The sequence below is a fragment of the Lactuca sativa genome, chromosome 3 (assembly GCF_002870075.4).
Source record: "Lactuca sativa cultivar Salinas chromosome 3, Lsat_Salinas_v11, whole genome shotgun sequence".
In the NCBI taxonomy this organism is placed as follows: Eukaryota; Viridiplantae; Streptophyta; class Magnoliopsida; order Asterales; family Asteraceae; genus Lactuca; species Lactuca sativa.
The window spans coordinates 247,940,478-248,012,566 of NC_056625.2; the positions used below are offsets into that span (position 1 = coordinate 247,940,478).

At 38.1% G+C, this 72,089-nt stretch overlaps 1 long non-coding RNA gene across 2 annotated transcripts; it reads left to right on the forward strand.

The window, feature by feature from the left end:
* Positions 1 to 30,989: 30,989 nt before the first annotated feature.
* LOC111918445 (uncharacterized) lies at positions 30,990 to 33,198 on the forward strand. Of its 2 annotated transcripts, XR_002859225.3 has the most exons (5): positions 30,990 to 31,590; positions 31,790 to 31,895; positions 32,061 to 32,275; positions 32,368 to 32,427; positions 32,823 to 33,198. It is a non-coding gene; the product is annotated as an uncharacterized LOC111918445 (long non-coding RNA). The 2 variants fall into 2 exon arrangements; XR_002859224.3 differs by having other exon boundaries at positions 31,001 to 31,895.
* Positions 33,199 to 72,089: the final 38,891 nt, after the last annotated feature.

Consider the following 72,089-nt stretch of genomic DNA (forward strand, 5'->3'; position numbering starts at 1 on the left):
ATAATAATACAAGTATGGTTTGAGTGTATTAAGTATATTGTTGTTTATATGTGTGAGGGTGTAGTTACTTTCTTCTAACACATAAATATGAAGTATTTGCTATGAAATACGTGCTATGTGTTTATGCATTATTTGTCTATTTGAGATGGGCGTGGAGTTGATGTTTTATACAAGTGTTAAATGATTTAAACTGTGTAAGTATTTATATCTACGAAAATGTTGGGTAGAACTTGGGTAGATGGGATAGTTGGCGACTATGGAGTTAGCGCCTATTGTATAAACCTTGGCGACGATGTGACTTCGTGCCTATTTGATGAACCTTGGCGACTATGGAGTTAGCGCTTGTTGAGTAAACCTTGGCGACTATGGAGTTAGCGCTTGTTAAGTGAACCTTGGTGACTATGGAGTTAGCGCCTGATAACTATGGATTTAGTACTTGATAAATAAACTTTGGCAGCAATGGAATTCGTGCCAATTCCTTACAAATAAATGAATGAAGGATAGTTGGTTCTTAGGGTGAAACCTTAAGAAGATAATGGGGATGGGTAATTGGGTTGATTCTTTGCTGATTAAATATAATAATTATATTATTGTGGGTTGAAAACCCTATATGCTCGCCAGGCTCCCAAGCCTGACCCACTCAGTTTTCTTTTCATTACAGGTAATGGCACAAGGGTATAAGTTGGTGGACTTGACGAGAGATTTTGGATTATAGATCAGTAGTTAAATAACTATTGTAAGATCTATTTTATATTGTTTATGCTTTTGGTCTGTAACGAACATGACATCCCAAGGTTTTATTATTTAATGAAAATACATTCTTTTCGAGAAATGTTTTGATGGATGGTTATCATATTTTATTTTGGGAACAAATTCCGCAACCGTTTTCTTTAAACGATCACTCTGATTTATAAAACAAAGCATAAACAAATCGGTCTTTTCTGGCCGTGAAATTCGGGGATGTCACACTTAGACATTTTGGATGGGACGCTCTGATGTTCGAAATTATATTATTATGGATTTTTAATTTGAAAACAATTGCAATGAGATTTCTTGGTTTATGGAAAAGTGTTTTTATTATTAAAAATGAATTTTTTACCCTTGATTTTTTTTGGGTCGTTACAGTTAAAAGAAAATAAGTATCACTATATCTTTTGACCCCCTTAATATATATTGTAGCAAGACATAATAATACAATTAAGAGTTTTTCCCTCTACTCTTTTGATTCTACTCTATTTGTCTCCCTCTCCCTCCATGTTTCTCTATCTTTGTGTGTCTCACTCTCCCCCTCTATCCTTGAGGATCACAAATAACCCTCTACACTCTTTGTGTTCAAGATTCACGGCCAAGATGGAAGGAAAATAAAATCATTTTCAAACATTGTTATCGCTCTAGTGTGCGATTCCATAAGAGAGATTCTTTATTGGGTCCTTTTATCTCCTAGAATAAAGAGGTAAATAACACTTTCCATCATATGGTTCTTTTGTTACTTTGAGTTGCAAGATCCGTGATCCTAACTTCATTCTTGGTGAACGATTGATTAGTGTTTCAACTACGTTTTTTCATTTTTCATTTTCAGCAAGATACAATGTTGGAATCAGACTCGAAGGTTCTTGAATACAAACACAATTGATAAGTTTTTTTTCTATTTTTGATATTGAAAACGATTGGTATGATTTTATATGCATGAACAAAACATTTTGTGTATAAAATATAAAAATCGAGTTTCATACTTTTAAACAGAAGTTAAAGAAAATAGATAATTAAACTGGAAAAATAAAAAGAATAAAACATAAAACATAAGTGAAGATAAAGGGAAGCAGACGGAGTTGATAGAGATCAAGAACGGAATGTATTGATGGCAGTGGAGGCTACAATTGGATCTACATTTAGATCTTGAGGCAATGACAATGGGAATGGCTTTAAAAGTTAGAAATAGATGCAGCTGTGGCTGAGAAAGACTAATGCTCTAGTAAAGTAGGTGTCAACAGAAGCTAGAGAATGCAGCATACACTATGATTATTGTTTATGTTAAATGTTTCCTTTAAAGGGAGAAATTTGATAAGATACTTGAGAAGATAAAAAAAAAATAGTGAATGCACCTCTGATGACTACTAGATAACGTTGCAAGAGGTGGTGGGAGGAGACTACGGGTTGTTTTTATCATTAGGGTTTAACATACATATACAATGAAATATAATAAATTTCTAGATTAATAGTGAGGGCTAAGCCTCATATAAATACAAATGCATAAGGGCCTTTGTCCTAACCTAAAGCTTTAAAACCTTGGACCTAAACCGTAGATGCTAACATAATAACATGACCCACATGGTTAGCCTAAGATACAAACAAAACACACAAGTTTAGGTTTTAGATTTCATATTAAATTTTTTTTCTTTATATACCATACCTAAATGTTAACCTTTGAATGTATTGTGATGACCTTTCTAATATTAAATTACTTTGGTGTCTCACATTACCATAAGTTCCCTTCTTTAGGTAACGTATAATTAGGAGTGCAAACGAGTCGAGCCGAGCCCGAGCCTGAGCCTGAGCCTGGCCAGGCCGGGCTCGGGTCGGGCTCGTTTAAGTTACATGAGGCTCAAGCTCGAGCTCGGCTTGATTCGAGCTTTCTTGTACAGATCTCGGCTCGAGCTCGTAAATAATTATACAAGCTCGGCTGAAGCTCGGGCTTAACTCGTTTTTATATAACGTGCCTAAATAAGCTTAAGCTTGGTTCAAGCTCGTTAAGAAACTCGTTTACTAATACCCTAAATTCATAATTCCCCTGATATTTTTTATTTTAATATATATATATATATATATATATATATATATATATATATATATATATATATATATATATATATATATATATAATAATAAATTATATTATATAAAGGATCGTTTAGGCTCGCGATCCTAATCGAGCTTAATGACATAGGCTCAAGCTTGAGCTTGTTTAATAAATGAACTTAATATTAAACTCGAGCTCGGCTCGGGCTCGTTTAAAATCGATTTTGAGTCGAGCTTTCAACGATCCGATCCCGAGTAGCTTGGCTTATTTGCACCTTTATGTCTAATGTTAAGGAATGCACTTTTGTTTTTAGATTTCTCGTCACTCCCTATGTAAATTAATTTATGTTACAACACATTGCATAATTAGTCAAGTTAAATGTTATAACAATTATGAACACACACACACACATATATATATATATATATATATATATATATATATATATATATATATATATATATATATATATATATATATATATATATATATATTGTATGTGTGTGTGAAGTTCCAACAATTACAGACAGGCTATTCAAACATATGTAAATAAAAATATAAAATTTATTAATGAACAGTATGTAAAAGATCAATCTATTAACTATTGCATAAATAAATTAGAGTTTAACAATAAATGTATTGTTCATAATGCGTTATTTATCCACGTCATGTGTATGTAGAAGAATATTTTGCATGTGTGGGGGATTTCTAACGTGTCTCTAAATTTGGTTTCAATCAAAATCCTTAGAAAATGGTTGATTGTAGAGTTCTTCCTAAGACATCATATATTAAGGAGGACCCCTTATAACTTAAGTTCTATTTAAGGTTTTAATCATTAACTTAAGGACCAACATAGTTCCACTCTAATGGTATCTATATATGAATAGACTAATGACCACAAAAAGAGTAGTATCTCTAATTGGGATGAACACACAATATTAGGGTTTAGAATTCATACTAAAATGTTTTCCTTATAAACTGTAACTAATTGTTAACTAGGTGTCGTATGAAGAACTTTTAAATATCAAGAAGCTAATGGGTTCACCTCATCATAGACTTCTTTCCTTAGGCAACATCAAAGCTCCAAGACTCCACATTGGATTTTGCCAAGGAGTCCTAGTCACTCCCAATATAAATTAATTTACCATATAACACATTTTATAAATAATTAAATTAAATATTACAGCCATTATAACGCGTGTATATATATATATATATATATATATATATATATATATATATATATATATATATATATATATATATATATATATATATATATATATATATATATATATATATATATATATATATATATATATATATATATATATATATATATATATATATATACAACAAGTTCCAACAATTACAAATCGATTGCCGACAAAATGAAATTACTAAAAAATCATATAATTTGTGAATAATACTTTATTATAAGGATCTATTTGTAATATACCTAATAGCCTAATCACCAACGCTGTCTTTTGCTGGTAAACTATCAAAAATATTTTCATAAACTATAACCCAAGTGTTTTTTCAAATGTATTTTTCCTTCAAGAATTCTAGCAGTAAAAGAGTTTTCTGGTGGATAATTGATAAACTTGTTCATTGGAAATGCCTATGTTTTCTAGTGCTATGCACCATTCATACTAAAATCATAGACATCTCTTACATTACCTATTTTTAAGATAAAGTCAGAAAATCGATAGAGCCAACTAAAATGCATGTATTATAATAGAATACATATTACAAGGAAAAATACATTCTTTCTATTATTATATTTATATTAGCCTCTAATAGATGAACAAACTCATATATGAAATATTTATATTGATCTAATCATATGATACTTTATCAAGACTATCACTATAGATTCCGACAAAAACAATGATCGTTTATTTATAACAATGGTTTATATACCCACCTTCTTCGTTAATCATCATAAAATTGCCTTTAACAAATTGAAAATTGTATGTTGTTGACATATTTTACTTATTATACTAAATTAGTGGCTCTAGACAATTGTCTAGTAGTCAATTACATTTTAGTTTATCAAAAATATCTAACGTATGATCTTTTATTCAAAATTTAATATGAATGTATGCCAAAACAATATATTTCTAAATACTAGGCCTTCCCATAGTTCAACCTAGGGTTGTCAAAATATTACCATGAAAAACCAATCAACATGTTACCAACCGAACCAAAAAAGTCAGTAGCCAATATATTTGGTAGCCAACATGTTTGGTTAGCAGTGTCATACCAATCCAACAATCTTGGTACGGTCATGGTAATATCGTACCAACCAATTCTATATATATATATATATATATATATATATATATATATATATATATATATATATATATATATATATATATATAAAAGCAAAATCGCATATTTCAATTATTAATTGTATTTAGTGTTTACATTTTAATAACATTATATAAGTTATTTGGACGTTTTAGTCAATAGTTATTATCATATTAAAGTACACAATTGACATTACTTTAATGTTACTTCAATAAAATATTTTTTTAAGTTAAAAGAACTGTGTAATTAATTTTTTTGCTAAACGTTAAAATTACCCAATTTATTTGCTTATTTTAAAATACTTCAATAGAAAATTAAAAGAAGTTGGTATATATAATTACCAATTTGTACTAACCAAACTTATTTGTAGTCAAATATATTGGTACCAAGTATAATTGGTACGATACTGGAAGTAAATTTTTTGTATCAATTATAGTTGGTATGGTACATGGTTTAAGAAAAAACGAATTGGTGGTATGGTACATGGTTTAAGGAAAAACGAATTGGTACCATACGAATTCCACCCCTAGTTCAACCACGTGAGATTTAAAACCGGGACAACTTTTTTTAGTGTACTCATTTCTAAAAAAGATCATCCTTAAACCACCTTAATGGTGGTAAAGTCGCAAGAATATGTTGTTGAAGATAAATTTATGGAACTAACAAATAAAAACAAGAAAAATTATATTATTTGTGATGGTAATGAAGTTATTAATATTAATCGGCACATTTTCTTTAAGAACAAAGTAATTTGCACATTTCATATTGTGGCTTGCAAATATTCCGTTTTGGTCCGATACAACAATAACATAAATAGACCGAGAGTCCTGGACACACGTGACTAGGTGTACAGAAACCGTTTATCGCATCCATGTCTGAATCATGAATATTGGAATTTGTATTCATCACCATGGATTTCGTTGTCCGGTTGTTGTTGTCATTCATACCAATACCTACATAAAAAAACATGACAAAACTAAAATATTCTAATACAATAGATATTGTATATAAAACAAAGAAAGAAAATCTTTATGTCGAAGTACTCCTAACCAAGGCTAAAAATGAAAACAAAAAATGAGTAAATTTAACAATTGCTTGTTAATAGGCATCTTCAAGTGATAGATATATGGGATACATGATATTAGGAGTTCTGATGGAGATATTTATATTGAGAAAAATGATAAGTTCTCAATTGCAGTTAATATAATCTTCTATATATTTTAAAGATTTAAAGATATAGTTAGAAAAGTAAGTCCATTATGTATAAATTTACATAAAAACATATTAATGTTTAAAGATTTAAATATATAAATAGAAAAGTAAGTCCATTATATATAAATTTACATAAAAACATATTATTTATTTACCCATGATTTTCTATTTTGCTTTTGTTGCTTACCAATTAATAATTCACTTAACGTTATATATATATATATATATATATATATATATATATATATATATATATATATATATATATATATATATATATATTATTTAAACATTACAATAAAAATTAATATAATTTCAACAACGTCATTTTTCTAATGTTCGACAATTAGAAAAGTCTTTTTGTGTTGATATACGACATTTTCTTCTAGTATTCTAATAGTATAGTATTGTAATAGTGATATATTATGATTTGTGGTAAAATATCAAAGACGAACTAACAAATGTGTTATTAATTGTTTCCGTTTTAGTCATATTTCAACTAGGAAGATAATTAATTAAAAGTTTTTATTAATATCAATTAAATAAATTCACATTTCTCTATTTATTGAAATCTTTTTTTTAATATCACCCTATTTTGAGAAGTATAGAAGAAAATGAACATGAAATTTATGATGATGATTTTTAAATTTATGATTATGATTTTCTTTTTATCAATTTATGGAATATCAGTAATTGAAATAGAAGGTATCAGATTGGATTAAATTCGATGCTTTTTTTTGTTTGTTTGTTTTTTTTTTTTCTTTTTGTGCATGAGTTGTCAAGTGATATGTTAGTTACTGCAAATATCAATTGATATTTAACCAAAAATCTATTGTTAATGACTACATCCAAGGTAACCGAACGGTAAAAAATCTCATTTGAAAATTACTTGATGTGTCCACATTAAAATCTTAAACATTTTGGTGACCACATACCATCCTCCGGGGTTGTCTAATCCATTGTATGCTGATAGCAAACTTTTTCCTAAGTTTTGAGCCTTCGGTTGTTGGAGATAAATTTTGTGCAATAACAATTTAGTGATATTTCTACATTAGCCTTTTGGTTTTCACACAAAAACATAATCTACACTAAAAATGGAAAAGTTGAGGGACCTAAATCATAATTTACATTTGAAATACATAATATATTTATCTTGTAATTTTAATTACCTAATCTATATTTATCTATACTTTTAAAAGAGACATTTTTACTTGCACCACATGTATTTTAAACCTCCATGACTTTTCAATTTATTTTCTAATAATTATTATAAATTAGTTAATAATGTTAAAGTAATGCAAAAAATAAATTCTAATCATAAATTAACAAACTAAAATATTAAAATATCATATTTTACTTCTATTTATAAAATTACGACTTTAACTTTTTCACATATTATAGTCAACTTATTAGTTTAGATATATTGTTGTATGTGATAAATTGTCATCTTAAAGTTACAATTTTTATATAATTTATGATTTTATGCAAAATAGTTAAATTATTAGTTTCAATATAATATAAAACGGTTAACTTAAGTCAAATTTTAGTAAAAAATCGAGAGAATATTTTATAAATAGTTAAAAACTATAAATTATAGTGTTAAACCTAAATTGTAATCGTAAATTAATAAAAAAACTATGAAACTATTTTTTTAATCATTATGAATTTTCAAATAAGTAGCTTAAAATAACTACAATAAAAATAATTAAAAATAATATTATATAAAAAAATTATAATGTTATCTTTAAAAACAAAAATAATGTTTGTTGTGTTAAATAATTACAATCAAATAAAATTTTAAAAAAGTTAAATTTCTAAAACCAAATTAAAATAATCAAGAGTTTCCAAATACGTTATTTTAAATAACTCACAACAACAATAGCTAAAAGTAACATTATATACAAAAATTATACTGTTACTTATAAAAACAAAAACAATATTAGAAGTTTTAAATAATTATAATGACAGAAAGTAAATTTTAAACAAATTAACTTTTTAAAATTAATTAATCATAACAAAAATTATAAATATTGTTAAACCATATATTATATTTAATTTTATTCATGAATAACCCGTATATAGAGGCAATTGAGACAATTGAGATACAAGTTTTAAAAGATGTCTACATTATCATATAATTCAAAACAAACAATCTTTATACCAACTTATTATAAGATTTATTATATAAAACCCAACAACAACATCAATGATATATTTAAAAAAAATATTTGTAAAGATTTCAAATATATTGTTGTATTCTGTGCAACATGCAGGTATTCGTCTAGTGAGGTCATAAAGTTAAAAGAATATTAGTATCACTTGATCTTTTGATCCCTTTAATATATACAGTAGCTAGACATAATCGTATAACCAAGATTTTTTCCGTCAACACCTTTTATTCTACTGCCTCGTTATCTCTCTCTCTCTCTCTCTCTCTCTCTCTCAAATATATATATATATATATATATATATATATATATATATATATATATATATATATATATATATATATATATATATATATATATATATATAAGGATCACAAGTGACCCCTACACTCTTGGTTTTCATGATTGACGGCTAAGACGGAAATAAAATAAAATCGTTTTCAAACTTTGTTATCCCTTTGGTGTGCGATTCCAATTGAGAGATTCTTTATTGGGCCCTTTTATCTCCAGGAATAAAGAGGTAAATAACATATTCCATCACATGGTTCTTTTGTTACTTGGAGTGTAACATCCCAAAATTCAAGGCAAAAAATTTCATTTTTAAATAAGTTATTGTAAAACCATAAATATAAAAACATACATAATAACATCTCATGTTAAAGCCAAAGTGTCAATAGTAAAATATGTTTTCATAAAATAATATCAAAGTGTAAATCCCAAGGTACTCATGTGCGGAAAACATAGTGTGATGCGCTACGATCGTCGGCTCCTTTCCTTTGAAAACGAAGTACCTGAAATAAAAGCTGAAAGCCGTAAGCATGAAGCTTAGTGAGTTCCCTAGATATAACATACCATACATATCAACTGATCCATACATGCCATAAATAATCATGAGCCATACATATATCATAACCAAATATAATTCTATGTGCCAAAACATAGTCTTGCCATTATACAACGGGACGCCACGTGGTCTTTCTTGCAAAGCCGGGGGCCACCCCCTTCGGCTTTATGGACAAGTGCTAAGAGGCACCTCCTGGTCTTCCATGCAAGTATCACAAAGACAACTAGCATACATACTACTCTACTTGGCTAATCAGCATACAGTATGCCAGGAGCCACCCCCTGGTCTTTCATACATAATAGCATACAGTGTGCCAGGAGCGACCTCCTGGTCTTTCATACATAATGCCTAAGGCTAACCCCCGGGTCTTGCTAGCATACATAATAGCATACAGTGTGCCAGGACCAACCTCCTGGTCTTTCATACATACTGCCTAGGGCTAAGCCCCGGGTCTTCCTACCATACATAAACTAAATGGGCCGGCATTGGTGCCTTAGTGTCACACCCCAAAACCGGAACGACGGAAACGTTCTGGGGCGGAGGACGTCATGTACAGTATCACAACACAGTAATAATATAATTTAATGCAAGTGTGTTATGTGGTTTATAAGACACCAAAATATGAATAAAAAAAGATGAGTCTTGTATGTGCTCCATCTTCTCAAAAGCTGGCCTCGGTACCTCTCTACTGATGACATGAGAATACAAGCTATTTTGAAAGAGTTTATCAGCATTAAAGCTGGTGAGTTCATAAGTATTTAGTGTATGAAAATGTTTGTAAGTGTTTGAACGTATAAGTTTGCAAAATGTTTGTAGTACAGTTGTAAGTGTTTACTTGTAGTAAAATGTTCGTTGTAAACGTTTGTAAAACCGTTTGTAAAATGTTCGTATCTTCCTTGAAAATCCGATATTTTCTACTAAACTGTAGTCTTCTACCAAGACCCAATGTTCGGTTTTTTTGTTTGTAAGAAGTATGTATCTTTCCCAAGTCTACTATCATTATCAAAATATCGTTTGTACATTATCGTTTATTGAGAAAACGTTTCAAGGTAAATGTATTAGGGAAAATATTATAAAACTGTAGTTTTGTATATGTAAACTACCGTAATACTACTTACCTCAGAGCCAATATATAAGTTTAAAGAATTAAAAGTAAATATTTGGTAAATAAGACTGATTTTTATAAAGAAATTAACATGTAAAAGCATTTGATAATCATTTTGAAGTAGTTTTGTTGACAAAACAGTTAAAAGTACAGTAAATCCATTCTTTGCTAGCTATTAATCTCATGTGATTGATATAATAACTAATATGATTCAACTTGTATTCCCACCATAAAAGCATTTAAAAACATTTAAAAGGTTGATTAAGGGGTATAAACTCACATGTAATGAGTAGTTTGAATGAAAGTGTTGGATAATGTGCTAGGCGTCAAGTGAAGACTTGAACACATACAATGATCCTATTAAACATATAAAGACACACACACACACACACACATATATATATATATATATATATATATATATATATATGCATATAATTAGTGATTATAACACTAATTAGACAAGTATAGACCCTTAAAACATGGAAAACACCTTGGTTCAAGTGTTAGAAGGTCATAGGGTTGCATCAAAGGGTTATAGGGCTTTGCTTTAAAGTTTAAGGTCCAAGAGTAAACTCATATGGAGTTTACAGCCTAGGGTTTACGGCCGTAAACCCATGGTAACTTCTACAATTTCGTTTTTTAAGGTCCTTAGTTCATGTAGGAAGGGTTCTAGTCCGATATTCAAGCCTTAGGAAGTAGTGGTGGCACATATGCACCACCTTATGGTGTTTACGGCCCAAGGAGATTGCCTTGGCCGTAAACCCATGTGTTCTTGAGCTTTCTTGGTGTTTTTCAATGGTTTAACTAGTAATCTAAGCATATAACTAGTTAAGAGGAGTGTACTTACTTATAGAAAGCTTCTAAGGGTGTTTAAGGTCCAAGAACACTAGTGTGTGTTCTTGGTGAAATGAAGAACACTTGAAGATCTATAAAAATGAAAGGATTTCATGGATGAAATCATGAATAACTACTAGATGAACAGTTGTAACAACAAATCAAGAGAAGAAACACTTACATTTTTGGAAGATTGGGAAGAAGATCTTATGATACTTGAGAGAGAAAGTGAATGTTCTTAAACTTGGGATGTAAGAAATGAAGGAGGAAAGGAGTAAACTCATGCTTATAGCATGAGTTCACGGCCATAGGGGAGTTTACGGCCCAAACTCCTAAATTTTGGCCCTGAACACCTTATTAAGGTGTTAAATGCTTGATTGTTACTCAAAACCCCTAGAAGGTACTTCCTTTCGTTTTATTCTTTTGAAGGATTAAGATTAAAACACCCAAACGGACTCTAAACAGAGTTAAAAGTTAATAGAAATGCATCTAACTTTGATTGACTATAGGTTTTATACAAAATAGAAATTTCGGGTTGTCACATTTAGACGCATACAAATAGTGAGGAGATTCACCTCGTACTGTTGAAGTCCCGCAAATAAATCCCTGGCTGCTGGCTGGCAGATCCCCAAACTGTCAATCATCAAAACAACACCCAATTAATAATTGGGTTCTAATACATAACCATAAGTACACACTTAGGGTAAAAGGACCATTTTATCCCTAACCTAGCTTGGTCCAAGACCAAGGCCCAAACTCACACTTGAAGGCCCAAAAGCCAAATAATCACCAAGGCTCATTTATGGCCCAATTTTTCAAATGGGGCCGAAGCCCCCTTACATGGGCCTTACTCTAAAGCCAATTCAAAATCCTAGTCCATACACTTAGCATTTCGATGGTCCAATATCTCATAATCATTAAGGCCCAATTATGACCCATCTATGGCCCATTTTTTTAAATTGGGCCCAAGCCTGTCCAACGGGCCTTATCCTAAGGCCTAATAATTTCCTTAGTCCATAAACTTTTTCTTGGATGGCCTATCGATAGCCCAATCTCCAAAGCCCATCAGAAGGCCCAACTTGAAGCCTAAACATAATTAGGGTTTCTTACATAAAATGATGATTAAGGTTAAGTGTTTCTCACTTAACCCATTAAGGACTAAATCCATTAAGTCCATCACTCTACTAGATAAATCATATGGTGTGTTTGGGTGTAATTCAAAATTGCATTCCAATGGCCCAAATGTGGGTCCTGATAATTCCAAGGCCCATATATCCAAAATTAGGGTTTTCTAAAACCTAATTAGGGTTTCTAACCCCTATCAACCCAATTAGGCCCAAAAGCTAACTCCTTAGGCCCATTAGGGATTCATTAGGACAATTAGGGTTTTCCTAAGTCGGGCACCACCCACTACCGCCTCGGGTAGTGGTGGTCAACGGTGGCTCACAGTGGCGGCCACCACCTCACGGTGGTGGTTAGGGTTCTAGTCCAAACGAGTCCAAGCATCCCAAAAAGTAACCCAAACACATGCAAAGCCCACCGCCACTCAACACGGCGGTGGGTGGCGGTAGCCACCACCCATAGGTGGTGGTTTTGAGTTTTCTTATCATTATTCCTTTACCGATTACATCATACAACACAAAATCCCAATTAAACACACACACATACTAAGATAAACACACACACACATCCACCCTTGTGGTGGCCGACGGTGGTAGATGGTGGCAACCACTACCTCACGGTGGTGGTGGTGGCGCTTTATCAAAGCTTGATCACAGAACACACACTCCAGCACACACACAAAAAATTAGCACAATACAACATAATACACACCCTATTGCGAACTACAAACTCAGCCACATCAGTGGCAAGCGACGACCGGAAACACCACAGAAGGTGGTGGTGTAGCAGCAACGAAGTACCAGCTCCTCCAGCTTCATCGTCGTCGGCGGTAATTGTGCTTGTGGGGCTCCGATGACAAAGTAGTAGCGACTAGGTGGCGATCGTCTCACCAAGGCGGCGGCTGGAGGGTCACGTGCGATGACTCTTCTGATGGTTCCAAGGTTCCAATAGCAGCGGCAGTGGTCTGGGTGTAGCGAGCGAGGAACGGGGAAGGGTCAGCGGTCGCTCGAGGCTTCAACAGATCGGAGAACGAGAGAGAGAGAGAGAGAGAGAGAGAGAGAGAGAGAGAGAGAGAGAGAGTCTGATGGAGGTAGTGGAAGGGTTCACGTGTGGCAATTATCTCTCGACTGTTCATGGTGTCCGGCGATGGCGATAATGTCTCGATGGCGATGGAACATCTTCAACAATGGTGGCGGCTGCAAGGTCATACTCGGCGGCTGCCCCTTAGGGTTAGGGTTTGGATGGGGTGACGGGTTATATACCCCGTGCCTGGTGAACTTGTTTCCATAATGACGCAAATGGCCCCTCCCTTCGAAAATATTTTTGAAACTTACCCATAATTTACCCTTTCAGCCCTCATCATTAAAATCCATTACAATTCAGGTGCAATATTTACCAAACAACCCTCCGGTTTCAATATTCTTTGCAAAGCCACTCCAAAAATTACCCTTTTAACCCTTAAGATCTCAATTATGACATATTCAACCCTTCCTTCTCTTTTCCTCTCAAATTAACTTCAAATTTACCCAAATAGCCCCTCATCTACAAAATATTTTCAAAATAAGTCCACGAACTACAAACGAGCCTAATTGATTATCCTTTAGCCATATGTTCAAGTATTCTTTCCATTATGAACCCCAAAAGCATCCTTTATGTCACACCCCAAAACCGGAACGGCGGAAACGTTCTGGTGTGGATGACGTCATGTCAAGTATCACAACATATGCAATATAGTAAACAAAGTACAAAAACCATTGCATTAATAGTAATAAATTTACATAGGTTACATTACATAGAAACATCAGAAGTAAGTACATAATATAGTATAGATGTCGCTTGGTTCTAGGCTGACTTCACACAAGCTCCCGGGATGTACCTATCTATCGATGACCTGAGAATACAAGTTATTTTGAAAGCGAGTAAAAGCATTTTTATAATGTTTGTGAGTTCATAAGTATTTAGTGTCATTTGTATAAATACGCATTTTTATTCAAATTAGCTTTATGAAAGATAGTAGTTTAGAATCTACGGTGTATTAGCGTCCTTTCCAGAAAACCCTAATTTTCTAAATAAAAGCAGTCTTCTACCAAGACCCGACAGACTTATGTTTTAAGGAGTAATTTTCCCCAAAATACTATTATTCCCAAAATACGGTATTGGCTTTAAAGAAAACATGAGAATATATCACTAGTAAAAATACTAGGGGAAAAATAACATATGCCTCAGCAGTAATACTGGTGAATAAGGCAAAAGAAATCATAGACTCCAGGAGAGTATCGATCGAATAATACGCCTGGCTCGGTCTAACAAAAGGAAGCACAGACTCTAGACAGTATCGAATGAACGACACAGCTAGCAAAGTCTAAAACAAGGTAATACAGACTCCAGACAGTATCGAATGAACGACACAGCTAGCGGAGTCTAAAACATCCGGTAATCCTAAGTGGTTTGTTTTAAAAATACCGTGTTACCTTAAGACCATGAATTATAAGGTAATCATGGAGATTCTCGTAACCATACTGATTGACACTAGAGTACTTGACGCCCTGCAAGCGTCGGAATAAATGTGACATTTGTCACCCCTTGGCTTGGTAGGCCGGGGACTGTAGCTAGAGGTCAGGGTGTGGGAGTGTCGGTCCCATATAGATCTATACACACAATGCCTGCTCTCCCTCCATGAGACTCTGGTTACCAACTTGACAACGGGGAAATCCGCGTCCTGAAGATGCATCTCGTATTTTGAATTCTATTATAAGTACTGGAATAATTATATAGAATCACGAATGAACTGACTCCTTTGGAATTCTTCGTACTGGAAAGAGTAGATAGAATCTCCTAACTATTCCTATAATAGTTACTAATGTTTCAGGTATATGAATGACGGAGGGAAGGATGCCCTTGCCGCCCAAGGGAAATGAACTGGTCGATGGAACCTTTATGTCCATACATATATACATAATATATAACTAATGTTAAACGACCTTTGGACGGATAACCGATACCCTAAAGCCAAATCCAAACAAGGAAAAGGAGACAGGGCGAACTAGCCTTCCTAAGTCCTTTAAACATTATTTATATAACTATACAAATATAGGCATGCATTTAATGAAATAAAATCATAACAGAAACTTGGGTAAAACTTTTGGAAAACTTTATAAACAAGAATTTATGACTCGATGTCGGTTTAATAAACAAACTTTTGAAAATGATTCGATAAAACAGTTTAAGTGAAGAAAACCTTTGGAATGCCTTTAACAAGAAATTGTGACTTGATGTCATTCTATAAATCAAACTTTGAAAACCTTTGGAAAACATTTGAAAAACCTTCGGAAAACCTTTCGAATACTTATGATAATCTAAAAGAGAAATTCATACTTCAACAAGAGTTGAAAGCGAGATTTGGAAAACCTTTTATTAGATGAAGCAGTTTAACATGTAAAATCCATTTGCTATACAGTTATTAATCACAAGTGATTTATCTAATAACTGTATAGTTCAACTTGTATTCCCCCTATAAAAGCAGTTAAAATCATTTAAAACATTAATTTAGGGGTATGAACTCACCTGCTGTAAATGGATCGGACAGAGGTGTCGGTTGGATGCTCGGTGTCAAGTGAAGACTTGAACACACTTTAATGAACTAGTAACATATGATGATATATGTTTTCAAACAATTAGTGATTATAATACTAATTAAACACGTATAAGCATCCTAATGTGCGGAAAACACTTTGGTTAAGTGCTAGGAGGCTATTGGGTTGCAATATGGGGGTGTATGGCCTGGTTAGGGAGTTTACTCTTCAAGAGTAAACTCTTTATGGTGATTTCAACCCTAAGACCATATCCCCATGAGTTTACGGCCGTAAACTCATGGGTGGTGTGTTCTTGGATGCTCAAAGGTCTTATATCACTTGTGGAATTAGGCTAGGTTCAATTCTAGGGCATAGGAAGGGGTTAAATCTCCAAATGAACCATTTAAGGGAGTTCAGGGCTGTAAACATAGATTTTACGGCCGTAAACTCTCACTTGGTCCTTCAATTCGTGGCTTAAGGTCTTAAATGGAAGAATACAAAGTTCTATGCATTATTCCAAGCCATATGGGGAAGTTAGGGCATCATTTGGCCTCTTTAAGGGAGTTTATGGCCCATAGACCAATCCTTGGGGGGATTTATGGTCGTAAACTCCGAAGTCCTTAGTTTCTTTGATGTTTAATGCCCCTACTTCAATGGTGGTTGATTCTAGACATTTACCCAAGCCATAGGAGGTGTTTAAGGGCAAATTTAACACCTTAAAAGGTGTTCACGACCCATGAAGAGGAGTTTACGGTCCAAGAGTGTTCTTGGGCCGTAAACTCATGTTTACTCTTCAAAAGACAAGGTTTCGGGGTTCTAAGCTCATATATGCAAGTCCACAAGTCATATCTAATCCCTAGGAGTGATTTGGAAGGGTTTTGGGGCTTTAAAACCCCATTTATGGGTGGTTGCGGTCCAAGAGTGTTCTTGGGCCATAAACACATAAATTTGAGGCTTTTGGATGATTTAAACACGAATTTTCATGTTAAATGAGCTAAACAATAAGGTAGGATAGATTACTTACGATTATGGAGCTCGAAATGGGTGTTTTTGGATCAAAATCGGCTTTGTAGAGAGAGGGTGTTATGAGGGTGGAAAAGTTTCAAATGGAGGTCCACTCACCCTTACATAGGGGTTTGAGTTTGTGGCTCGGTGGGAATCTACCCGATATTGACGTTGAATGGGGCTTTTGGTCGTACCCGATTGAATGGTCGTAATTTGACTTGATTGTAACTAAAATTTTTCAAGGGGATATTGAGGGTGTTTCACGTGTTTCTAAATTGCTTGGGCACTCATGAAGTTATAATAGAAGTCCCAATTTAATTAACCTAATCAAAAGGTTAACAGAACAATTTAATAAAGCAAGCTTTATTAGCAGAATAAGGGTTTACTGGGACGGAATAAATTTCGGGTTGTCACACTTTAGTCCTCCAAAACAAATTATAATGCTAATCAAACATCTTTTCACTAGCCTCTTTATTTAAATGTATTCATTCATCGGAATAAAATAATACATAAAACACCTCTTTAGATTTTAGGGTTTGACTTGGAAACGGGGTGTTACAACTCCCCCCCCCCCCCCACCCCACTTAAATTTAGGGGTGTTGATCGGGTAAAATTTTCGGGTTTCGGGTAATTCGGGTTTTTCATATAAAAAAAATTACCCATTAGCCTACCCAAATTAAATTCGGGTAATTCGGGTATGGGTAATTCGTGTAGTGGGTCGGGTAAGGGTAATTCGTGTATTACCCGATTTTTAATTTTTTTTTAAATTTTTTAATGACACCTAAAAATAAATGTAATGAAATAAGTATGTCGTGCTAAACTTTGAACATTGGGATTTTTTACTTATAATATTTGAGATATCAAGTATTCTTTCTAAACTTTCGATCTTGGGTTGAATTCTTTATTTTTTTTCTATCTTTCTTGTGGAACTTGTTCATTGGTTGGGTTGTCAACTTCAATCGTCTTGTCTTCTACTTCAATATAGTCATGCATTGGTGACGAATACCAACAAAGAGCGGACGAGGTACGAGGGTTTTTTTACGTGGCAAAAATAGAACGAGCCTCAACGAGGAAATTGGGATTTGGGAATTGGGAGGGTTAGATAAACTCATAAAGGGACATTATTTCTTATATATATTTCGGGTAATCGGGTATACCCGAAACCCAAACAACTTACCCTTTACCCGACCCGAAAAAAATTCGGGCTATCCACTTACCCAAAAAAATTAACCCGATACCCGATTTACCCGTTACCCGAAAAAATCGGGTGGGTAATTCGGGTAACGGGTATTTTTGACAGGGCTACTTAAATTAGATTTCATCCTAGAAATCATTCCTTACCATTCCTTACACGCCAGACGACTTGTACAATCATGGACACATGCCCGAGCATATCCTAGCCTTTCCAAGGCAACCAAAGCCATTCCTTACAGGATTCAAAAACCCGAAGATAAACGAACTTCTCGAAACCATATCACATCTACTCCTTCTGAAATCTACAGTATCAAGGTGGTCCGACTCCCTGTCAGACCGCTCGTACTGAATCAACATTGTTGAACCCAGTCCACTTATCTTTCAACTGACTACTCAACTTCTGATAACTCGAGGTTCCCACTATAAATCTGGATTACAAACCCAATTATCCCAGCAAGTCACTTAGTATAACCCAAGCAATCTGTTATTCCACCCGTATTGGCAACCTAAAACACAAATACTAATATCGCCCAAACACTGAAACTGCCTGACACAGCATGCTGCTACATGGCTGCTTTCCAAAATCTACTAAGACCTTCATGGTCTCAATTCATTTGCCAGTCATCTAAAATATCGGGTTTCAGCCCGAATGCGGAGCCAAAGGACTCCCACTTAGCTGCCTCACATGACTTCTAAACGAATCCTTCTTTGGAACTAGTTGCCACTAGTTATCATGCCACTGTGGCTCTAACAACCTTATGATCTTCCCGATCATGACAGTTCGACTACATGTCGCCATCAAATCTAATACGAAAAGTGAAGGATACCAAAACCACTGTAGTCTTACATCACGCATGGTCTCCGACAACCTACCATCTCCCAAATCCGGTCATACTGTGAGTGAATCACAAATCTGTCACATTCTCACTCTCGAATAGGGATCGGTGAATGCTACGGGACACCACACAACCTTACAACACTCCCTTACTAACTGACTACTAGTGAATGCTATGGGCCACCCTGCAGTCTTACTATGCCAACATACTAACGACTACCTAACGAATGTTATGGGCCACCCCGTAGTCTTTCAATGTTTCTACTCTATCTGCCAACTAGTGAATGTCATGGGCCACACCACAGTCTTATAACACTTCCACACTACCTGCTAACTACTGAATGCTATAGGCCACAACGCAGTCTGACAATGCTTCTGCACTGTCTGCTGACTAATGCTACGGGCCACCCCACAGTCTTACCACATTCCCCGCGCAATCGAGCCGCTGGTGAATGCTATGGCTATCTCGCAATCTTACAACAACTTCTACGCTATATGGCTACTGGTGAATGCTACCGCTATCCCGCAGTCTTACATCACCTCCCACGCTAGCTCAACCGTTGACCTATGTCTTACTGCTGATTATCAACCCGACCACACCCGAAGTCGAGCACCCACACAGTCTAACATCCCACACTGAACTCATGTCCTGATTGGGATCCTCAACCTGGTTCCCCATAGTCTGCTACACATCAATAAGATGTAGTCCCAAAGTCGGGATGTTTCCCGAACTTCCAGTTCATATATCCTCCATTCAGGCAGCCACTTAGGCCACCTTTTCTTTCCTGATGGGGATACGAGCTCATCCCCATTTCATGCTTGCTTCTGTCCTGGGTACCTGAACGGTTCTCCCCCACTTCGATCTGACTAAGTCTTCACAGCACGTGTGAATTGTAGGATTCCCAGTCCTTCTTGCTTTCTAATCATCCGCAGATGACAACCTATGTTTACAAATGCTAGCGATCACTTACCAGTTAACCCTAAGATCGTTCATCCTATGAAGTCTTGAAGAGTACTCTTGAAATCTGGTCCAGTTCGACACCTCAGTCCAACTCCTATGCTAACAACTAGAGGCCTTAATCTTCACCCTGACTAATGAATCCTCGTTGTCACTTCCACTCTCGCAGGATCACTGAACTCTAACCGAACACAACCCATGCGAGAAATCTAATTCTTTTGAACATCCAATGACCAACCACTTATGCATCTAACACCCGCAAATGGCACTACCATCTTCATGCTACCAGTCCTGTCCTAGTAATGGTAGTGCCTTGAACTTTAAGGTTCTTCCATAGACAACTGTCGACCATACCCGAACAAATGATAGGACCATTGAACTCTAACTTCACTGGAGAACTATCCCACTAATTCCTAACCAAAGGATCTTCCAAATAATACTTCTGAACAGATCCCAACAAAGATCTGGAATAGTAACGGTACACGCAGAACCCACTCCACAAGATACGTCCATCTGTAGGTTCATCAAAGGACTTTTCGACATGCATAATGACATATAACAATCGTTGATAACCCAGAAAATGGCATAGAACCGACCCAAGATCTAACTTGTCCAAACTCAATCAAAATTCCAAAGTGGTACATATCCTGGTATCCACCTAGAAGTAGCAGAAAATAACAAATCCGCAATCATCTGAAGGATTCCTGATCACCTCCTCCTGAGATACCTCAACCATATGAGATTTGAAAAATAGCCAGAGCAGGCGCCTTCACTGCTCCTCCACTTTCTCCTCAGACAGTCGGCCTTCTTGTGGCCCACCTATCCGTAGTGAAAACATAATGGGCTTGTCCCATGAGAGCAATCTCTGCTTACATGATCAACCCTGCCACACCAGTAGCAACCTAAACCCTTGGAACGACAAACTCCCTTGTGCACTTTTCCGTACGTGCTGCGTTGACTCCGGCCCTGCTGGCCTTTCACCCAATGATCAAAAGTCATGGGTCTCTTCCTGGGACCCTCCACTCTATGCACCTGGCACGACCCTCTCTTCCCAGGGGCTCCAAATCGATCTCGCATATGCAAACTCTTGGAAGTCATATCCTTCAGGGTCTGGCACCCTGTCATGCTCACTAGCTCCCTTGCCAATGGCCGAGCTGCAATAGCTGGAACATCCTCTATCCCCAAACCGGGTCGCAAACTCCTCCCCGAAGCTTCTTAGATTCTCCAAGACTCTCACCTATTCGAGTATGGATCTTGTGCTTTCAGTAGTACGGGCCCAATACTACTTTCTACACCTATCCATACTTCCCTCAGCAATCCTCCCAAATCCTCCAAGTCACTTCCTCAAACTGATTCACCCAAGGTCTCACTAAACTTCACTACTAACCCACCGGTACATACCCTAGGATTTCCTAGGTTACCGAACCCAACCCAGCCCTTAGCTATTGAAGGACTCCATAATGTCAACTAACCACTTCATGGATATCATCACATGTAACGAGGCTGGATAATCCTTCGAGTAAAAGAATCATTCCTACAACGGTTACGTCTCAAACAAGAGCTGTGTAATAGGGTCAAATTCATCACTCTGAGATTATCCAACCCTTATCACATGTGAGTTAACGTATCCACTTAGTAGTTAACTCCCATCACTCAGATTCCCACAAAGCACAAAGCAAGCAACATTCAGACAAAGGGAAAATCTAACCAACATACTCCTATCAAACCATTCTATCCTCTTATCAGGAATCTATACTGGCATGAGATTCTAAGGCTCATACAATCAGGCATAACCTAAAAAGGCCATCCTATTACTGACTAATCAGTACTAACAGGCAATTCAATAAGCACATACAGTTGGCATATAAGGCATCCTTCCTAGATCCTTAGCCCTAATCTAGCATGCAGTTCATATATTCTCAATTTGTGACAACACGTAATTTATTTGCTTGTAAAATTCAACTTAATTTTTATTCTATCTTAGTTGGATTAGAGTAATGATTTTTTAGTGTTCAAACCTTGTATTCAAGGTACTATGTGTTTAAGAAGGGAAATAATTTGAAACAAGAAACTTTGCATGCCTCTTTTCTTCGTTCACTTCGGACCGTGAACACTTCGGACCATGAACATTTCGGACCATGAACACTTCGGAGCCGTGAATCTTCGGTCGTGAACCCTCCTTCGGCCGTGAACTCCTTCCTATATATAGAAGTTCGGCTGATTTATTCTTCATTTCTTTCATTCCTGGTCGTGAACCCAAGAATTCTCTCTCAAGTATTATCTTCCAATCCTTCAAATCTTCTTAGATTATTGCTTAGATCTTCATGGTGTTCATCTTCTCATCAACATTCTAGTGATTTCTAGCCCTCATACGCTTGTTTCATCTTCAAATCTACAAGATCCTCAAGATCATTGGGCCGTGAACTCAAGAACATCAAGTGTTCTTGGGCCGTGAACACCCCATCTGGGTCGTGAATACTTCTTGTGGGCCGTAAACACCAATCAGTTGCTTGATTTCATTTCTAACACTTCTCTGGTAAGTAATTCTTACATCCTAGGTTGTTTACATGGTACCTTAGAAGCTATATTCACTAAATTCATGCCAATATGTTGATTATATTGTCATTTAGGATTTGACTTTGTCCCAGGAGCTAACTAGTGAAACATCCATCCTATATCGAACTTCAAATCGAATCACTCACTAACAATTGAGTTCATACCCCTGCAATCTACCTTTTTATGGTTTTAAATGCTTTTATTAGGGAGGGGGATGGGGAATACAAGTTGAACATAATATAGATGTGTTAACATTTAAATGTGAAAACTATCAAACAAAAGAATTTCTTACACTTAAACACTGTGTTATCAAACAAATTGTTTCAAATCATTTTATAAATTGACATCAAGTTATCGAGAATCTTTCAAATGGTTAAACGCTTTTCAATATGTTAATCTCTTTAAATGTTTGAAAAAAATCTTTTAAACTTATATATTGTCAAAATCATGTCTATGTGTATATATATATATATATATATATATATATATATATATATATATATATATATATATATATATATATATATAGAGAGAGAGAGAGAGAGAGAGGTGGCAATGGATCGACCTGGGTTGGGTTCGGGTTCAACCCATTTAATAATTGGGTTGAAAATTTTAACCCAACCCAACCTGTTTATTTAAATGGATTGATATTTCCAATCCAGCCCAATCTTTTAGATAAATGGGTTGTCACCGGGTTGACCTGTTTATGTAGTTTCCGACCCAATCTATTAAATAAATGGGTTAAACTTGGGTTAACCCATTTAAAATCAATTAAATAAATTATATAATTAAATATTATATCACTAAAATTATAAAATATAAATAAAACTTCATAATCATGACAAAAACACAATCGTAATTCATAAATACAAATAAATTGTTCAGATAACATTAAAAATGTTTAGTTTCATAATGATTTTGGAGAGTGACCAATATTATTGGCACTAAAAAAAGGATAGAAATTAGGATTGAATTTTATTAAAGATAGATAATAATAATAATGCAACATTATAATTTACAAATTAATACTTTGATTACTACATGATAATATTCAAATAATATTAAATTAAATATATTTATTAAAGTTAAATGGGTTAACGGGTTGATAATTTTTACCCAACCCAACCTATTTAATTAAATGGGTTAGACGGGTTGACCCATTTAAGTTAATGGGTTGGAAATCTCAACCCAACCCGCTAATTTTGGGTTGGGTTGGCGGGTTGGGTCGATTTTTGCCAGCTCTACATATATATATATATATATATATATATATATATATATATATATATATATATATATATATATATATATATATGTATATATAGTTATATAAATAAGGTTTAAAGGGCTTAGGACTAATAACTCGCTTTATTTCCTTTTCCTTGTTTGGATGTGGACTTAGGGTATCGATTGTTTGTCCGAATGTCGTTTAAATTTTAGTTATATATATATATATATATATATATATATATATATATATATATATATATATATATATATATATATATATATATATATATATATAATATATATATATATATATATGTGTGTGTGTGTGTGTATATAGATATAAAAGTACTTCCAATCAGTTCAATACCTTTTCAACATTTTGAGAAAAGGTGTGCATACATGATCGGTCATTCAATTACAGAACATACTAGTAAACTATAATCGGTATAGTATAGAGGATAACGACCTACTATTTTCTATAACAGAGGAACATACACGAAACAATACATGCATACTATTACTATTCAATACAAACTATACTATTCATTTACAAGAACAAGAAGGACCACACACTATAACAAGAACAGAAAGGAAGATACACACTATAACAAGTACAGAAAGGAACATACACACTATCACAAGAACAAGATAAGTAAATGTAAGATACTAGTTCATGGCAGAGAGATATTTTTCTTGCTATGTCACGTCTTGTAAACACAGTCGCCTCGAGGGAGAGCGTGAGTTTGTGTATAGATCTATACGGGATTGATCATCGTACACCTTGCTGCTAGCTATAGTGGGACCTGAAGGTCTACAGGTGACAAATGTCATTAGATTTTCGACACGTGAAGAACGTCGTGTTTTATACTAAGTCTATCAAGTATGGTTATAACCTCATCACATTTTAACCTTAATTAACCAGTTCAGTTTTAAAGGTAGGTAAAGCATCAGTAGTGTAATTTATACAATACTACTATAAATCTTCATTTTCCATTACATTCATACCGTGAATTTCTCGCATGAGATAAGCATACTATTTTTCTAGTAAATATAGTTACTAATATGGAAAACATACATTTTATACTATTTCAAGTAGAAACATACATTTTACAGCATTTTGAAATAACAAAACACACAAACAGGTCGGTCTTGGAGAGTAGACTACTTTTCATTTAAAGAAGAAAATATAGGATTTTCTGGGAAGGATTCAAACTAATGCAAGCATTTTTGCAGAACAAATACAAATATTTTCAAGAAACTAATACAAACATTTGACACTAAGTACTTATGAACTCACCAATTTAAATATTGATACTCTCTTTCAAAATAACTTGTGTTCTGAGGGATCTAGTAGACAGGTGCACTAGACTAGGTTTTGAGAAGACGGAGCATGTTCAAGACTCGTCTTTTATTTTGATGTTACATTTTTGGTGTCTTACAATTACTTAAAGAACACACTTGTATTAACTATTCTGTTAATGCAATAGACGTTGTTGCTTGTTTTACAATTGTGCATTGTTATGATATTGTACATGACGTCCTCCGCCCTCGAATGTTTTCGCAATTTTGTTTTGAGGGTGTGACACAATTCATAACATAACATAACATGTATGGGTATCTCGGGGAAAAATTACTTGAGCTTGGCTGATTGCACCTGTCACACACCTTGTTCTTTATCAAGACTCTTTATTATAATTTTTAGAAAAAATATTTTCTTATAAAAATCTTTCAAACCCAAGATTTGAGTCTAGACACACCCGAGAGTGTGTCCGAATCCCTCAAACCAGGGCTCTGATACCAACTTGTAACATCCCAAAATTCAAGGCCAAAACTTTTGTTCTTAAATAAGTTATTGTAAAACCATAAGTATAAAAACATCCATAATAACATCTCATGTCAAAGCCAAAGTGTCAATAGTCAAACATGTTATCATAAAATAATATCAGAGTTTAAATCTCAAAGATCTCATGTGCGGAAAACATAGTGTGATGCACTGTGATCGTCGACTACTTTCCTTTGAAAATGAAGTACTTGAAACAAAAGCTGAAAGCCATAAGCATGAAGCTTAGTGAGTTCCCCAGATACCACATACCATACATATCAACTAAACCATACATGCCCTAAAGAATCATGAGCAATACATATATCATAACCAAATATAATGCTATGTGCCAAAACACAATCTTGCCATTATACCACGGGACGCCACGTGGTCTTTCTTGCAAAGTCGGGGGCCACCCCCTTCGATCTTATAGACAAGTGCCAAGAGCCACCTCCTGGTCTTCCATGCAAGCATCACAAAGACAACTAGCATACATACTACTCTACTTGGCTAATCAGCATACAGTATGCCAGGAGCCACTCCTGGTCTTTCATACATAATAGCATACAGTGTGCCCGGAGCCACCTCCTAGTCTTTCATACATAATGCCTAGGGCTAACCCCCGGGTGTTACTACCATACATAATAACATACAGTGTGCCAGGAGCAACCTCCTGGTCTTTCATACATACTGCCTAGGGCTAACCCCCGGGTCTTCCTACCATACATAAACTAAATGGGCTAACATTGGTGCCTTAGACCCATACAAACAGTGAGGAGACTCATCTCGCACTACTAAAGTCCCACAAATAAATCCCTGGATGCTGGCTGGTAGATCCCCAAACTGTCAATCATCAAAACAACACCCAATTAATAATTGGGTTCTAATACATAACCATAAGTACATACTTAGGCTAAAAGGACCATTTTACCCCTAACCTAGCTTGGTCCAAGACCAAGGCCCAAACTCACACTTGAAAGCCCAAAATCCAAATATTCACCCAAGGCCAATTTGTGGCCTAATTTTCCAAATTGGGCCCAAACTCCCCTTACATGGGCCTTACCCTAAAGCCCATTCACAATCCTACTCCATACACTTAGCATTTCGATGGTCCAATATCACATAATCATTCAGGCCCAAATATGACCCACCTATGACCCAATTTTCCAAATTGGGCCCAAGCGTCTTCAACGGGCCTTATCCTAAAGCCCAATAATTTCCTTAGTCCATAAACTTGTTCTTGGATGGCCCATCAACAGCCCAATCACCAAAGCCCATAAGAAGGCCCAACTTGAAGCCCAAACATAATTATAGTTTCTTACATAAAATGACGATTGGGGTTAATTGTTTCTCACTTAACCCATTAAGGACTAAATCCATTAAGTCCATCACTCTACTAGATAAATCATATGGTGTGATTGGGTGTAATTCACAATTCGATTCCAATGGCCCAAATGTGGGCCCCGATAAGTCTAAGGCGCATATATCCAAAATTAGGGTTTTCTAAACCCTAATTAGGGTTTGTAACCCCTCTCAACCCAATTAGGCCCAAAAGCTAAGTCCTTAAGCCCATTAGGGTTTCATTAGGACAATTAGGGTTTTCCTAAGTCGGGCACCACCCACTACAACCTCGGGTAATGGTGGTTAACGGCGGCTCACGGCGACGGCCACCACCTCATGGTGATGGCTAGGGTTCTAGTCCAAACGAGTCCAAGCATCATAAAAAGTAACCCTAACACATGCAAAGCACACCGCCACTCAACACGGCACAAGTGGCTGCAGGAGGCGGCAGCCACCACCCTACGGTGGTGGTTTTGAGTTTTCTTATCATTATTACTTAACGATTACATCATACAACACAAAAACCCAATTAAACACACCCATACTAAGATAAACAAACACACACACACAACCATCCTTGTGGTAGCCGACGGTGGTAGATGGTGGCAGCCACCACCTCACGGTGGTGGTGGTGGCTCTTTATGAAAGCCCGATCACACAACACACACTCCAACACAAACACAAAAAATTAGCACAATACAGCAGCATACACACCTTATTGTGAACTACGAGCTCAGCCACATCGGTGGCAAGCGATGACCGGAAACACCACAGAAGGTGGTGGTGTAGCAGTAGCGAAGTACCAGCTCCCCCGACTTCATCTTCTTCGACGGTGATTGTGGTTGTGGGGCTCCGATGCCGAAGTAGCAGTAACTAGGTGGCAATCTTCTCACCAAGACATCGGCTAGAGGGTCACGTGTGACAACTGTTCTGATGGTTCTACGGTTCCAATAGCGGCGATAGTGGCCTGGGTGTAGCGAGCGAGGAACGGGGAAGGGTCGACGGTCGCTCGAGGCTTCAACAGATCGAAGAACGAGAGAGAGAGAGAGAGAGAGAGAGTCAGATGGAGGTAGCTAAAGGATTCACGCGTGGCGATTCTCTCTCGGATGTTCATGGCCTCTGGCGGTGGCGGTGGCATCTCGATGGCGATGGAACATCTTCAACAATAGTGGCAGCTACAAGGTCATACCTGATGCCTGTCCCTTAGGGTTAGGGTTTAAATGGGGTGACGGGTTATATACCCCGAGCCCTATAAATGTTTTTCCATAATGACGCAAATGGCCCCTCCCTTCAGAAATATTTTCGAAATTAACCCATAATTTACCCTTTCAGCCCTCAGCATTAAAATCCATTACAATTCAGGTAAAATATTTACCAAACAGCCCTCCGTTTTCAAAATTCTTTGCAAAGCCAGTCCATAAATGACCCTTTTAACACCTAAGATCTCAGTTATGAGATATTCAACCCTTCCTTCTCTTTTCCTCTCAAATTGACTTCAAATTTACCCAAATAGCTCCTCCTCTACAAAATATTTTCAAAATAAGTCCATGAACTACAAAACGAGCCCGATTGATTATCCTCTAGCCATATGTTCAACTATTCTTTCCACTATGAACCCCGAAAGCACCCTTTAGTCCTCCAAAATAAATTATAATGCTAATCACACACCTTTTTCACTAAACTATTTATTTAAATGTATTCATACATCAGAATAAAATAATACTTATAACACCTCTTTAGATTTTGGGGTTTAACATGGGAACGGGGTGTTACATGGAGTTATAAGATCCATGATCCTAACTTCATTCTTGGTGAACGATTGATTAGTTTTCCTGGTATACAAAGTGAGCTTCATACTTTTAAACAAAAGTTATAGAAAATACATGATTAAACTTGGAAAAAATATAAAACATAGATGAAGATAAAAGGAAAGTGACAGAGCCAATGGAGATCTAGAATGGGATGTATCGATGGCAACAATGATTGTGGTGGAAATAGATGCAACAGTGGTGGCTGAAAACTAATGCTCTGGTAAAGTCGCACCAATGAACTCCAGAGAAGGCAACATACGCTACGATTATTGTTTATATGGGCGAGGTTTTCTTTAAAATGAGAAATATGAGAAGAGATTTGAGAAGGTAAAAAAATAGACAGGGAATTCACCTCTGATGACTAGTAGAGAAGGACCCCGAAGCTAGAGGGTGGCGACTACTTGTTGTTGTTAGCATTAGGTTTTTAACCTACAACATTAATACCTTGAAAGATAATGTACTGATACCATGAAAGATAACAAACTTATTGATTAATAGTGAGTGCTAAAACTCATATAAATATGGATACATAAGGTGCCTTTGGCCTAACCTAATCACTAAAAACCTGGACCTTAACTGTAGATGCTAACATAATAACATAACACACAAGTTTAGCCTAAGATACAAGAAAAACACACAAGTTTAGGTTTTTAATTTCATACTAATGTGTTTTCTTTATAACCCATACCTAAATGTTAACCTTTAAATGTATTATGATGACCTTTCAAATATTAAATTACTTTGGAGTTTCACTTTACCATCGACTCCCTTTCTTAGGTAATGTATAATGTTAAAGACTACACTTTCGTTCTTAGAGGCTTATTCACTCCCTATGTAAATTAATATATCTTACAAAACATTGGATAATTAGTAAAGTTAAATTTTATAAAAAAATATAACAAACATGTATTTCTGCGAAGTTCCAACCATTATAGACTTATTGAAAAACATCTTTAGATAAAACTATAAAATTTATTAATGAACCGTAGAAGATCAATCTATTAACTATTGCATAAATAAATTGGAGTTTAACAACAAATATATTGTTCATAATAAATTTATTTATCCATTTCATGTGGATGTAGAAGAATATTCCGTATGTATGGGGGATTTCTATCATATTTATAAAGTTGGTTTGACTCAAAAGCCTCGAAAAATGGTTGATAGATGAGTTCTTCCTAAGACATCATTCATTAAGGAGCACTACTTATAGTTTAAGGTAGAAGTCATGGACTTAAGGACCAACATAGTTCCCCTCTAATGGTATCCATATGTGAATATATTCAACATCCACAAAAGAGTGGTATCTGTAATATGGATAAACACACAATTTTAGGGGTTAGAATTCACACTAAAATGTTTTTCTTATAGACCGTAACTAATTATTAACTACTAGATATCGTATGAAGACCTTTAAAATATCAAGAAGCTAAGGGTTTCACCTCATTATAGACTTCTTTCCTTAGGCAACATCTAATTAAGCTCCAAGACTCCACACTGGATTTTGCCAAAGAGTCTGAATCACTCCCAATATAAATTAATTTATCATATAACACGTTTTATAAATAATTAAATTAAATATTATAACAATTATAACACACACACAAATATATATACATATATATACATATATATATATATATATATATATATATATATATATATATATATATATATATATATATATATATATATATATATATATATATATATATATATATATATATATATATATATATGTTGCCATCAAGTCCCAACAATTACAAATGCATTGCCGACAAAATGAAATCACTAAAAAATCGTATAATTATGGGTAATACTTTAATAAAATGATCCATTTGTAATATACTAGATAGCCTAATTACCGACAATGTCTTTTGTTGGTAAACTATCAAAAATACTTTTTATAAACTATAACCCACGTGTTTTTTCAAATGTATTTTATCTTCAACAATTCTATAAGTAAAAGCGTTTCGTGATGGATATGTGATAGGCTTGTTCATCGAAAAGGCCTACGTTTTCAAGTACTATGCACCATTGATATTAAAATCATAGACCCATCTTACATCTTCCTATTTTTAAGATCTTATAATTGATAGAGCCATAAAAGATACATGTATTATAATATGATACATATTACTAGGAAAAAGTCATTCTTTGTGTTATTATATTTATATTAGCCTATTATAGATGAACAAACTCCTGCGTATGAAGTATTTATATTTATCTTATCATATGATAGTTTACCAAAACTATCACAATAGATTCCAACAAAAATAATGATCGTTGATTTGTAACAATGGTTTATGAGTGACTATATACCAAACTTCTTCGTTAATCATCAAAAAGTGTCTTTAACAAATTGGAAATTGAATTTGTTGAATTATTTTACTTGTTATACTAAATTAGTGGCTTTAGACGGTTGTCATTTAGTCAATTACAATTTAATTTATTGAAATTATCTAACGTATGATCTCTTATACTATATTTAATATGAGATGTACGCTAGAACGATATAGTTCTAAATACTAAGCCTTCCCATGGTTCAACCACGAGGGATTCAAAACTGGGAAAACTCTTTTTATTTCACGAATTTCTAAAATAAATCATCGTTAGACCAACTTGATGGTGGTAAAGTCATGGGAATATGTTGTTGAAGATAAATGGGAAATCTCTAATAAAGTCCTAAAATTTTGCCCCAGTTTAGATTTTAGTCTGCCCACTGTTTCTTTTTATCTTCATCTTTTATTCTGAAATTGGTGCTTTACAAGGATAACCACATCATTTATTGCTAATTTGATTTGGGTGTGAAGAATCAACTAGAGACTATGAGCTGGACTTTTTTGTTGAATATTTGGGCTTAAGGTATTCAAAATCGGATGGATTTTTTGTTGAATTTATAGGCTTAAGGTGTTCAAAATCATATAGTAAGCTTTATTAAATGTTGCAAAGTTTGCCCACCAGGTGTTTGTTAAAAGTCCTTATTTAACTATTTAAAGTTTATGTGTGCTTTCATCTATTTGTTTCTGACTGAAACTGGGATGGAACTTGGTTTCTCTTATAGATGATGGTAGAGAGGATGATAAAAGCTTTCAAGAATGCATTTGATGAAAACATGGTTGTATAAAGCTTGCATTAGCCCGTTAACCTGAGACGGAAGATAAAAACGAGTATTAATCGGATTTTTCCCCTTCCTGATACATAATTTCGTCGTATTTTCCTTTTATTTTTGATGAATCTTTTTTTGTATCTTTGTGTTTTGATGCGTTTTATGTTGCAATAAATCTTATAATGGAATATCTATATATGATTTCTAAATTTTTGGGGCATCGCAGGAAACCTCAGGGCTCATGGAAATCCATCTGAGGAATGTAAATATGATTTGGAAACTTTATATATGATTTGGAAACTTTATAAGTGATGAAGAAAAACCAAGTGTGCATGCCTCTAGTTTGGACTTTGAGGAAGAAATAACATAAATCCAAGATTTTTGCCATTGAAATCCATGATGGAGGAGACAACCTATGATTTCAAGTCCTAAATTTTGACAGTAAGCTTTTATTTCAATTTAAAATTATGTGTGATTGGTGGTTTTATTAGATAATATGCAAACATTTGTTAAAGTTCTTTATTATTTTCCAGGTTGAATATAATACCAAGAAGAAAGGATTGAATTCCAAACTGCCCCATCTTTGTAAGCATGTGAGTACTGTTGTGTACCTTTTGTAAGCCAAAATCTTTACTACAATTTTAATCTTCAATCAGCGTAATGTATTTTGCTTACATTACAAATAGGCCCAGTCAAATTTAATGATTGTTAAATAAATATTCCCACTCTCATGTCTTTTTTTATTTATTTATTTGTTTTTTATTATATGAACCTACTATCCTTTCCTTATTTAGTTTTTTGTTAAAGCAACAAATTTCCAAAAATTATAAAATCATTATAATTGTTTAAAAAAACTAATTGTCTCAAAAAACTAATTTGTAAAAGAAATTATTTGCACCCGTCGCTTAGCGCGGGTAAACGGCTAGTAATAAACTAAAGTACATTGCTAATATTGTTTAACTATTGAATTGTATTGCCATTTTTTTAGGTTGATAGGTTGCGCGCACAAGTTTCTACAATGGAACAACAGCAACAACAAATGCAAGCACAAATGGAAATGGTTATGTGGATGATAAATATGTCTGGAAATCAGTCTCGTGCTCCCCCCAATAATCCTGAGGACAATTGAATTTGTAAACATCTGGTAGTGTTTGTTTTGTTAATTAGTGCTTACTTTTGTCAAACTTAGTATTAGTCAATAAGACAATGAAATGGAATGTGTCAAACTTAGTATTAGGGACGAATGTGAATTGAATGTGGTATTTGACAAAAAATTGAATGAATTATTACTTATTTTTTTATATGGTATTTGAGACAAATGTGAATTGAATGTGGTATTTGACAATAAATTGGAAATTTTTAAATTTTTATTTTTTTTATATATAAAACGAAGTTAGCTACGGAATAGCTACGGATTTCCATAGCTATTTAGGTCCGTAGCAATTCCGTAGCTATTTTGGTTCGTAGCTATTCCGTAGCTATTTAGCTCCGTAGCAATTCTGTAAGAATTCCGTAGCTATTTTTTTTTTGTAGCTATTCCGTAGCTATGGTAGCTACGGAATTTTCCGTAGCTATTCTGTAGCGGTTCCGTAGCTATAATTTAGCCACGGGCCATTATGCTACAGCCATTTTTCCGTAGCAATTTCGTAGCTATCCGTTTATAGCTACGGAATAGCTACGGATTGTGCTGTAGCTATTGATTCAGTTTTCTAGTAGTGTTCCAGAACATCGTTGACTCACCATTTCCTACCATCCTCTTACAATAAGACAATAAATGAACACCTTTAGACTTTAGTTGATGCATGGAAGCCAAAATATACCTCCAAATCGATTTATAAGGAGTGGAAATATTTAAGTTACCATCGTAGCCATGAATAGCTTTAATTACCGGACCCCGTAGAGAATTAGGTTCTTTCAAAAACCTCCACACATATTTAAAAAGGATAGCTCTATTGATCGCCAAGAAACTTCTTACCCATATTCACCTTCCCAAAATATCTAACTACGTCAACAGTATTGACCTAACGGCCACATTGAAAATTCCCACGTATCCCTAATCGATACTACCTCCCATATTGGCTCAACATTACCCATCCCAACTACCCCAATCAACCATTTAACGGGCTCCTAAAAAATTTGGCCTCAAGTGGTTTCTTTGGGCCCTTCCCATCACATGCTCGTTTTGAAATTTTAGTATCCAAATACTTGGTTGTTCATTGGGTAAAAGGCATCACATTCAATATGAGAATTCCAATTTCTCCATTCAGTACCTCCAATGTCATCTCTCAATGAAGAAGTGACTCTCAATCCTCCCCCTCTTAATCCTCCCATGACCCCTGGTTATATTGAGGATACTGGCGAGCCTTCAATTAACCTCAATAGACTACATTTGAATGCCGATGATAGGTGGGAAGTCAAAATAGTTTCGACAGTATGGAAATTCTAAAAACTGTCGAGATCGGTAAGGATCTTGGGTTTGAAATTGAGGCCTACAATGCCATCCTTCTGGATGTGCTTGGAAATAACAGTGAGACTAAGGGTGCATTTGGTTGTGGAAAATTTTCCAGTTTTCTAGGAAAAATTTCCAAGAAAAACGGAAATTTTGAAAACGCGTTTGGTTCGTTCATTTTTCTAAAATTTTCCAAGAAAATGAAAATTTTCAGTTTTTCAAATTGTATGTAAATTAGAAAAGTGATTTTTATAGTTTTTCAAAGTTTTCAAAATTTCTAAGGTGGAAAATGAAAACTCCACTGGTTCTAACCAAAAGCGTTTTCTAAAATTTTCATTGAAAATTAAAAATGAAAACTCAGCTCTATTTTCTGAAAACATTTTCATAAAAAATGAAAACAGTTTTCCACAACCAAACGCACCCTAATGTTCCCCAATGAATTGCTTAAGCCTGAATATTAGGGGTATTGGAGAAGATTATAAAGTCTCTTGGGTCAAGAGGCTTAAAGCGCAACACATGTTCTCTTATTTAGGCTTACAGGAGTCGCAACTATCAGATGTTGAGGAAATAAATGTTGATGGGTTTTTCATTTTTGGATTCTAGTAAGTTTGATCACGTTGCAATTCATGCTATAGGTAGATCTGGTGGTCTACTAAGTTTATGGGATAACAAATTATATAAAGTGAAGGATGTCATCAAATCCAGGGACTACCTCATTACCATTGGAAGTTGGGTTGGGATTCTCGGGGAAACTATCTTTGCAAATGTGTACATTCCACAGGCCTCATCAGAGAAAAAAAGAAGCTATGGGATGAACTCCAACATTTAAAAAAATGAAAAATGTGGCACTTGGATTCTGTTTATCGATTTTAATATTGTTAGAAGACTGAATGAGAGGTACAACTCTCAATTTTGTCCCTCTTCTGCTTGTCGCTTCAATCGCTTCATTGGGGAGGCTAAACTTCATGACATAAGAATGGGTGGACACCAGTATACCTATCTTTGTCAAATCTTCTTCAGATTCAGCACGATAAATCGATTCCTTATGTGCTCCAACTTTCCACATGTCATTGTCACAGCTCTTCCCTATGAAATGTCTGATCATTGCCACCTTCTACTTTGTACTGTTAAAACTGAGTTTGGTAAAACTCCTTTTTAGACTTTTTGATTCCTGGATGAGCAAGGATGGTTTTGATCAGATTGTTTTCGACTCTTGGTCCAAGTTTGTGGGTTTTGGAACCCCTGAAGCTTATTTTGCTGCCAAACTTTTAAAGGCTGAATTAAGGAAGTGGAGAGCAAAGGAGTATCCAAGAGAGTAGAAAGATCTGACAGATCTGAAAAGAAAAATTCATAATCTTGATTTATTGGTTGAATCTTGTTCAGTCAATGACGCAAAGAGAATGGAGAGAAGGGAGGGATTTTAAAGGATTCTAGAATTAAAAAAGTTAGCTACTCTTTATCTTAAACAAAAGTCTCGAATCAAATAGGCGGTGGATGGAGATGAAAACACTCGTTTTTTCATGGGTAAACACTCGTTTTGTTCATGGTTACATTAATAACAAGAATTAATGAAAAAGCTCCCGGTCCTGATGGTTTCTCCTTTAAATTCATAAAAAAGGCATTGGGAACTCCTAAAGGGAGATATCTTTCAATGCCATCAAGCACTTCGAGAGATGTAGGAAACTTAGATGGGATGCAATTTGTCATTCATTACTCTAGTCCCCAAAGTTCATGACCCTCTTAAGCTCGGAGACTATAGACCAATTAGTCTAATTGGTTGTCTCTACAAAATTATTGCCAAATCACTTGCTTCCCGTTTGAAGAGGGTCATGGGGAAAATCATTGGCAAGGTGCAACCAGCCTTCGGGGGAAAATCGAGAGTTTGGATCAATGGATGTTTGGTGTCGGCTAGAACGTCAATCCTGGTTAACGGGTCCCCAACTGAAGAGTTCTGTATGTGAAAAGGTGTGAGGCAAGGTGGCCCTCTATAACATCCGGATTCCCGGGTATATTATTTTAATCTTTTATTTTTTTGTTTTGTGGAAGGACTCGGCGAGTTGACGCTTAGACTCGTCGAGTAGGATCGCGAGTCCTTGACTAGATTAGTGACCGGACACGACGAGTCGATTCGTGGACTCAGCGAGTCCGCGCTGTAAAGTGAAACCCTAATCCCCGTGCTTGGGAGCCTATTTAAGGACCCTTATGGCCTTCATTCGCGGCCACCTTGTTCCAGAGAAACCCTATAGAGCAGAGATAGTGAGTTTGAGGGTAAGAGGAGGCTATTTCTCCATCTTTTGTGTGGTTTTGCTAGAGGAAGAAGAGAGGATCCATCTAGGTCGTGAAGGGAGCTTGGATTGGAGCTAATCACCATGAGATATTGTCTTTGGAGGTAAAATTCTTTCCATTTCATGTTTATATGGTGGGTTTCATAGTTTTAGGGTTTTTTCTCATGATTTTTATGAGATCTAGTGAGCATAAGGTCCCCTTGGTATGAATAAGATCAGATTTGGACCATGAGAGGTCCCTAGAGCCATTACCTTCCAGCTTTTTGCAAGCAAATAAGGAATTGGAGACTAGGTTGCCATTTCTAGCCTTATTTCTCCATTTGAGGCTTGATATGAGTTGCATGCGCGTAAAGGTTGCACCTTTACGTGACTTTCGAGGGTTTAAAGGTTGGATCTATGAATTGGTTAAGCAGATCTGACCTCAGGAGGTTGGTTGAGCAAGTCCATGGAGGAAACTTGCCAAGTTCATATGTGGACTCGACGAGTTGGACCGGGTTCCCCCGAGGTTTGACTCTAGTGATGACCCGGTAAGTTGACGGGTGACTCAGCGAGTTGAGGGAGGATCGGGGATGAAGAGGTCATGCATGAACTCGCCGAGTCACATGAGTGCACTCGGTGAATTTGGTCAATGTTTGACCGTTGACTTTTGTTGACTTTTAGGGTCTGGTCAACTTTAGGGTATTTGAGCCATGAGAGGGGTAAAATGGTCTTTTACCCTCCTAAGAATGCTAAGAGAGGGAATGGTCTAGCCTTGGGAAATGTGTTGATGTAGAGTGTTTATTTCATATGATTAGGCGGAGGCTAGATCCGATTTCACAGAGTCCGAGATTACCGAGTACCCGAGGTGAGTCTTCTCACTATACGTTACCTAGAGTGGTATTTATGTGTTGACCGGAGGGTCTTATGTGCTATGTGTGAGATTATGTGCTATGTGATATATGTATGTTATATGATTGTATAAACCGGACCGGAGGGTCCAACGATTCAGACCGGACCGGAGGGTCCAACGATACAGACCGGGCCGGAGGGCCTAACGAGCTATGACCGAACCAGAGGGTCCAACGAGCTACGGGAACGGAGGGTCCCGCTGAGACACATCAACCGGAGGGTTGTAATGTAGCCTCGAGTGGCGTATGTGTTGTATGCGGTATTTTGGGGAACTTACTAAGCCTTTTTGCTTACAGTTGTTGTGTTATGTGTTTCAGGTACTAGTGATGATCGTGGAAAGGCGTCGGCGTGATCCGTACACACATAATCAGGAGATTTCATTTGTGATCTTGGGATATGTTGTTATTTGATAACTACTGTTGAACCTGTGTTTTGAGAATGTTTTAAGGATAATTTTGGTTGTTTGAAAAATGAAAAATTGTTTTGAAATTTTACGTTATTACAAGTTGGTATCAGAGCCTTGGTTTGAGGGACTCGGATGCACCTTCGGGCATATCTGAACTCAAACTGAGGATTTGAGAAGTTTTCTACAATAAAACAATTTTTTCTAAAAAGAGCAAGGGATTTTGAGACAATCAGAGCGGAGCAGTGTGTACGGTCAGCCAACGCCCGAACGGTGAATCCCTAAAATACCCTTACGTTATGTGTTATGAGATATGATATGATATGTTATGCATGCTAGAGTAGGTCTGGTATTCATATTAGGACTAGGGTGGCCTGATTTGTGATGCCTTAGCCTAGGAGAATACTACTGCTATGAGTTGCCTTGAGAGTGAGTAGGTAGCAGTGAGGAGCTTATGAGGGGTCTACCGGAGGGTAGTCAATGCATAGCAAGAGTAGAGTACTTGCGATCTGGGATCCAAGGAGGAGGACTTGGGTTGAATATTGATGCAGTGTGGTCGGTAGTATAGGGCCCGTACTACTGAAGACACCGAATCAGTGAGCAGTCCAAGTAAGAATCCTTAGGATACTAGGGGACAAGTAGGGTTGCGTTATCGAGTGCGAGTATGCTCGAACGAGTCTCTGATGTTTTTATGTTGTATTTGAGAGACACCATGGTTGAGACATGACACACACATGAGAGCAGCGATGTCAGCGACGAGGAGATCCGTCGGTTGATTTATGAGGAGGTGGCTGTGGCCATACGAGCTGAGATACCAAAGATGTTCGGGTCTATCAAGACCACATTGATTGAGACTTTTGATGAGCGGTATGCCGCTCTTACTGATGTTGTTGTTGTTGCGGGCACTGCAGCCATCGCTGCTGTCAGGCCGCAGGGAGGCGATTCGTTGATGTACCGAGAGTTCAGCAACATGAAGCCACCAGAGTTTGATGGGACGCAGGACCCGATCGTTGCGATGAGATGGATTGCGGATGTTGAGGGATGTTTCTACACTTGCTCGTGTCCAGAGCATTTGAGGGTGCGGTTCGCGCTGAACCAGCTTCGCCTGGGGGCGAAGGACTGGTGGAAGTTTGTATCGGCAGATTTCACCCCAGCTGAGCTTACTGCGGTGACCTGGGAAAGGTTCACCACCATGTTTCGTGATGAGTACGTTCCCCCTGTGGAAAGGGAACAACTGGCTCAGGAGTTTTTGACCCTCAAGCAGGGTACTGATTCAGTTACCGTGATTACCCGGAAGTTTCATGAGAGGTCGATGTTTTGCCCTGAGCAGGTGTCTACCGAGCAGGCACGCATGAGCCGATATCTGAATTTTCTGAGGAGAGATATTCGTGAGTTCATGGTGAACTCGACTTACCGGACATTTTATGAACTCCAGGAAAATTGTAATGCCCGGTTTTCAGGGCTAAGCATTTTTGACGATGTAATAGTCTAGGTCAACTATTGTAACTTTTTTTTAATAAAGATGAAATATTTGAGTATTATGTGAATTATGTGAATTTTTATGCTTATTACGTATTTATAAATATTTAATAAATAAAAGATAAAAATAAGCGTCAAAATTAAAGTGTGAGATAAGTCCGATATCTCTACATAAAGTCTTAGTGGTCGAAATAAGGATTCCGGAGATATAAAGAACGCCGAAATCTGTGTTATAACGAGGAAGTTATGACCCGCCGAAGTTTTATGGCAAAACCGGCACGACACCGGGAGACGTAAATAGTGAATTTATGATGGAGGAATTTTTAGCCTTAGCGATTTAAAATATAGTTGTTAGTATATGTTAAATCGAGAACATCCATAAAAAGAACGCCCAAATCCGACTTCGTATGACGAAGTTATGATTTTTCTAAGATTCGGCTTAGCAGTGCACGACCCGAAACTCGAATTTTAGTTTGAGCGGTTTTTGACTGCGTGACCTAAATGAGAGTTGAAGATCTCATTAATAGGAACTCAACGGTAAAAAGACAGACGAAAACAGAGTCCGTATGTAGAAGTTATGAATTTTACGTGGACGTTTAACAGTATAATCTGCTTGTACTGTTAAATTTAAGATCGGTCAAGAATTAGCCAACGGAGTAAAAATGAAAGTTGTAGATATTATTTCTACCTACGCGTGGATATAAAGAAAGTAAAAAACGGAGGTCGTATGTGAAAGTTACGGATTTTAGAAGTCGGAAGTGTGCTGTGCGAAAATGGGTGATGTGGCACAATCTTGGCCATTGCTTTCTCCCCAAGTCTTGCCACTAGATGGTCACATGTGGCACCAAGTTCAGTCAATTTTCACCCTATAAATAGAACCTCTCTCACCCTCATTTTCTTCACACCTTTCTCATTCTTTCTTCTCTTTACTCTCTCTCTCTCTCTAGAACCTCTCTCTAGCACCGAAACCCCCCGAAAAGCCTAGGGAACCTCCCTAGCACGAGGCGGAAGCCCGGAATGCTCGAAGGCTCCGAGAAGAAGAGATTTTCGGCTCGGGAACGCTGCTCCAAGCAAAGCCTGGTTTTCTATAAAACCCACTGTTTCGTCGAAGGAAATTATTTTTAAGAAGCGAAGCGCTGTCTGAGTTCGGATTCACCACATTTTCAAGTGAGTGCATAGTTACTTTCAGCTTATACATAGATATGAAGTATTTTATATAAATTACGTGCTATATGTGCATATTACCTGAATACTTGCTATATATACTGGATGAACATTTTTATACATTTTTTCAATGATTTAAACTGTATATTTATTTTATATCTACGAAAATGTTGGGGTAAAACATGGGTAGATGTATTAGTTGTTGTGTGATAAAATGAAATAATGAGAGGCCTTGTTATAGATGTTATTGATGATCCAGTCATCTAGCGGAGTATAGATGACGACCATGGACAATTCTAGACAGTCCAGTGGAACACTAGCAGGCTCGCAACCAGTAGGTGTTTATTTGAACTGTGTGTTCACTAGATGTACTCCATCCCCCACATGGTTGCCTTAAGGACATTTATTGCTGAGGAATCCCCTTAGCAGTAGTGTCCGTCCCGATGATAATCCTTAGGATAGGTCCCTTATGATAGATGCTTAGGGACGTAATGTGAGGATAACGGGAACGGGTAATCGGGTTATTGTTGGTTCAGGAAATTAATAAACTTATTTATTGTGGGTTGAAAACCCTATGTGCTCACCAGGCTCCCAAGCCTGACCCACTCAGTTTCTTGTATTACAGGTAGTGGAGCATGAGCATAGATGTGATGTCTTGGGATGAGAGATTAATGGATTTTAGGCCTGTAAATACAGAATAATGTAGTAAGGCCTATGTTGTATTGTTTATGCTTATGATCTGTATCGAACATGACATACCAAGTCTTTTTAATGAAATACATTTCTAAGGAAATGCTTTTGATAAATCTCTATCATATTTTGTTTTGGGACAAATTCCGCAACACTTTTATTTAAAATGTTACTCTGATTTTTAAACAAAGCATAAACAAAATCGATCTTTTCTGGCCGTGATTTTGGGGATGTCACAGTTGGTATCAAAGCATTAGTTTAAGCGAACTAGGAATTTGTAGGATTTCTAGACTTAAACTTAGAATGCTAAGCGATGATTGTGAGTTATGAGCACTAGCTTATTTTAGGAACTATGCCTAAAATGCTTTTACGTGCTAAATGCTTTGTGCCTGATATGCTACTATTTGTTCGGATCTATGGTCTGTTACCGACCGGATCTGGAAACCTTATGTGTTTAGGATTCTAAACGTATGACTACAATATTAGAACTAGCATATAAACGTTTCAGAGAGATAAGGATGATTTGAGCATCAGTCCTAAATAAAGATCTAAATTCACCTTATTCGGTGTATAGATCAAGATGGCAATGACCCGTAGCGGAAACGTGAATGCAAATGGAAACAGAAACCAACCCCGAGTGATTGAGCAAATACCGGTTGTGGAAGCCGCTGCTGAGCCAATAACGATGGTCAGAGTGCAAGCGATGATCCAGGCGATGTTGGATCGTCAAATGGAGGAAACCAGACGTTTGCTCCAGCAAAATCGAGAGGAAGCGACTATACAGATCGAACGGCCCGAGTCGAACGAAGGGCAGACTGAGGAGGGGAACTACAGTGGAACCGTTGGTCAGGTCAACCCACCAATAGTTCAACAAAACAACCAAGATGACGAAGTCGAGAGGAATGGATGCAGGTACAAGGATTTTTTGACTTGCAAGCCATCGACTTTCACTTGAAAGAAAGATCCGATCGGGGTCATGGATTGGATCTAGGAGATGGAGTTAGCTTTCATGACGTGCGGTTGTAGAGGAAAACAACAGACCACATTTGCAGTGCGTCAGTTTCGAGGAGGCGCTATGCGTTGGTGGAATACTTTGGGGAAGACTCTGAGCCCCAATGAGCCCCTGCAACTGACATGGGCAGAATTTCTGGTGCAATTCAAACGAAAGTACTGCTCAGCTCAAAACCTGCTCGAGCTAGAGAACCAGTTTCTAACCCTGAAGAAGGGAATCATGGCAATCGATGAATACACGAACAACTTCACAGAAAAGATGGAGTTTGCCTTGCGTCTTGTTCCGGATGAGCTGACAAAGATCGACAAGTACGCTAAGGGACTCCCATGGGAGTATGCAGTGCCAATGCGTCAGGCACCTACTCTGGAGGCAGCTATCTGGGCTGCCAAGTCTGTGGAGGATATGATTAAGGGAAGGGCTACCAGCAAAGTTGAGGTTGGCGAGAAGAGGAAATTTGAAGGGTCTGCTAAACCCAACAAAAAGAAGAGCAAGTTCGGTTCAAAGAAGCTTGGGGGAGGAGGAAATGAATTTAAATGGTGCGAGAAGTGCAAGAAGAAGTACTCGGGAAAATGTAGCAAGGAAATAACCTGCTACAAGTGTGGGAAAACGGGGCACTATGCCAATGAGTGCACCATCAACACGAGGGTGTGCTATGAGTGCCGTGAAGAAGGGCATATTGCTAAGGATTGACCAAAGAAGAAAGATGTGGGAAGGCCCAACATACCACCAAAGCCGAAGGAGAGAGCCTTCCAAATGACGCTAGAGGCTGCAAAGGAGGCAGCAGACGTTGCTTCAGGTACCTTTCTTGTAAATGGTTTGCCTGCAAATATACTATTTGATTCCGGAGCCAACTATTCCTTTGTATCGCATAAATTTGGTGGGAAATTAGCATTGCCTATAGAAAAACTAAATAATGCCCTGATTATAGAAGTTGCCAGTGACAAATTCGTACCTGTTAGTGATCGTATTAGGAACATCGTCATCGACCTAAACAGAAACGAATTCCACAAAGAGCTATTACCCATAGAGTTAAACGGTTTCGATATCGTTTTGGGTATGGATTGGCTAAGCACCAACGATGCCGAGATATTATGTCGAAAGAAGATAGTTAGGATTAATCCCCCTGGAAAGGAGTCATTTATGGTGTACGGGGACAAACAAAGAGTGAATTCTGGAATCATCTCCCTGATGAAAGCCAGAAAATGTTTGTCCAAAGGATGTGCATCATACTTGGCATTCATAATCGATGCTAAGAAGGAAAAGAAAGAGATGCAAAATATACCGGTCGTATGTGATTATCCGGAAGTCTTTCCCGAAGATCTTCCCAGATTACCACCTGATAGACAAGTGGAGTTTCGTATAGACTTGTTACCAGGAACAACACCGATAGCAAAGGCACCTTACCGACTAGCACCAACGGAGATGAAGGAGCTTATGACGCAACTCCAGGAGCTATTGGACAACGGTTTCATTCGACCTAGTTCATCACCCTAGGGAGCTCCGGTGTTATTCGTGAAGAAGAAGGATGGAAGCATGAGGATGTGCATAGACTACCGAGAGCTTAATAAGGCAACAGTGAAGAACAAGTATCCATTGCCGAGGATTGATGACCTATTCGATCAGCTGCAAGGTTCGAGTTACTTCTCAAAGATCGATCTTAGGTCAGGATATCATCAGCTGAAGGTAAGAGAGCGGGATATTGAGAAGACTGCATTCAGAACTAGATATGGACACTACGAGTTCTTGGTTATGTCATTCAGACTAACCAATGCTCCCCCAGCATTCATGGATTTGATGAACAGGGTTTGTAAACCATTCCTTGATAAATCCGTGATAGTTTTCATCGACAACATTCTGATCTACTCGAAAATCCAGGAGGAGCATGGCAAGCATCTACATGAAGTGTTGGAAGTGTTAAAGAAGGAGAAGCTTTACGCTAAGTTCTCCAAATGTGACTTTTGGATACGAGAAGTCCAGTTCTTGGGTCACGTGATTAACCAAGGAGGGATAATGGTTGACCCCGCAAAGATCAAGGTTGTGATAAAGTGGGAACGTTCGAAAAGTCCCACGGAGGTTCGGAGCTTTCTAGGATTAGCCGGATATTACCGACGATTTATCCAAGGCTTTTCTTTGATAGCTGCTCCATTAACAGCTTTGACCCATAAAGGAGCTACGTATACATGGAGTGAGAAACACGAAGAGGCATTCGAGAAACTAAAGAAGAAGTTATGCGAAGCACCAATACTTTATCTACCCGATGGAGTTTAAGACTTCGCAGTATACAGTGACGCATCTGGAGTTGGGTTGGGTTGTGTTCAGACCCAAAGAGAAAAGGTGATAGCATACGCATCTCGACAATTGAAAGAACATGAAAAGAACTACCCCACTCATGATCTGGAGTTGGCAGCGGTAGTATTTGCCTTAAAAATATGGAGATATTACCTCTACGACACGAAGTGCAAGCTTTTCACTAATCATAAGAGTCTCCAGTATCTCTTTAATCAGAAAGAATTGAACATGAGGCAACGATGCTGGCTAGAGTTACTCAAGGACTACGACTGTGAGATACTTTACAACCCTGGTAAAGCAAATGTTGTTGCTGATGCTCTCAGTCGGAAAGTCAACCTTGAAAGGAAGAGGCCAAGAGCGTTGAGAATCGAAGTCGTCTCGACAATTGTGGAAAGTATCAGGAAAGCCCAAGAAGACGCCTTAGGGAAGAATGACCGAAACGAAGAACGTTTGGGCAAAACGTTAGTATTCGGTACAAACAGTCGAGGACTGAAGGTATTCCAAGATCGGATTTGGGTACCTAAGACAGGAGGAATAAGAGATCTTCTGATGGAAGAAGCACACAAGACCATGTACTCGATTCATCCCGGTAGCACTAAAATGTATAGGGACCTAAAACCCTACTACTGGTGGCCGACGATGAAGCTCGATGTTGCGAAGTACATGGCCGAGTGTGTAACATGTGCAAGAGTTAAGGCACAACATCAGAAACCATATGGGAGTTTAGAACCTTTACCTGTACCCATGGGTAAATGGGAAGACATCACCATGGATTTTGTGACTAAACTACCCAGGATAAAGAACGGACACGACATGATTTGGGTGGTCGTGGATCGTTTCACCAAGAGTGCATACTTCATAGCAGCCAACGAGAAGTGGTCTATGGATAAGCTCGCAAATGCTTACGTGAAGGAAATTCCAAGACTTCACGGTGTTCCTCTTACGATTGTATCATATCGTGATAGTCGTTTCACGTCGAGGTTTTGGAGGAGTCTACAAGAGGAGTTGGGTACAAAGTTGTGTTTGAGTATTGCTTACCATCCGCAAACTGATGGCTAGAGCGAAAGAACGATTCAAACACTAGAAGATATGCTGAGAGCATGTACCCTCGAGTTCCAAGGGAACTGGGACGAGCACTTGCCTCTGGTAGAATTTTCGTACAACAACAGTTTCCACTCAATCATCAAGATGGCACCTTATCAAGCCTTGTATGGACAGAAGTGTCGTACGCCGTCTTGTTGGCTTGAAGCCGAAGAAAAGCAGTTTATGGGCCCCGAGATAGTCCATGAGACTGCTGAGAAACTAAAGGTAATTAGGGAAAGGATGTTAGCAGCTTAGGATCGTCAGAAGAGTTATGCTGATAAGAAAAGACGACCGATGACCTTCGAAGTTGGGGATTCGGTTTAGCTAAAAGTCTCACAGTGGAAGGGAGTTATAAGATTCGGGAAACGGGGAAAGCTAAGTCCAAGGTTTATTGGACTATTCAAAGTTCTTCAGAAGATTGGGAACCAAGCTTACAAGCTGGAATTGCCCGAAGAACTCGATGGTATTCATAACACCTTCCATGTGTGTTATTTGAGGAAATTCATGGGAGATGTTCCCGACATAATTCCAATCTCAGAGTTAAGGATGGATGAGAATAAGAGGCTGATCGAAGAGCCGGAGACAATTATTGACCGTAAGACTAAGAAGTTACGACGCATGATGTTTGACTTAGTGCTAGTCCGATGGAAACATTTGAATGGGCCGAATCTCACTTGGGAAACAGAAGATGACATGATGAGTCGCTATCCACATCTGTTTGCTGATGCATGATTCCGGGACGGATTGATCCTAAGGGGGAGAGAATTGTAACGCCCGGTTTTCAGGGCTAAGCATTTTTGACGATGTAATAGTCTAGGTCAACTATTGTAACTTTTTTTTTAATAAAGATGAAATATTTGAGTGTTATGTGAATTATGTGAATTTTTATGCTTATTACATATTTATAAATATTTAATAAATAAAAGATAAAAATAAGCGTCAAAATTAAAGTGTGAGATAAGTTCGATATCTCTACATAAAGTCGTAGTGGTCGAAACAAGGATTCTGAGGATATAAAGAATGCTGAAATCCGAGTTATAACGAGGAAGTTATGACCCGCCGAAGTTTTATGGCAAAACCGGCACGACACCGGGAGACGTAAATAGTGAATTTATGATGGAGGAATTTTTAGCCTTAGCGATTTAAAATATAGTTGTTAGTATATGTTAAATCGAGAACATCCATAAAAAGAACGCCCAAATCCGACTTCGTATGACGAAGTTATGATTTTTCTAAGATTCGGCTTAGCAGTGCACGACCTGAAACTCGAATTTTAGTTCGAGTGGTTTTTGACTTATGCGACCTAAATGAGAGTTGAAGATCTCCTTAATAGGAACTCAACGGTAAAAAGACAGACGAAAACAGAGTCCGTATGTAGAAGTTATGAATTTTACGCGGACGTTTAACAGTATAATCTCCTTGTACTGTTAAATTTAAGATCGGTCGAGAATTAGCCGACGGAGTAAAAACGAAAGTTGTAGATATTATTTTTACCTACGTGTGGATATAAATAACGTCAAAACGGAGGTCGTATGTGTAAGTTACGGATTTTAGAAGTCGGAACTGTGTTGTGCGAAAATGGGTAATGTGGCACAATATTGGCCATTGCTTTCTCCCCAAGTCTTGCCACTAGATGGTGACATGTGGCACCAAGTTTAGCCAATTTTCACCCTATAAATAGAACCTCTCACACCCTCATTTTCTTCACACATTTCTCATTCTTTCTTCTCTTTACTCTCTCTCTCTAGAACCTCTCTCTAGCCCCGAAACCCCCCGAAAAGCCTAGGGAACCTCCCTAGCACGAAGCGGAAGCCCCAGAGTGCTCGAAGGCTCCAAGAAGAAGAGCTTTTCGGCTCAGGAACGCTGCTCCAAGCAAAGCCCGATTTTCTATAAAACCCGCTGTTTCGTCGAAGGAAATTATTTTTAAGAAGCGAAGCGCTGTCTGAGTTCGGATTCACCACCTTTTCAAGTGAGTGCATAGTTACTTTCAGCTTACACATAGATATGAAGTATTTTATATAAAGTACGTGCTATGTGTGCATATTACCTGAATACTTGCTATCTATGCTGGATGAACATTTTTATACATGTTTTCAATGATTTAAATTGTATATTTATTTTATATCTAGGAAAATGTTGGGGTAAAACATGGGTAGATGTATTAATTGTTGTGTGATAAAATGAAATAATGAGAGACCTCATTATAGATGTTATTAATGATCCAGTCATCTAGCGGAGTATAGATGACGACCACGGACTATTCTAGACAGTCCAGTGGAACACTAGCAGGCTCGCAACCTGTAGGTGTTTATTTGAACTGTGTGCTCACCAGATGTACTCCATCCGCCACATGGTTGCCTTAAGGACATTTATTGCTGAGGAATCCCCTTAGCAGTAGTGTCCGTCCCGATGATAATCCTTAGGATAGGTCCCTTATGATAGATGCTTAGGGACGTAATGTGAGGATAACGGGAACGGGTAATCGGGTTATTGTTGGTTCAGGAAATTAATAAACTTATTTATTGTGGGTTGAAAACCCTATGTGCTCACCAGGCTCCCAAGCCTAACCCACTCAGTTTCTTGTATTACAGGTAGTGGCGTATGAGCATAGATGTGATGTCTTGGGATGAGAGATTAATGGATTTTAGGCCTGTAAATACAGAATAATGTAGTAAGGCCTATGTTGTATTGTTTATGCTTATGAATTGTATCGAACATGACATACCAAGTCTTTTTAATGAAATACATTTCTAAGGAAATGCTTTTGATAAATCTCTATCATATTTGGTTTTGGGACAAATTCCGCAACACTTTTATTTAAAATGTTACTCTGATTTTTAAACAAAGCATAAACAAAATCAGTATTTTATGGCCGTGATTTTGGGGATGTCAAACAAATGCCCGGAAGAGGGAGATCGAGTTGAAGACTTAGGCCAGAGAGGAGGCGGAGTCTCAGGGAAATGATAGGTGGCCAGCATAGTCTCAGTCGGTAGCCAAGCGGGCAAAGCCTGCTGATTTGAGATCTGGGGGTATGAAGGGCCACACTTGTGGGAAGTGCGGCAAGAGTCACGAGGGGACATGCAGAGCTGGGGTATGTTACAAGTGTGGGAAGGAGTGACATATCACGAGGGATTGCCCCAAGGAATTCTCGGTTTTCTTTCATTGCAACCAGACCGGCCATCGGAATGCCGAGTGCCCTCATCTACATCAGGGATCAGCGTAGGGATCTGCGCCTGCTGCTAGGGCTTCCGAGGTTCGGCCAACGAAGGCCGAGGCACCGAAGGCTCGTGGGAGAGCCTTCCAGTTGACAGGGAGTAAGTCCTTGCAGCACCCGACGTTGTGGCTGGTATGTATTCTTCCCTCTATTTTTTTTAGTCTGAGATATTATGCTTATATTATGATATGCGTAGGTACTTTTCTTGTGAATTATGTACCTGCCGTGGTGTTATTTGACTCGGGTGCGAGTCGATCTTTTGTGTCGTTAGCTTTTAGTTGCCATATCAGTAATTGTCGAGAGGCATTGAGTCGACCTCTTCAGGTTTCCGGAGCTGACGAGCGAGCGGTTTATGCTACTGAGGTGATTCGGGGATGTGTACTCGAGATCTTCGGTGTCGAATTCCCGATTGATCTGGTCCCGATTGCGATGGGGGACGTTTGTGTCATAGTGGGTATGGATTGGTTGAACCGCTTTAAGGTTGTTATAGATTGCAAGCGATAGTTGGTGACGATATGAGACCCTAGTGGGGGAGTGCTTACGGTGTACGGCGAGGGTACCCGTCCTGAGTCAACATTTTGTTTGGCTGCTAGGGCGAGGCAGAGTCTACAGCAGGTCCGTAGTGGGTTTGTGGCCTATGTGATGAACACACGGGCAGCAGTGGAGAGGCCAAAATTGGTTGATGAAGTACCAATAGTGCAAGAGTTTCATGACGTTTTCCCCGAGGAGCTACCGGGTGTGCCTCCCGAGAGGCAGTGGAGTTTCACATCGATTTAGTTTCGGGAGTGGCGCCTATTGCTAAGGCACCCTATCGCCTTGCGCCGCCAGAGATGCAAGAGTTATCCTCGCAGCTCCAGGAGCTGCTGGGAAAGGGATTTATCAGACCGAGTAGCTCGCCTTGGGGAGTGCCGATCCTCTTTGTCAAGAAGAAGGATAGTTCACACCGGATGTGCATTGATTACCGGGAGTTGAACAAGTTGACGGTCAAGAACCGTTATCCCTTACCGAGGATCGATGATTTGTTCGATCAATTACAGGGAGCATCTTGGTTCTCCAAGATCGATCTGAGGTCTGGGTATCACCAGATGAGAGTGCGGGATGAGGATGTCCAGAAGACGGCGTTCAGAACTCGTTATGGGCATTACGAGTTCGTGGTGATGCCTTTTGGGCTCACCAATGCACCGGCAGCGTTCATGGATCTCATGAACAGGGTATGCAGGCCGATGTTGGATCGGTCAGTGATCGTGTTCATCGATGACATATTGGTTTATTCGAGATCTAAGGAGCAGCATGAGGATCATCTGAGAGAGATTCTCGGGGTGTTAAGGGCGGAGAAGCTTTTCGCTAAGTTCTCCAAGTGTGATTTCTGGTTGCGAGAGGTCCAGTTATTGGGACACCTCGTCAATCAGAATGGGATAATGGTCGATCCGGCCAAGATTGAGGCAGTGATGAGTTGGGAGGTGCCGAGATCCCCCACCGAGATCAAGAGCTTTCTGAGATTGGCCGGCTATTATCGGAGATTTATCAGGGATTTCTCCAAGATTGCGGTTCCTCTCACCAGGTTGACTCGGAAGGGCGTGATTTTTAGTTGGGGTCCAAAGCAGCAAGCCTCATTCGAGACACTTCGCCAAAGATTGTGCGAAGCCCCAGTGTTGGCCCTTCCAGAGGCAATGATGGACTTTGTGTTATATTGTGATGCGTCGATATCGGGACTGGGTGCGGTGTTGATGCAGAGAGGGCATGTGATAGCATACGCGTCGAGGCAGCTGAAGCCTCATGAGACGAGGTATCCTACTCACGATCTGGATCTGGGGGCTGTGGTGTTCACCCTCAAGATCTGGCGTCGCTATTTGTATGGGGTTCGGTGTACCATATACACGGACCACAAGATCTTAAAGTATCTGATGGATCAGCCAAACTTGAACATGCATCAGAGAAGGTGGTTAGACGTGGTAAAGCATTACGATTGTGAAATCCTATACCACCCGGGCAAACCTAATGTTGTAGCTGATGCTCTGAGTTGTAGGAAAAAGAGTACCCCGATTCGAGATATCTGCATGCGACTGACAGTCATGACGCCGGTGTTGGACACCATTCGGGAGGCTCAAGTGGAGGTCGTATTACTGGAGAACCACAAGAGAGAGCGGGTGATCGGGCAGGTGTCTGATTTCACCACCAATAGTCGAGGGCTCTTGACCTTTCAGGGTCGGATTTGGGTACCATTTGCAGGTGGAGCGCGTACCATTTTGATGAAGGAGGCGCATAGATCGAGGTTCTCGATTCATCCGGGGGCCACTAAGATGTATTTTCACCTGAAGAGAGAGTATTGGTGGCCCTGTATGAAGAGGGATGTGGCGTGGTTTGTGGAGAGGTGCTTGACCTGTCATAGGGTTAAGGCCGAGCACCAGCGTCCACATGGCAAGTTGCAGCCACTTGAGGTTCCCCAGTCGAAGTCGGAGCAGATTTCTATGGATTTCATCACCAAATTGCCAAGGACCGCGAGAGGTGTTGACGCAATTTGGGTGATCGTTGACCGGTTGTCACAACTAGCATTTTTAGCTAGGAAATTCTATCCTCATATAAACATCATCCATTGTAAAAGCATGTACTCTAAGTGAATACAATACTCTATCCTCGATCAAAATACACCTCATATGTTCAACTAAGGGTTGGAAACCTTAGCAATCCCGGTCCAAGTTCCTTATGAACTAAAATTATCCTATTGGGCCTAGAAGCCCTAAGTGGGCTCTAAATAAACCACATTCATAAAACTTTAGTATTTGGGCCATGTGGACCTAAAATAATCCATCTTATCTCTAATGAGCCTTGTTGGGCCATAAAAGATTTCATTTTCCCCAATGGGCCGAAAATTTATTTTTTGGGCTTCATAAATTCGAGTATGGACCCAAGATGATTCCTTTCCTCTCTCCTTAGCCCAAATAGGCCCATGTTAATAAAAAAAAAAAAAACAAAAAAAAAAAGAAAGAAAGAAGAAAAGAGATAAGAATGGTGAAGGAAATAAAAACAAAAATTGGAAATTATGGGGAAATTTGTGAGGATGCCACCTACTTATTGCATGGTGGATATCCATGCAATGTCACCTCACTTCTCTTCTCTCTCTCTCCCTTCTAAATCTCGGCCTAAGGCCATTTTCCCTCACCAAAAATCATTCATGTTTCCTTTCACTCTCAAAAACCCCAAGAACTCTTCCATTTTCTCCTTAAACCCGTGAGTGGGTGTGTGTGCACAAGAAAGTTCATCAAACTCACATACTAGGTAAGTTACTTCACCCTCAAGTTGTATAAATTCATCTATGATCAAATCCTCCTAGAAACATCACAAATCTCTTGATTATCCTACTAGAAACATCATAGTTTTGAGGATCCTCTCAAGAAGCAAGCTAGGCCGAAATCTCTCACTTTCTTCATCAAAAACCGAAACCTTCACCCAAGGTGAGCTTCATACCCCCTATTTTCTGTTTTTAAGAGTTTTGTGGGGGGAGAATACAAGTGAAAGTGTAGATCTATATGTGTTTGTATGCCTTGTATGATTTCCATGCTTATATGTATGCTTTTATGTGTTTTAATGTTGGATCTAGCCATTAAACCCCTCAAAACCGAGATATAACTTATGTTTTATGATTTTAGCTTCAAATATATTTCTACATATAAAGTGATACAAGAAAAATAGCTAAGTGGTTAGCAACAATTTTCTTTAAGCTAAAAACACACATTTTGGGCCAAAAATGTGAAAAATACAAAATTAAGGGCCCAAATTGACATTTCACAGATTCTGATGGATGAAATGTGCCAAAACAGTTTCCATATAACTATTTCTGGAATTATATTCAATTAGAGGATTAAAAACATAAATTTCAAGCTTATTGGGCTAAAAATGAAAATTTCGGCCCAAGGAGGCCCATTATGCGAATTTTTCTGTTTTGGAGGGCCAAAACTGGGAATTTCTGTAAAACAGTGGACTATAAGTGTCCCAAATCCTTTTCAAAGGTTTAAAATGCTTTTTAAATTTAAAAAGGACCAAAGTTGCAAAAATTTTCCAATTTGGGCCAAAATTGTCAAAATTGCGAAAAGAAGGGCTAAAACCGAGAAAAACTGCATTTTCAGGGACTTAAACTGTTTTCTATGAAAAATATGTTGGAAAATATTGATTTCAATAATTTTTGGTGTTAAAATGACAAGAAAAATAGTTTAAGGACCAAACCGGGAAATATTACATAAAAAGGGTTGAAAAATGTAAATTTTACAACTAATGAGGGGCTGAAAACTGAAATATTTCAAGGCTAATTCAATATGTATAATTTGATCAAATAATGACACCTCGACTATCGACGAAATACAACTCATTACAATACCAAAAGTCGTTGTTAAACGAATTGGCTCGGTCTCGAGCCAATGGAAATCTACAACTACTAACTCTTCGACACTACGAATCATACAAATAACGTTTGGTAATACATATACATACGAGTGTGCACAGACGTCTACGCACCATCTTCGGGCCCCAAAAGTGTAAAATCTTGCTTGTTGGGCCTAGCTAGCCCAATGACCTGATCTTAAGGCCCGAAGACACATATTTTCTACGAAGTGCTGAGTTTCACCGACTTGGCACAACGTGGAGTGACTTTCAATGGCTTGTACCACTGGTCCCCAAGGGTCCTTGGTATTGCTAGAAGAGTCTGCATATTTTACGAGGCGGGTCGGGGACCCCTCGCACGCATATTTTTCCCCAACCGGTTAATGGAGTCACCGGGGTCTTCGTGACCTCTTTCTCTTCGGATGTGGGACTACACCTAGTCAGGGCAATTGGATAACGTGATTAGTACGGACGACGCCTTCGGGATCGTTAGTATAACTATAAACTGGGCGTTTGTGTAATGCGGGTTTGTAGTAAATAATCATGCTCGAGAACCTTCCAACGTCGCCTGGGACTGACACTGCTATCTTCGTAATGGTTTCAACGCAACTTAATGGATTCCAAAGGAACTAGGGGAACATCGGGTTTCCCTAGGGTTTTCAATACATACAGATTTGAAATGCATACATCTTCAATGAACATTTTTTTTACAAGTATAGAAACAAACAAGCATACCTATGGATCTTCACAAACGTTTTCAAAAGCTTTTCTTTCCAGAAAATATCGGATTTTCTGGTGGTTTTTCAAACAATACAAACATTCGATTTCAAACACTACTTATGAACTCACCAACATTTCATATGTTGACGTTTTTCAAAATACTTGTATTCTCAGGTAACAGATAAAGTGAAGGATGAATTGTACTCTATGACGTTTTGCTGTCGTTTAACTAGTATCGAACAATCACTTTCGAGAATTGTAATGTTTTGAGACAATGTAATGAATGTAAACACTATCAGTTGTAATATTCAAATGTTGGTGATGAATGATGTTATGTTTCATGTATATTCATTGTGATGGTATTCAATTGAGTCACGACAGCCCCCGGACGTTTCCGCCGTCTGGTTCGGGGGTGTGACAGGTTGGTATCAGAGCTTTGTTTATAGTGAACTAGCATGTCTAGCCACACATTGATATGCAACTATAAACCAAAAAGAGGGACTAACATAACTCTGAACAAAACAAAGTAAATAAAACACCCTTGCTTGCATTAGGAATAGGAACCTAACACCGAACCAAACAATATAATGCTAGTATCTCGGTTAATTCAGGACTGTTCTTAGTTGTATCAAGGAGCGGATGTAGCCTGATCAACTACATTCCCTCCAAGGTACAACCATCACATGTCGTGAAGAGATCGTGATAACTAGGAACCTAAAATCATACCCCTTAATCTCCAAGAAGGGAACCTCAACTGAATCTATGCAATAGCCGTAGAGCTATAGGAGTAATTGGTATGCTATTTGTTTCTAGTATTCGTAGCCCATCGTGCAATACGCTATAGACTAGTATCATTAGCCAGGAAACCCTATCACCCTAGTCAAGGAATAGTCGGGTGGCTCGACCCAGAGGAAGAACCCCAGGAGGGACACGAAGTAGACTCGCAGGTGAACCCGCTGAGTCAATAGTGGACCTCGAAGAGGAAGATCCGGAGGGCAATGACGATGACGACACGGATGTAGAATTCAATGACATCAATCCTCCATGTAAATCCAGGGCACCGACCTATAGTGTGGGCTCCGGTGACCCCATGCCCCCTCGGGCACCCGATATTTAGGGATAAAGTCACCAGTAAGGAATACGACCACACCACGGTAGGAGCTGAGGTCTCTTTTAATTTTAGCCACAGAGGACCAGCTGACCAGGCCCTCCCTGTCGTGGTGCGACGCACTCGAGGTATCGATAACCAAGCTCAGGACACCCCAAATCGAACGAAACAAATGTGGTTTGTTATTAAGAGGGATGAAAGGAAAACACAGGAAGTGAATGGAGACTCTCGAGCGAGACAGTTAGTTTGGGAGGCACGCCTACGATATACCGAGCAACAAGTAGCTCGTCTCCGAGGTGCATCCACTTCATCAGCATCACCACCAGACACTTCTCGCCACAAATAGGATCATCCTTTTTCTAATTTCCCCTACTATCCGACATGACTCTCTTTCGTGTACTAAGATGGTACTTACCCCTAAAACGATTATGTGTTATATTTATTTCATATTGCTGCAACGACTCAATTATATGCACAAGCGAACCCTCAGAACCACTAGATACTTAAGGATCTCGAAACTAAAACAACTCATATAATCTAAGTATAGACGTAACAATCATTCCAGATCTGTGATCACCTATTACCACGAAATAGATCATAGGGATGTAGAGGGAGGCAGTAAGAATTATACAACAAGGTGCGAAAATTTATAAAGTACAACCAGGAATGACGATCATCACTTACGATCTGGGTTATCAATGTGCATCAGGAAAATGCCCTCCCGCAAGAATAACAAGCGCACCCGCGAGACACCACTCCTGCAGATGGACTCTGCTACATTCCAAGCTGCTGTAATGGCAGCAGTAACCGCTGCCATGGCACAGATCAATGCCAACAACCCTAATGGAGGCAGGAATAGCATTGGCAACTCCAGCCAAAGGAACAAACATGGAAACCAACAAGTGACGACCTGTCAAGGAACTCCAAACCCCAAGCTTAAGAGCAGGAAGCTGAGGTCTGGAGGTAAGAGAAAGGGGCAACACACTCGAGGGTTCTCAAGGGAGCAACGTGTTGTTGCCGTTCATGCGACCACAACCCCTATTACACCAGCAGCCAGGAGACCATATGCTGGAAACCTTCCAAAATGCAACCAGTGCAAATTCCATCATAATGGAGCCTGTAGGGAGATGCATTGCAACAAATGCAACCGAAAGAATCACATCGCCAAATTCTGTAGAACTTATCCATGCCAGAATCGTCAGCCAAATGAAAATGACAACAATCGCAACAACCCTAACAACAACACCAATGATGAGACCAGTCGCACCTGCTTTAGGTGTGGAGGAACTGGTTACATCAGGCGCAATTGCCCTAAGGATAACAACCGAGGAGCAGAAGGATCAGAAATGGTCCTAACCTTGGGTCAAGGCAAAGCAATCCCAAAGCCCAACGATTGATACTGGTACGTTCCCACTTGACAACTCCTTCGCTTACCTCTTATTCAATGGTAAATCTGAGTGAAGTTTCAGTTAGTAACAAATTCAAACACTTACTAAAACAACATCCCCAAAGCTAAGCTAAGCCTTTTCAATGGACATGGCCAAAGGGGAAAAATGATTTAATCTAGGGTACTCATGTGGAGTACGCCTTAACACTAAACGACCATTCATTACAAATAGATTTCATGCCAGTAAATATTAGGAGTTTTAATGTGATAATCGTCATGGTTGGGTTAAGCCCCCACCGTGCTGATGATATGTGTCGCGAGAGGGCCGTTTGCCTTTACCTTCCTAATCACGAAAACTCTAATAATCCATGGTGATAAACCTAGCGCTAATCCTCTTCCTATCTCGTGCATCAAGGCACAGAAGTGCCTGCACCAGAAGAACTACGTTCTCCTCACTCATGTTGTGGACAAAATCAAAGAAGAGGTAGGCATACAGAGTATTTCAGTAGCTTGTGATTTTTCCCAAATGTGTTTCCTAAGGAACTTTCGGGAATACCCCAGAGAGACGGGTTGGATTTCAAATCAACCTCATATCGGTAACCACATCAATTGCCAATTCACCCTATAGGTTGACTCCCGCCAAAAATCCACAAGTTATCCTGTCAACTGAGTAGAATTGTTGCGCAAGGGATTCATTAGACCAAGCTTCTCATCCTAGAGAGCTCCGGTCTGGTTTTTCAAGAAGACAGATTCTTCCGAAGGTACATTGATTTTAGGAAATTGGACAATCTCCCTATTAAAAGTCGATACCTACTTCTACGGACTGACGATCTATTTGGCCAGCTCCAAGGAGCTCGTTACTTCTTTAAAATAGATCTAAGAATCGGTTATCATCAACTCTGAGTCCGAGAAGGCGACATTCCAAATCTGCATTCCGAAGTCGTCGCGACCATTTCAAATTCATTATGATACCCTTCGGTCCAACGAATGCTCCCACGGTATTCATGGACCCTACAAATCGAGTTTTCCCAACCATTCCTAGTCGTCCTTTTCATTATTTTCATCAATAATATACTCATCTGCTCACAAAGCGAGAACGAAACACTATCATCATCTACGACCAGCCTAGAAAGCATCAAAGCTGGGAATGTCGCGCTGAAAGCACTACATGGATGGATAAAACTCTCGCAGTCGAAAGACGAAGCTTTTTGTTATAAGAGTAGAGTTGGGCGTTATCTGGGTGATTGTCGATAGGTTAACCCAATCTGCCCATTTCCTGCCAATACAAAAATCGAACAAGATGGAAGGATTAGCTTGGATCTATATCCAGGAGATCGTGAGACTCCATGAAATATCGGCATCTACTATCTCGGATCGAGATAACAGACTTTCTTTAAGACTATGGCAATCACTTCAGAGGGCTATGGGAACATCACTAGACATAAGCGTTGCTTACCACCTTCAAACCAATCGCCAAAGCAAACGAACTATTCAACCACTCGAAACTCATGCTACAAGTCTAGGTGTATGAGTTCCACAAGTCAGGGGATACCCGGTTTCCCTTGACAAAATTCTCATACAATAACAACTATCGCACGAGCATCAAGAATGCTCCTTTTGAAAACTCTTTATAGTCATAAATGCATATCACTCGATGGTACTCTCATGAGACCAGGACCCACTAACGAAACAACAAAAGAAGATAATCCAAATCAAAGCTGGATTTCAAGCATCGCGAGACCGACAGAAGAGCTATTCTGAAAAGTGGCGTAAGCCATTAGGATGTCAAGTCGGGGATCGTGTGTTATCAAAAGAATCTCCTTGGAAAGGGATGATTCGCTTTAGGAAATGAGAAAACTAAACCCACGATGCATCGGACTGTTCGAGCTTCTTGCTCGGATTGAAGACATATAGACTGTAGCTGCCTGTAGAGCTCAGCAACGTGAACCCTGTGTTCTGTGTCTTGAATCTGAAAGGATGCATATCAGATGAGTCTCTTATCATTCCTTTACGAGAAATCGGAGTAAGCGAGAATCTCATGTTCGTCAAAGAACCGGTCAAGGTATTGGGTAGGGAAGTAGAACATACAAAACAAAGCCCCATTATGATTGTGAAGGTTCCATGGAACGCTAAGCGTGGACCGAAATTCACATGGGAGACGTGCAGATCAGATGAAGTGCCTATTCTCTCATTCGTAAACCTATCCTTAGAAAGAATTTCGGGACGAAATTCCCTCTAACGGGGGGATGATGTCACAACTAGCATTTTTAGCTAGGAAATTCTATCCTCATATAAACATCATCCATTGTAAAAGCATGTACTCTAAGTGAATACAATACTCTATCCTCGATCAAAATACACCTCATATGTTCAACTAAGGGTTGGAAACCTTAGCAATCCCGGTCCAAGTTCCTTATGAACTAAAATTATCCTATTGGGCCTAGAAGCCCTAAGTGGGCTCTAAATAAACCACATTCATAAAACTTTAGTATTTGGGCCATGTGGACCTAAAATAATCCATCTTATCTCTAATGAGCCTTGTTGGGCCATAAAAGATTTCATTTTCCCCAATGGGCCGAAAATTTATTTTTTGGGCTTCATAAATTCGAGTATGGACCCAAGATGATTCCTTTCCTCTCTCCTTAGCCCAAATAGGCCCATGTTAATAAAAAAAAAAACAAAAAAAAAAGAAAGAAAGAAGAAAAGAGATAAGAATGGTGAAGGAAATAAAAACAAAAATTGGAAATTATGGGGAAATTTGTGAGGATGCCACCTACTTATTGCATGGTGGATATCCATGCAATGTCACCTCACTTCTCTTCTCTCTCTCTCCCTTCTAAATCTCGGCCTAAGGCCATTTTCCCTCACCAAAAATCATTCATGTTTCCTTTCACTCTCAAAAACCCCAAGAACTCTTCCATTTTCTCCTTAAACCCGTGAGTGGGTGTGTGTGCACAAGAAAGTTCATCAAACTCACATACTAGGTAAGTTACTTCACCCTCAAGTTGTATAAATTCATCTATGATCAAATCCTCCTAGAAACATCACAAATCTCTTGATTATCCTACTAGAAACATCATAGTTTTGAGGATCCTCTCAAGAAGCAAGCTAGGCCGAAATCTCTCACTTTCTTCATCAAAAACCGAAACCTTCACCCAAGGTGAGCTTCATACCCCCTATTTTCTGTTTTTAAGAGTTTTGTGGGGGGAGAATACAAGTGAAAGTGTAGATCTATATGTGTTTGTATGCCTTGTATGATTTCCATGCTTATATGTATGCTTTTATGTGTTTTAATGTTGGATCTAGCCATTAAACCCCTCAAAACCGAGATATAACTTATGTTTTATGATTTTATCTTCAAATATATTTCTACATATAAAGTGATACAAGAAAAATAGCTAAGTGGTTAGCAACAATTTTCTTTAAGCTAAAAACACACATTTTGGGCCAAAAATGTGAAAAATACAAAATTAAGGGCCCAAATTGACATTTCACAGATTCTGATGGATGAAATGTGCCAAAACAGTTTCCATATAACTATTTCTGGAATTATATTCAATTAGAGGATTAAAAACATAAATTTCAAGCTTATTGGGCTAAAAATGAAAATTTCGGCCCAAGGAGGCCCATTATGCGAATTTTTCTGTTTTGGAGGGCCAAAACTGGGAATTTCTGTAAAACAGTGGACTATAAGTGTCCCAAATCCTTTTCAAAGGTTTAAAATGCTTTTTAAATTTAAAAAGGACCAAAGTTGCAAAAATTTTCCAATTTGGGCCAAAATTGTCAAAATTGCGAAAAGAAGGGCTAAAACCGAGAAAAACTGCATTTTCAGGGACTTAAACTGTTTTCTATGAAAAATATGTTGGAAAATATTGATTTCAATAATTTTTGGTGTTAAAATGACAAGAAAAATAGTTTAAGGACCAAACCGGGAAATATTACATAAAAAGGGTTGAAAAATGTAAATTTTACAACTAATGAGGGGCTGAAAACTGAAATATTTCAAGGCTAATTCAATATGTATAATTTGATCAAATAATGACACCTCGACTATCGACGAAATACAACTCATTACAATACCAAAAGTCGTTGTTAAACGAATTGGCTCGGTCTCGAGCCAATGGAAATCTACAACTACTAACTCTTCGACACTACGAATCATACAAATAACGTTTGGTAATACATATACATACGAGTGTGCACAGACGTCTACGCACCATCTTCGGGCCCCAAAAGTGTAAAATCTTGCTTGTTGGGCCTAGCTAGCCCAATGACCTGATCTTAAGGCCCGAAGACACATATTTTCTACGAAGTGCTGAGTTTCACCGACTTGGCACAACGTGGAGTGACTTTCAATGGCTTGTACCACTGGTCCCCAAGGGTCCTTGGTATTGCTAGAAGAGTCTGCATATTTTACGAGGCGGGTCGGGGACCCCTCGCACGCATATTTTTCCCCAACCGGTTAATGGAGTCACCGGGGTCTTCGTGACCTCTTTCTCTTCGGATGTGGGACTACACCTAGTCAGGGCGATTGGATAACGTGATTAGTACGGACGACGCCTTCGGGATCGTTAGTATAACTATAAACTGGGCGTTTGTGTAATGCGGGTTTGTAGTAAATAATCATGCTCGAGAACCTTCCAACGTCGCCTGGGACTGACACTGCTATCTTCGTAATGGTTTCAACGCAACTTAATGGATTCCAAAGGAACTAGGGGAACATCGGGTTTCCCTAGGGTTTTCAATACATACAGATTTGAAATGCATACATCTTCAATGAACATTTTTTTTACAAGTATAGAAACAAACAAGCATACCTATGGATCTTCACAAACGTTTTCAAAAGCTTTTCTTTCCAGAAAATATCGGATTTTCTGGTGGTTTTTCAAACAATACAAACATTCGATTTCAAACACTACTTATGAACTCACCAACATTTCATATGTTGACGTTTTTCAAAATACTTGTATTCTCAGGTAACAGATAAAGTGAAGGATGAATTGTACTCTATGACGTTTTGCTGTCGTTTAACTAGTATCGAACAATCACTTTCGAGAATTGTAATGTTTTGAGACAATGTAATGAATGTAAACACTATCAGTTGTAATATTCAAATGTTGGTGATGAATGATGTTATGTTTCATGTATATTCATTGTGATGGTATTCAATTGAGTCACGACAGCCCCCGGACGTTTCCGCCGTCTGGTTCGGGGGTGTGACACCGGTTGACGAAGAGCGCTCATTTCCTTGCTATCAGTGAGAGCTCTTCTGCGGAAAGGTTGGCAGAGGTGTATATGAGGGAGGTGGTAGCGCGTCATGGCGTACCGATCTCGATTGTGTCGGATCGGGATGTGCATTGCACTTCCAGGTTCTGGAAGAAGTTTCATGAGGAGTTGGGTACTAGGTTGCATTTCAATACCGCTTACCACCCGCAGACGGACGGACAGAGTGAGCGGACGATTCAGACGCTCGAGGACATGCTTCAGGCATGTGTGTTGAACTTCGGAGGGAGTTGGGACACGTATCTGCATTTGGCTGAGTTTTCCTATAACAACAGCCACCATTCGAGCATCGGTATGCCTCCCTTCGAGTTATTGCATGGACGGAGGTGTCAGACTCCTATATGCTGGGGAAAGGTCAAACAACGAGTGCTGGGTAGCACTGAGCTAGTACTTCAGATGACCGAGCAGATACAACAGGTTAGACAGAGATTGCTGACGGCCCAGAGTCTCCAGAAGAGTTACGCGGATAGGCGGCGATCAGAGCTCGAGTTCAGGTTGGAGATTTTGTGCTCCTGAAGGTGTCTCCTTGGAAAGGAGTGATTCGATTCAGGAAAAGGGGCAAGTTGGGGCCCCGGTACATCGGTCTGTTCAGGGTGACGGCTAGAGTGGGCAAGGTAGCATATCGTTTGGAGCTACCCGCGGAGTTGATCCAGATTCATGACACCTTCCACATGTCTCAACTAAGGAAGTGTATAGCCGACGAATCGGCGGTGGTGCCGTTGGAGGATATTTAGGTGGATGCTAGCCTGAATTATTTTGAGAGGCCAGTTGCGATTGTGGATCAAAAGATCAAGGTTCGCAGGAACAAAGAGGTGCCCCTGGTGCTGGTCCAGTGGCAACATCGAAGAGGGTCTGAGCTGACTCAGGAGCTGAAGTTGGAGATGCGTGAGCAGCATCCAGAGTTGTTTGCAGAGTAAGACTTCGAGGGCGAAGTCTGATTCTAGTGCGGAAGAATTGTAACATCTGGATTCCCAGGTATATTATTTTAATCATTTACTTTTTTTTGTTTTGTGGAAGGACTCGGCGAGTTGACGCTTAGACTCGCCGAGTAGGATCGCGAGTCCTTGACTAGATTAGTGACCGGACTCGACGAGTCGATTCGTGGACTCGGCGAGTCCGCGCTGTAAAGTGAAACCCTAATCCCCGGGCTTGGGAGCCTATTTAAGGACCCTTACGGCCTTCATTCGTGGCCACCTTGTTCCAGAGAAACCCTATAGAGCAGAGATAGTGAGTTTGAGGGTAAGAGTAGGCTATTTCTCCATCTTTTGTGTGGTTTTGCTAGAGGAAGAAGAGAGGATCCATCTAGGTCGTGAAGGGAGCTTGGATTGGAGCTAATCACCGTGAGATATTGTCTTTGGAGGTAAAATTCTTTCCATTTCACATTCATATTGTGGGTTTCATAGTTTTAGGGTTTTTCCTCATGATTTTTATGAGATCTAGTGAGCATAAGGTCCCCTTGGTATGAATAAAATCAGATATGGACCATGAGAGGTCCCTAGAGCCATTATCTTCCAGCTTTTTGCAAGCAAATAAGGAATTGGAGACTAGGTTGCCATTTCTAGCCTTATTTCTCCATTTGAGGCTTAATATGAGTTACATGCGCGTAAAGGTTACACCTTTACGTGACTTTCGAGGGTTTAAAGGTTAGATCTATGAATTGGTTAAGCAGATCTGACCTCAGGAGGTTGGTTGAGCAAGTCCATGGAGGAAACTCGCCGAGTTCATATGTGGACTCGACGAGTTGGACCGGGTTGCCCCGAGGTCTGACTCCAGTGATGACCTGGTAAGTTGAGGGGTGACTCAACGAGTTGAGGGAGGACCAGGGATGAAGAGGTCATGCATGAACTCGTCGAGTTACATGAGTGCACTCAGTGAGTCTGGTCAATGTTTGACCGTTGACTTTTGTTGACTTTTAGGGTCTGGTTAACTTTAGGGTATTTGAGCCATGAGAGGGGTAAAATGGTCTTTTTACCCTCATGAGAATGCTAAGAGAGGGAATGGTCTAGCCTTGGGAAATGTGTTGATGTAGAGTGTGTATTTCATATGATTAGGCGGAGACTAGATCTGATTTCACAGAGTCCGAGATTACCGAGTACCCAAGGTGAGTCTTCTCACTATACGTTACCTAGAGTGGTATTTATGTGTTGACCGGAAGGTCTTATGTGCTATGTGATATATGTATGTTATATGATTGTATAGACCAGACCAGAGGGTTCAACGATTCAGACCGGACCGGAGGGTCCAACGATACAGACCAGGCCGGAGGGCCCAACGAGCTATGACCAGACCAGAGGGTCCAACGAGCTACGGGACTGGAGAGTCCCGCTGAGACACATCGACCGGAGCGTCGTACTATAGCCTCGAGTGGCGTTTGTGTTGTATGCGGTATTTTGGGGAACTCAATAAGCATTTTTGCTTACAGTTGTTGTGTTATGTGTTTCAGGTACTAGTGATGACCGTGGAAAGGTGCAGGTGTGATCCGTACACACAGTCAGGAGATTTCATTTGTGATCTTGGGATATGTTGGTATTTGATAACTATTGTTGAACCTATGTTTTGAGAATGTCTTAAGGATAATTTTGGTTGTTCGAAAAATGAAAAATTGTTTTGAAAATTTACGTTGTTACACCCTCTCTCCCCGTTTCCCTTTATAATACAAATGGAAGGCTTAAAAATAGCCATAAAGTTGGCTTGTAAAAAGGGATACTTCAAAGGGATCAAAATTCCAAATGGTGATACGGTCACCTCACATTAATTTTATGTAGATGATGCCCTCTTCATTGGGGAATGGAACAAAGAAAACATAAAAAATATGGCCCAAATCCTTAGATGCTTCCATGTGACCTCCGGATTGAAAGTTAACTTCCATAAGTCTCGCGTGTTTGGTATTGTGGTGGATATGCGTGAAGTCTCGAGATGGGAAATTCCCCTCGGGTGTGAATCGGCAACGCTCTCATTCACTTACCTTGGCATTCCAGTGGAGGCGAATATGAACCTAAAAAGGCATTAGAAACCGGTCATTGAAAGGTTTCTCTCAAAACTCTACTTTAGGAAGGCAAAGACTATCATTCGATGGTAGAGTAACACTGTTAAAGGCTGTTCTGGGAAACCTCCCCACATACTTTTTTCTCTCTTTGTGGCCCCAATAGGGGTAGTTAATGATGTTAAAAAAAATTCGGAGAAAATTCTTATGGGATGAGAGACAGTGTAAAAATAAAATCATCTAGATCTCTTGGGAAAAAGTAATGGCCCCTAGAGACTTGTGGGGGGGGGGGTGTTAGGTCATTGAGGCTTTTCAACCTAGCTTGAGAAGAGACAAATGGAGGTGAGATATCTCATTTGATGTGACCTTTCACGTGGATATCCTTCACGAATTGAGTTCATGTTTGCAACTTCAAATGGTCTATAGATTGGAACCACGAGATTCCCTTTAAAGTATTGTGTTTCGTTTGGAGGGCCCATCTCTATCGAATTCCAACTGCATGTCACTATTGAAGAGAGGTATCATTGTTGGCCCAGAAATTTGTGGTTCCTGCTTCATGGAGGTGGATGCAAATCATGCCCTCTTCATGTGCCCTTTCGCTACGTATATTCGGAGTTGCATTGTTGAATGGTGTGGATGTAATCATAACCAACTCAACAACTTTGGAGATATGTTTAATTTAATTAAGAATTAGAGAAGCTATTCAAACCAAAGAAAGGATCTTACTACAATTTGCTATGGGAATCTCTGGTGGATATGGAAGGCGAGATGTGATCGTTTGTTCAAACAATTCCGTTCTCCTCCCTTTAAGATTGTTGCTAATGTTAAGTCCCTTTTTTTAATTGGATCAAACATTGGAGAGTGAACTGCTCATATAATTGGGCTAATTGGTGCTTATCTCCTTTTTAGTTGTATCTAAAACTTTGTTTGTCTTTTTTTCTTCTCGGCTAGTGTCTTGCTAGTCATGGTTTTATGATATATTTGCCGGTTCTAAAAGAGGTAAAAGAAAGGCCTGTGCCTGTAAGTTTTTTTCATAGAATTGTCACATCTGATCATAAGTAATTAAGATCAATTTTTTTCATAGAATTGAGTAGCTTTATTTTGCTACACACTTTGAAGTCATTGGACGCAAAACCTGTAATATTTTGCTTTATTTTTGGAAGACGGTTTGCATGTTGGTAGATATGTCTTTTGAGTTATTTTGTTTAGTAACATCTGTGTATGCTTTAATTAAGCATTATCCCACCGTAAATATTAAAATGATTTTTTTGGGGAAATAGAGGAAGGGTACTGATATTCCCACGACAATTTTTGATACGTCCACTAAAAAGAATATAAATTGACAAATTTGCCCTTATTTACTTAATTAAGAGAGATAAATACAAATCTTTATTCAATAAAACACACGATTACACCTGGAACTCCAAACAATGCCTTCTTCCTCCGTTCCTCCTTCGGCGCTACAATTACATCGGTCGGCGCTTCTCGTCAGTCGATTCTTCTTCAGCCCACGTCATCGGTACAAACAGTAGCCATAAGCTGACGGTGCCCATGGCTTGCGGCAGATTCTTTCAACGAGTTTGATACCCTCATTGGAATCTTTAATTAAGAGAATCGTGGTTCATGGGTGGTGGTGGTGGATCTTTGTTTTTCAACTGTGAAGACACCTACATCAGAAGAACCACGATTGGTTTCTTGATTGTTAGTCCATGATGGGAATACAAAGATGCTTTCAAAGATGATTACGATTATTAGATATGATGCATCGGTTTCTTGGCTGTTAGATTTGAATCATTATGGCTCCGGTTAAACCAATACATCCTTGAGAAATTTGAAGAAATAGTTTACTTAAGTAAAATATTATCTTCTTAATGTAAGATCAAACAATAGAATTATTATATTCATAAGGAAGAAACCAACAAAGATCTGAATAGCTCGGCCAAGTAAACCACATAAACACCTGACGCGATATGAGACGAAGATAAATGTGCTCCGCTTTTGTTATCGGTGACGCTATACCAAACTGGCAAGACCAAGTCGGTCAAATAAATTGGAAGATTTCTTCCTCTAGTATCTTGGCTTTGTTTGTTATCTGTTCTAGCTATGGGTAGGTTGGTTTCCTTGATTGTACTTGGTATCTTAACTCAGATTAATAAACGAGTATTTCTCTACCATATACTCTGTTTCCAACATTGTATTTGCGCCAATGTCCTTGAACACGGAGACGGTGTAGAGATTGGATTCCGAAGGCTTAGGAAGCACCACAACTACCTATAGGGATTCTCCTTTATAATAGCCATGGAATCAGATTGGATTTGAATGATGGGGGCGTCGTAAGGACCTGTGTGTGTTTTTGAAACGAAAATGTAGTTGCTATCTTTAAATAGGGGCATAATTGTAAATCTATATGTTTTTCAGTGGAAGCATAAAAAATCAACTGTGGTAATATCAGTACCCATAGAGGAAGTTCAATATTAGTATAGAGACTTGTTATCTGCTATGAAATCTTCTTGTGAAAAAACTAAACAACACATTTTCCAGCATCAGTCATCTTAAAATAATAAGTTACATGATAAGAATATTCCTTTGGACGATATCAGTAAATTTGTTTTAAGTGCACATCACATTAAACTTGACATGTGAAAAACTGAAGAAAATATCAACCTCCTAATCTCCTTTCTTAAAATGAGGATTCCATTCAATTTGATAGGGTTGTGCTATAAGTACCCTTAACCAATTTTAACCCCTGCCAATATCAATCAAATCAACTTTTTACATTTGATTTGACATAATCTTTTTCTTTTTATTTTTTATTTGTTTTTTTTCCTTTTTGTTTTTTATTTTTTTCCTTTTATTTTATATTATTATTATTATTATAAATTTCAATAATCAAAAAAAATTCGGACAACATTTTAAAATTCGGAAAACATTATTAATTCGCACGACATTATAAAATTCGAACAACTTTTTTGTCCATAATTAAAAAATATAAAAAATATCTAAAAACTGATTTTATATAGCCGTTGGAATTTATAATGTCGTCCGAATGTTAAAATTCTGTGCGAAATTTATAACAATAATAATAATAATAATAATTAAAAAAGAATTAAAAACAACAAAAAAAATAAAAAAAAAACAACAAAAAAAAACAACAAAAGACAAAAAATCAAATCAATGGGGGGTGGAATTGGAAAAGGAATGATGGTAATTATAGAAAACCCCATGTGATATCCTTGAGTGCCTAAGAGGGTGTTTGGCTTAGCTTTTGAAAGCCAAAAAGTCCTTTTTGTAAAAGATGGAAAAGTCAGGATTCCTGACTTTTAAAAAATATGACATTTACTCTATTGAAAAAGTTGGAAAAGTTAGAATTACCAAACATCTTTTTGACTTTTAGAAAAAGATAAAAGTTAAAAGTCATTCTAAAAGTTATCGCAAACACCCTCTAAATATTGTCAAATCACCGCTCCTATCCCAAAACTGTCATTGTCGTCCCTGGTTATTCATGGTAACTTCATATTCTTCACTGATGCAACCATTTTTCTATATTCGTTTCTTTTTCATGTTTTGTCCATTTTCTTCCGTAAAATTCGTTTTGCTCCACCTTCTACTTAACTTCGACTTCAGGTTCTCATTTATCCATTTTTAATTGATTGTTACTGATTTCTTTTTACTAATTTGTGACTTAATCTTGCAAAATATTGATGTAATAACTTACAATCAGTGGGTATTGTAGGGATGGTGATATCAATAAAGCATTTAGTGTGTTCGATCAAATGTGTGTAGCACATGACATCGTAACATTCAACACAATTTTGTGCTCACTGTGTGACAAAAGCCAAACACAGAGGCGTGTTTCATACAGAAGTTGCTTAATAACAAGTGAAGTCTGGTAAGCCTCCTGGTCTGCCATTTCACGCTAGGTTGGTTGTTGCATGTTTGAATATCCTTTTCTCCTTTAATTGAAATGAAAATCTACTTTCAAAATGGAGATTTTGAATTGGAACAGGTCTAAAGGCGGGAAGTTTGTACTGATAGTGAAGGACACAGACCTGGAAAAATCACCCAAGGATGAAGTTTGTGATCACCTCTCGTTCTTTTTTTGTCCCAAAGTTAGAGTCAATTTCAAATAGATTCGGTTTTAGCTTCGTATATGTATGAATTTTCATGGATACAGAGAAAATTCAACAAAAATGTCATGAGATTAGAAGAATTTTTCATTTCATGTACTAATAAAGTAAATAGGGAGATGAAATTGATGTAACTTGCACTTCTAGGAGCTGTTAAACTGTTAAAATAGTCCAGAGTTGGTTTTTGGTCTATGCACGTTTTTTATTTTGTTTTCTTAAGTAGTACTAGATTAGAATAAGTCAATGCCAATGTGGGCTATGTGTTCCTGGTCTTTAGCTGATAGTGTGGAGTCAGGTCCTTATTTTCTACAGTAGTCTAGTTTAAAAGGGCATGGTGTACGTTGATGGGGGTTATCCCCATTTTGTTTGTTTTACTTAGAAAGTGAATAAAGGTTCAACCTTTTGCCCAGTTGTTTCTCTATTCCCTATTTTTTTTATTATCAAACCTACATATATACCAGATTTAACCTTCCTTGTCATTACTATATATTGTCCCCTGTGAAGTTTGCTTTCCTGTCCTTGTACCTTAATTTGGTGTAAAGTCTTTATCACTACTGCAAAAGACCAACATTTGGTAGCATAGCGAAAGACCTAATATCAACCACGCAAAAAAATGACAGGGAATAATGGAAATGGCGAAAAAGATGGTATGGTCACTCTTCATTATCTGATGCTGTCAAGAAGTAACTACTCTGCATGGCCCATAAAAATGAGGGTCTTCATGCAAGCCCATGGAGTGTGGGATGCAGTGGAACCCAGAACATCAAACATTATGGTAGAAGTCAAGAAGGATAAGATGGCCTTAGCAGCCATCTATCAAGGCATACCTGAAGACCTATTTCTTTTATTGGTTGAGAAGAAAACAGCCAAAGAAGCATGGGAAGCCTTGAAGACCATGTTCTTGGAAGCAGATAGAGTGAAGACAACAAGAATTCAGACTTTAAAAGCAAAATATTTAAAGCCTTGAATATGAAGGAGTCAGAAAGTGTAGATGATTTCACTGTGAAGGTGAACAATATAATAAACACCATGCGTGCTTTGGGTGACACCATGGAAGAAGAAATATGTAGTGAAGAAGATACTAAGAGCAGTTCCATCCAAGTTCCTTCAGATTGCTTCTACATCGGAACAATTTAGGGATTTGACTGTGATGACAGTTGAAGAAGTAGTAGTAAGATTGAAGGCCCGTGAAGAATGCATGAAAGGACATAGTGAAAATGATTTGAAGAAACTTCTTTTGACCCACCAGGAATGGTCCGAAAGAAGCAAGAAGAAGGCAGAAGATGACTTTAAGCCCATTTACAAAGGAAATTGTGGTGGGTTTGGAGGCTCACGAGGACGGGGTAGAGGTTGTAACAGAGGCCGCGATTATGGTGGTCGTGGTGGTCATGGCAGAAGTGGATCACACCACCAGAAATAAGAGAAACGGGGTCAATCTAGCAGCCAAGAAAAAAGTGGAGTGCAATGCTACAATTATCAAGAGTTTGGTCACTATGTTGTTGAATGCAAGAATCCAAGGCGTGAGAGAAATCAAGTGAATAACTTGATTCAAGACCATATTGACAACAAACCTGCACTACTTCTATCATCCTTTGATGGAAGTGAAGATATAGGTGAATTCTTCCTGAATGAAGAAAACATAAACCCACCATTGAAGACGAGAGGACATGTTGCAAGCCACTCAAATTTCTAGTACCTTGATACAGGGCCAGCAACTACATGACTGGGGACAAGTGCAGGTTCAAAGAGTTGGATAAAAGGATTCAACGCTATGAAAAGTTTGGGAATGAGTCTAGAGTCAGAATTGAAGGGAAGGGTATGATTGTTGATATGTGCATAATTAGTTAATTATTTAGTATACATTTTTAGTCATTTTTAACCAATTATGTGAATAATATGGATAAAAGGTGCTTAATACTGTTTAAATTTTGTTTTCAATCCAAAAGACATGCTTGGGAGTGAAAGGGAACAAGGGAAAGCAATACAAGACCAAAGAATAAAGATTGAGGAACAAAAACTCATATACTCGGCGAGTACACGAGTCTACTCGGCGAGTCCAGCTGAATATTCCAGAAGATAGCCACGACTCCTGATTTAAGACGGATAACAACAAGTCTACTCGGCGAGTTGGGTCTGCTACTCGCCGAGTACACCCTGTTTTGAGATATCTATAAAAACCAAGCCTTTATCCGATGGGACTACTTTTCTGGCGATTTTTGAAGATCCTTCTGCGATTGAGAACCCTGGAAGACGCTGAGGAATTCTAATCTTCAACCTCTTGAAGAATTGAAGCAACTAGGTTAATCATTCCACTTAGCCTTAGGATTTTAGTATGTCTAATCTAGTTAAACTTGTTTTTGTGTGTGATTTTACTGCAACTATGAGCTAATTACGTTTTTGTTTCTGTTTGGGGAATACCAAGGAACTCCTATGGTTTAATTCTTAGTTTTTGGTTAATTATTTATTGGTGATCTATTAAATTAAGTTTGTTAAAGAACCTTATGCATTAATCACGATTATTTTCTGTTAATTGGAAGACAATTAAGCTGCATGAACATCTCTTAGTTGTTAACCTCATATGTCTATGTGAACACTAACTCATATGCTTAGGAATAATGATAATGAAACTAAGATTAATAAGACAATAATTAGATTAATGTGTGAGGTTGTTTGAGAAACCATCAAACAAGAGGTTAATTGAATCACTAAATTGATTAACCACTACAAATCTTATTTAATTCAAATTATTAATCTAGGGAATTAATTAGTTTAAACACTTGATCACCGCTTAAATTAGTTAATTGTCTAAGGGTTAGGAGTAATGAACATGAACCTAACCACTATAGTTGGTAGCCAATAACAATTAATCTATCATAAATACAAATAACCATAGGAGTGAATTGGTTGAACCTAAATAGAAACATCTTTATCAAATTTGGTGAATTAGTTGTTTTCTTTAGTTGATTAGTTAATTAGGTGTGCTTAAGTTTATAGTCTTGTAAAACTAGAAGAAAAACCTTTTACTTTCATTAATTGTTTTAGTTAAAATTAGTTATTAGTTTAGTTTTCCGTTCCCTGAGTTCGATACCTTACCTACTAAACTATACCACTAAAAGACAGGTTCACTGCCTTTGTGTGCTAAATTTATTAATAAAAAGTAGGGATAAAACAAGTGCATTTTACACACATCAAGTTTTTGAGGTAGCAGTCGCGGGAATTGTGGGTTGCACAAGTCCCGGGCCAGTGTCGTCGCGCATCCTCTTCTTCCATTCTCCCATGGGGATTTCATCAATGTTAGCCATTGTGATAGCTAACTC